Source organism: Chiloscyllium plagiosum, unplaced genomic scaffold (assembly GCF_037043375.1).
Source record: "Chiloscyllium plagiosum isolate Xiang-an unplaced genomic scaffold, Cpla_swu_hap1 HiC_scaffold_3, whole genome shotgun sequence".
Classification (NCBI taxonomy): Eukaryota; Metazoa; Chordata; class Chondrichthyes; order Orectolobiformes; family Hemiscylliidae; genus Chiloscyllium; species Chiloscyllium plagiosum.
The window spans coordinates 146,161,180-146,233,268 of record NW_028270141.1 but is presented as its reverse complement, the minus strand read 5'-3'; the positions used below and the strand labels follow the sequence as shown (position 1 = coordinate 146,233,268).

The 72,089-nt window shown below is 47.5% G+C and overlaps 1 protein-coding gene across 2 annotated transcripts; it reads right to left on the bottom strand.

Annotated features, from left to right (window-relative positions):
* Positions 1 to 26,425: 26,425 nt before the first annotated feature.
* Positions 26,426 to 70,220, bottom strand: vegfab (vascular endothelial growth factor Ab). 2 transcript variants are annotated; one of them, XM_043687261.2, is made up of 8 exons: positions 69,448 to 70,220; positions 65,321 to 65,360; positions 55,605 to 55,801; positions 52,534 to 52,610; positions 50,166 to 50,198; positions 48,730 to 48,801; positions 38,826 to 38,957; positions 26,426 to 29,542 (listed from the first exon to the last, which is right to left on the bottom strand). In XM_043687261.2, the coding sequence occupies exons 1-8, from the start codon at positions 69,511 to 69,513 to the stop codon at positions 29,521 to 29,523; spliced, it is 639 nt and encodes a 212-aa protein (XP_043543196.1). In that variant the 5' UTR covers positions 69,514 to 70,220; the 3' UTR covers positions 26,426 to 29,520. The 2 variants fall into 2 exon arrangements, with proteins under 2 accessions (XP_043543196.1, XP_043543199.1); XM_043687264.2 differs by lacking the exon at positions 48,730 to 48,801 and having other exon boundaries at positions 69,448 to 70,215.
* Between the last annotated feature and the right edge of the window lie 1,869 nt (positions 70,221 to 72,089).

Here is a 72,089-nt window from a genome sequence, read left to right as displayed (position 1 = left end):
ACGGGATGTGGGCATCACTGGCTGAGCCAGCGTTTCTTACCCATCTCTGGCACATTCTCCCCGGGTGCTCCAGTTTCCACCCACAATCTTTGGTGAATTGGCCATGCTAACTTGCCCACAGTGTTCAGGAAGGTGTAGGCTAGTTTCATTAGTCAGGGGTAAATATAGGACAATAGGGTAGGGGAATGGGTTTGGGTGGGTTACTCTTCGGAGGGTTGGTGTGGACTTATTGGGGTGAGCTGGCCTCTTGAACCATTGCAGTCCATTTGCTATCGGTTCACCCATAATGCTGTTAGAGAGGGATTTGACTCAGTGACACCCTTCCAGGTGATAGAAATTGCAGGTTTGGATCAAGATATTAAAGGAGCCTTGTGGAATTGATGGAAATAATTTTGTAGATGAGGACCAATGGTGGATGGAATTGGTTGCTTACCAACCCAACTCTTTTTCTTAGTCACTGATGTATTTCAAGATACATAAGGTGGACCGTGCACCACAGAACTCCCACTCTCTGACCCATTCTCTTGTAGCCACAGTATTTATATGTTTAGTCCAGTTCAATTTCTGGCCATTGACAACTGATGTAGAGGCCGGTAACCGTCACCATCTGCAGTATATTTACACAAGAACGACTCTTGACTTTAGTGCTGCCTCATTCAGAATCAGGTACGCCAGTATCAGTATCTCGGACAATCCCCTTTTTAACTGTCAGCCAGGGCTCCCTGCTTGGAACAGATTTACAGCCCCAATCTTGGAACTCATGCTCCATGAAGTCCAACTGACTGGCCTCATTACAATTCTGTCCCAAGGATGTTGCGAAGTATTCAGACAAAGTAATGCTGCTGAATGTCAAGGGCTGGTGGTTAGATCCTCTCTGCTAGTGATGGTCATTGTCTGCCATTTGTATTCCACAAACAGCATTTTCCACTCACCAACCCGAGCCTAAATATAGTCCAGCTCTCTCTGCGTGTGCTTCATTATCTGAAGAGTCCTAAATGGTACGGAACACTATATAATTATTCCCACATCCGGACTAATGATGGCATGAGGTCATTGATGCTACAGCTGAGGATGGTTGGGCTGAGGAGACGAGAATCTTAGAATTAGCTTTATTGTCACATGTCCTCACATGAGTACAGTTAAAAGTTTACAAGTCACCACTTATGGTACCATCTGAAGTACAGCGGAACCTAGGTGTACAGATTATTAAATACAAATTCTAATTTTAAAAAAAGTAAAGAAATACGAAGTACAGCTTTTCAGATCATAAGAAAAAATTAGAAGAATATAGAAATAAAAATTTCTGAACAACGCCATCACTGACCGCTTAGTCCACATCACCTTGAGGGTCTTCAGGCCAGGGGTTCACTCTGGAGTCATCTCGAGGCTGAAAGTCCACACTGAGGCCATGCCAGGCCATTGAGAGACCACCACGCTGGAAGATCGAGAGACCGCCATGCTTGACAATTAAGAGACCAACATGTTGGGCCATTGAGAACCAACATGCTAGGTCACCAAGAGATCACCATGCTAGGCCATCAAGAGACCACCATGCAGGATCAATGAGAGACCACCATGCTGGGCCACCGAGAGACCACCATGCTGGGCCACCAAGAGACCACCATGCTAGGCCACCAAGAGACCACCATGCTGGGTCGCTGAGAGACCACCATGTGAGGCCATTGAGAGACCACCATGCTAGGCCATCGAGAGACCACCATGCTGGGTCGCTGAGAGACCACCATGCTGGGCCATCGAGAGACCACCATGCTGGACCACCGAGAGACCACCATGTTGGACCACTGAGAGACCACCATGCTGGGTCGCTGAGAGACCACCATGCTGGACCGCCGAGAGACCACCATGCTGGAACACTGAGAGACCACCATGCTAGGCCACCGAGAGACCACCATGCTGGACCACCGAGAGACCACCATGTTGGACCACTGAGAGACCACCATGCTGGGCAGCCGAGAGACCACCATGCTGGACCAACAAGAGACCACCATGCTGGGACATCGAGAGACCACATTGCTGGGCGGCTGAGAGACCACCATGCTAGGCCATCGAGAGACCACCATGCTGGATAATCAAGAGACCACCATCTTGGGCCGCTGAGAGACGACCATGCTGGGCCACCGAGAGGCCACCATGCTAGGCCACCAAGAGACCACCATGCTAGGCCATCGAGAGACCACCATGCTGGATAATCAAGAGACCACCAACTTGGGCCGCTGAGAGACCACCATGCTGGGCCATCAAGAGACCACCATTAGGATCACTGAGAGACCACCATGCTGGGCCATCGAGAGACCACCATCCTGGATCATCAAGAGACCACCAAGCTAGGCCATCGGGAGATCACCATGCTGGGCCGAGCGCCCACCATGCTGGGCACTGAGAGACCACCATGCTGGGCCACTGAGAGACCACCATGCTGGATCATCAAGAGACCACCATGCTGGGCCACCGAGAGATCACCATGTTGGACCACTGAGAGACCACCATACAGGACCAACAACAGACCACCATGCTGGGACATCGAGAGACCACACTGCTGGGCGGCTGAGAGACCACCATGCTAGGCCATCAAGAGACCACCATGCTGGGCCGCTGAGAGACCACCATGCTGGGCCACCGAGAGACCACCATGCTCGGCCTCTGAGAGACCACCATGTTAGGCCATCGAGAGACCACCATGCTCAGCCTCTGAGAGACCACCATGCTAGGCCATCGAGAGACAACCATGCTAGGCTACCAAGAGACCACCATGCCAGGCCATCGAGAGACCACCATGCTGTACCCCTGAGAGACCACCATGCTAGGCCACCGAGAGACCAGCATGCTAGGCCATTGAGAGAACACCATGCTGGACCATCAAGAGACCACCATGCTGGGCCACCGAGAGACCACCATGCTGGACCATCAAGAGACCACCATGCTGGGCCACCGAGAGACCACCATGCTGGACCCCTGAGAGACCACCATGCTAGGCCACCGAGAGACCACCATGCTGGGCCACCGAGAGACCACCATGCTGGACCATCGAGAGACCACCTTGCTAGGCCATCGAGAGACCACCATGCTGGACCATCAAGAGACCACCATGCTGGGCCACCGAGAGACCACCATGCTGGACCCCTGAGAGACCACCATGCTAGGCCACCGAGAGACCACCATGCTAGGCCATCGAGAGACCATCATGTTGGTTCACCAAGAGACCACTATGCTGGGTCGCTGAGAGACCACCATGCTGGACCACCGAGAGACCACCATGCTGGGTCCTCGAGAGATGACCATGCTGGGACGCTGAGAGGCCACCATGCTTGGCCACCGAGAGACCACCATGCTCGGCCTCTGAGAGACCACCATGTTAGGCCATCGAGAGACCACTATGCTGGGTCGCTGAGAGACCACCATGCTAGGCCACCGAGAGACCACTGTGCTGGGTCGCTGAGAGACCACCATGCTGGACCACTGAGAGGCCACCATGCTGGGCCACCAAGAGACCACCATGCTGGATCATCAAGAGACCACCATGCTGGACCAATGAGAGACCACCATGCTCGGCCACCGAGAGACCACCATGTTAGGCCATCGAGAGACCACTATGCTGGGTCGCTGAGAGACCACCATGCAAGGCCACCGAGAGACCACTGTGCTGGGTCGCTGAGAGACCACCATGCTGGACCACTGAGAGGCCACCATGCTGGGCCACCAAGAGACCACCATGCTGGACCAATGAGAGACCACCATACTGGGCCATCGAGAGACCGTCAGGCTGGGCCATCGAGAGACCACCATGCTAGGCCATCGAGAGACAACAATGCTAGGCTACCAAGAGACCACCATGCCAGGCCATCGAGAGACCACCATGCTGTACCCCTGAGAGACCACCGTGCTAGACCACCGAGAGACCAGCATGCTAGGCCATCGAGAGACCACCTTGCTAGGCCATCGAGAGACCACCATGCTGGACCATCAAGAGACCACCATGCTGGGCCACCGAGAGACCACCATGCTGGACCCCTGAGAGACTACCATGCTAGGCCACCGAGAGACCACCATGCTAGGCCATCGAGAGACCATCATGCTGGTTCACCAAGAGACCACTATGCTGGGTCGCTGAGAGACCACCATGCTGGACCACCGAGAGACCACCATGCCTGGTCCTCGAGAGACGACCATGCTGGGACGCTGAGAGGCCACCATGCTTGGCCATCGAGAGACCACTATGCTAGGCCATCGAGAGACCACGATGCTGGATCATCAAGAGACCACCATGTTGGGCCACCGAGAGACCACTATGCTAGGTCACTGAGAGACCACCATGCTAGATCATCAAGAGATCACCATGCTGGGCCGCTGAGAGACCACCATGCTGGGCCACCGAGAGACCACCATGTTAGGCCATCGAGAGACCACCATGCTAGGTCACCGAGAGACCACCATGCTGGACCACCGAGAGACCACCATGCCTGGTCCTCGAGAGACGACCATGCTGGGACGCTGAGAGGCCACCATGCTTGGCCATCGAGAGACCACTATGCTAGGCCACCGAGAGACCACTGTGCTGGGTCGCTGAGAGACCACCATGCTGGACCACTGAGAGGCCACCATGCTGGGCCACCAAGAGACCACCATGCTGGATCATCAAGAGACCACCATGCTGGACCAATGAGAGACCACCATGCTCGGCCACCGAGAGACCACCATGTTAGGCCATCGAGAGACCACTATGCTGGGTCGCTGAGAGACCACCATGCAAGGCCACCGAGAGACCACTGTGCTGGGTCGCTGAGAGACCACCATGCTGGACCACTGAGAGGCCACCATGCTGGGCCACCAAGAGACCACCATGCTGGACCAATGAGAGACCACCATACTGGGCCATCGAGAGACCGTCAGGCTGGGCCATCGAGAGACCACCATGCTAGGCCATCGAGAGACAACAATGCTAGGCTACCAAGAGACCACCATGCCAGGCCATCGAGAGACCACCATGCTGTACCCCTGAGAGACCACCGTGCTAGACCACTGAGAGACCAGCATGCTAGGCCATCGAGAGACCACCTTGCTAGGCCATCGAGAGACCACCATGCTGGACCATCAAGAGACCACCATGCTGGGCCACCGAGAGACCACCATGCTGGACCCCTGAGAGACTACCATGCTAGGCCACCGAGAGACCACCATGCTAGGCCATCGAGAGACCATCATGCTGGTTCACCAAGAGACCACTATGCTGGGTCGCTGAGAGACCACCATGCTGGACCACCGAGAGACCACCATGCCTGGTCCTCGAGAGACGACCATGCTGGGACGCTGAGAGGCCACCATGCTTGGCCATCGAGAGACCACTATGCTAGGCCATCGAGAGACCACGATGCTGGATCATCAAGAGACCACCATGTTGGGCCACCGAGAGACCACTATGCTAGGTCACTGAGAGACCACCATGCTAGATCATCAAGAGATCACCATGCTGGGCCGCTGAGAGACCACCATGCTGGGCCACCGAGAGACCACCATGTTAGGCCATCGAGAGACCACCATGCTAGGTCACCGAGAGACCACCATGCTGGATCATCAAGAGACCACCATGCTGGGCCGCTGAGAGACCACCATGCTGGATCATCGAGAGACCACTATGCTGGGCCGCTGAGAGACCACCATGTTAGGCCATCAAGAGACCACCATGCTGGATCATCGAGAGACCACCATGCTGGGCCGCTGAGAGAACACCATGCTGGATCATCGAGAGACCACCATGCTGGGCCATCGAGAGACCACTATGCTAGATCATCGAGAGACCACCATGCTGGATCATTGAGAGACCACCATGCTAGGCTGCTGAGAGACCACCATGCTGGGCCGCTGAGAGACCACCATGCTGGATCATCGAGAGACCACTATGCTGGGCCGCTGAGAGACCACCATGTTAGGCCATCGAGAGACCACCATGCTGGATCATCGAGAGACCACCATGCTGGGCCGCTGAGAGAACACCATGCTGGATCATCGAGAGACCACCATGCTGGGCCATCGAGAGACCACTATGCTAGATCATCGAGAGACCACCATGCTGGATCATTGAGAGACCACCATGCTAGGCTGCTGAGAGACCACCATGCTGGGCCACCGAGAGACCACCATGCTGGATCATCGAGAGACCACCAGGCTGGATCATTGAGAGACCACCATGCTAGGCTGCTGAGAGACCACCATGCTGGGCCGCTGAGAGACCACCATGCTGGATCATCGAGAGACCACCATGCTGGGCCGCTGAGAGACCACCATGCTGGATCATCGAGAGACCACCATGCTGGATCATCGAGAGACCACTATGCTAGGCCGCTGAGAGACCACCATGCTGGATCATCGAGAGACCACCATGCTGGATCATCGAGAGACCACCATGCTGGGCCATCGACAGACCACCATGCTGGATCATCGAGAGACCACCATGCTGGATCATCGAGAGACCACCATGCTGGGCCGCTGAGAGACCACCATGCTGGATCATCGAGAGACCACTATGCTGGGCCGCTGAGAGACCACCATGCTGGATCATCGAGAGACCACCATGCTGGATCATCGAGAGACCACCATGCTGGATCATCGAGAGACCACCATGCTGGGCCATCGAGAGACCACCATGCTGGATCATCGAGAGACCACCATGCTGGATCATTGAGAGACCATCATGCTGGGCCGCTGAGAGATCACCATGCTGGATCATCGAGAGACCATCATGCTAGGCCATCGAGAGACCACCATGCTGGGCCGCTGACAGACCACCATGCTGGATCATCGAGAGACCACCATGCTGGGCCGCTGAGAGACCACCATGCTGGATCATCGAGAGACCACCATGCTGGGCCGCTGAGAGACCACCATGCTGGATCATCGAGAGACCACCATGCTGGGCCGCTGAGAGACCAACAACTGCAACCATTTCTTCATTGTCAGCATCCCTGTACACATGCTAATGCTTCCATTTCTATGGCTGCTACAATCGCTCTAGCCCAATGCAAGTTGGAGGGACAGCACTGCATTCTCTGCTGAGGCACTTTGCAGCTTCAAGACTCAATGGCCCAGGCCTAACAGGCTCTGAAAGTCTACTCTGTAAAAGCCCCTTCTGAGCCTTGAGTATTTCAAACATACACCTCTCGCTCTTAGACACTCCAAAGAATACAGCTGTAACGTATTCAGCCTGTCATGGTTGGACAACACTCTTATCCTAGTGCACGTTCTGGTGTTTCTTTGCCATAATGTGTCCCGTGCAAATGTATTCCTCCATAAATGTGGGACTAAAACTGCACACAGTTCTTCAGGTGTAGTGTCCGCAAAGCCCCATACATTTGTGGCAAGGCCTCATTACTCTTGTTCTCTGATGTTGCTGCTGCACTAAAAGCAAATGTGCCTCTTGTTTTCCCAACGATTTGCTGTACCTACAAGCTCACACTGTTGTGTTCTTATATGAATTAGACCGTGTTCAGGGATGTGTGGGTTAGGTGGGTTAGCCATGGGAAATGCAGGGGGATGAGTCTGGGTGGGATGCTGTTTGGTGTGGACCTGTTAGGCCAAGTGGACTGTTTTCCACACTGAAGGGATACTATAACAATGCTTTTCATTGTTAGGATTTCCTAATAATGGATTCCAGCATTTTCCTCATGACTGACATTAGCCTAACTAGCCTTTATTGTTTTTCCTCTGCCTCTTTTTTGTGATTAACAGTGTTACATTTATACATTTCCAATCTGCTTGACCTCTCCTTGGGAATTTTGGAAAATGTTAAGTCATTTCACTCTCTCTACAGTTCACTTTCTGTTAGATCCTTAGAACGTGGGGTTCAAGTCCTGGGGATTTGTTAAATTTTAGCCCCTTCAGTTTATCTGCCATTTTTCTCTGCAGTTATTCAACACCTTAATTTCCTCACCATTATCAACCCACGCCTACCCTCTTTCGTTAATTTGCAACTTGCGACATCTACAGTAAATGCTCCTTGTTAAATATATCTGCCATTTCTTCATTCCCCATAGTAATTTCCTCTGCCTTTAAGGGACCAATGTTTACTTTAGCTACTGTCTTCCTTTTTTGCAATCATACAATCGTATATTCTTCGATCATTTACCCTTATATCTATGTTTTATATTATCTTTTCATAGAATCCCTATAGTGTGGAAGTAGGTCATTTGGCCTATTGGGTCCAAAGAACATCCCACCCAGACTCACCCCTGCCTACCCTATCCCTGTAACCCTGCATTTCTCATGGCTAATCCACCAAGCCTGCACACTATGTGCAATTTAGCATGGCCAATTCCTTTAACCAGCACACCTTTGGACTGTGGGAGGAATCCCACGCAGACACGGGGAGAATGTGCAAATTCCACACAGACAGTCGCTAGAGGCTGGAATCGAACCCGGGTCCCTGGTGCTGTGAGGCAGCAGTGCTAACCACTTTGCTGGTTTCCAATGCTCAGATGTACTGTCATCCTTTGCAATGTTAAAAAACCTCTGAATCCAATGCTCTCGTCACCCTTTGTAATAAGCCGCTGATTGATCTATCTTGCTGAGGTTTGATTTGATTTGAGTTCATAATGTCTTTTTGCGTTTTTTACCTTTAAGGTGGTAAAATGCCCTAAGGCACTTCAAAAAGAGAGTTATCAAAGCCACGGGGACAGATATTTGCAACCAAAATGAGTGGTTAAAGAGGTACGGACAGAAGGTAAAAGGACCACTGCCGATAAGATGGTCCCTCAATCTTCCACCTCAACCACAACTCCCTACCCTATGTCCCAAATTTCTGAGGAACATTTCAAGGAGATTCTTGAAGGAAAAGAAAAAGGAAAAAGACAGAGAGAACTGGGGATAGAAATTTTGGCCTCAGCAGTTAATAGTACCAATTATTATCAAGTTAAAAATCACACAACACCAGGTTATAGTCCAGCAGGTTTATTTGGAAGCACTAGCTTTCGGAGCACCACTCCTTCAGGTGGACAGCCACCTGATGAAGGAGCAGCGCTGCGAAAGCTGGTGCTTCCAAATTAAACCTGCTGGACTATAACCTGGTGTTGTGTGATTTTTAACTTTGTACAACACAGTCCAAAACCGGCACCTCCGAATCGCAATTATTATCAGTTATGTACTATGATTGTTGCACCATCGAGCCATAATATAGTTCCGAAGATACCACACCAGAAGCAAAGTATTACAAAGTAAACAACGGATTATGAATAAAACACAGGTAAAGACAATAGGTTATGAAATGCTGGGACAAATTACTAGCTATAGATATGCCTTATCAATGACATTTCAAGCTCGTGATCAATTCAATAGCTCCAGTTGTAGGGGGTTGGTTACAGTTCTGCTGTTTAGTTTCTCAGTTCCCGGTTCGCGAAACCAAAGAGAGACGATGGCAAGTGCCAGAGTATAATGTGATCTTGACAGACAGGTAGTCATTAGCTCGAATAATTAAAAGGAAAATCCATATTTCTCAGCATGGGATTAAAGAAAAGCCTTACTGTATTATAGACATTCAGAAGAGGCATTGTTTTGACAACCTGAATTAAGTAATCCCTTTTTTTTGAAAGCTGGAGTTTGGTTGCGGTCCTCATTCAACTTCAATAGAGATATGGTATTTGTTGTGCCCTCGTGCAGTGGCTATTTGACTCAGTTGTGTTTTGACTGGACTGGGCTCATATCCCCTACAGAGATGTCTGCTTCTCAACAGTAGTCAACTATGCAAAACATTCATTGCACCTTGTAATTCAGACTGCCAAAATGACTCATCATTTTCTGCCACAAGGTTCTTTTGTAGCAAGGAGCCCTTTCTGTTTGGGTTTGAATTGTGAGAGAGGGAAAAAAAAAAGTTGCATTCTTTTGGATTAAGTGTGACTCCATGAAAAGGTTCTCTAAATTCGCTTCATCTGGACTTGATCCAAGTTCAAGCTTCCTCGTTCCTAAGATTTGCCTTCCATTCACTGCAGAGTCACGTGTGGTACATCAACATATGTAGTAAAGGGGAGCTGCTGAAGAAAGCTCAGCATTGGATCGTGTCAATGTGCTTGGCATAGACTGAATGATTGTTAGCTGCACTCATTGCTAACACGTGTGTAATAAATTGAGTCCTGAATCAAGGCTGCACACCCCAGACTGTAGGAGTCACGTTTTGTTGGAGAGGCAAAGACAATTATTAAACAGGCAGAAGAAATGCCATAACGCTACACCGCTTTCTTCCGACCCAAAACCAGAAAACTTGCAGGGGTTCATAATTGACTTCTTGTAAACAGGAACAAGAAGTTCAGCCTCCTCTTAATCGATACATCAATTCACTTTTCCAGTCTTTCTTTAATATCTCCTGACACCTTTATGTACAAAGCATCTTTGTCTTATAGTATAGTAAGGGCAGGTTCACTCAATTCTTTCAAGAGGCAGACTTTTATTTGGAAAGGAATAATGTGCAAGGTTATGGGGAGAAGGCAGGTCTATGCTCATCCAGTTGAAATTTTCCCTTCCCTAATTCATTACTTTTTCTGTAGTTGGTATTCGTCTTTTCCCAAAGCCAACTTATAACTTATGATATTATGATCACTGTTCCCTAAATTTTCCTCGACTGACCTTTGATCCACTGCATCCATCTCATTCCCCAGAACCAGATACACCAATGTTCACTTCCTCATTTTCTCAGCCAAATTCAAACTGATGGCGGAAACTTTCCTGAACACACTCTTCTCCACGTTTAGTAATGCGTAAGCCGTGATAAAGCTCCTCCCAATCTAATGTTGTCACAAAGACAGAAATTCTTAGAATCCTGAAAGGGCCAGATTGCTATAATAAGAAGGCAATGACCTAGTGATAAGCGCAAGCAGGTGGGACCAGTTTAATTTAGGTTATGATTGGCATGGACTGATTAGATTAGATTATATTAGATTACATTACAGTGTGGAAACAGGCCCTTCGGCCCAACAAGTCCACACTGACCCGCCGAAGTGCAACCCACCCATACCCCTACATTTACCCCTTACCTAACACTACGGGCAATTTAGCATGGCCAATTCACCTGACCTGCACATCTTTGAACTGTGGGAGGAAACCGAAGCACCCGGAGGAAACCCACGCAGACACGGGGAGAACGTGCAAACTCCACAAAGACTGGTTGGACCAAAGGGTCTGTTTCCCTGCTGTATGCCTCTATGACTCTAGAGACCCAAGTAATGTTCTGGGGCCCTGAGTTCAAACCCTGCCATGGCAGATGGTGGAATTTGAATTCAATAAAAGTTTACAATTAATGAAGACCATGAAACCATTGTTGGGTGTCTTGGTTCAGTAATGTCCTTCAGGAAAGGAAACTGCCATCCTTACTCCAGACCCACAGAAATGTAGTTGACTCCTAACTACTCTCTGGGGCAATTAGAGATGGGTAATAAACACTAGCCTAGTCAGGGAAGCCCACCTCCTGTGAATGCAGGGACTATCCTGTGAAGTCTGGTGCATGTTCACTGCACTCCTTCTGTGATAACAATATCACTCCTCCTGAGATAAGGAGACCAAAACTGCATATAGTATTCCAGGCACAGTCCAACCATGCTCCTATACAATTGAAGCAGAGCTCCTATACTCAAGGCTACTTTACATTAGCCTTCCTAATACCTTGCTGTACCTGCTCATTAACCTTCAGTGACTTACAGGTATGAACACCTCAGTTCCTTTGTATATTTCCACTTTTCAACCACCTACCATTTAAGGAATTGGTGGCACAGTGGCTGAGTGGTTAGCACTGCTGCCTCACAGCGCTAGGGACTAGGGTTCGATCCCACCCTTGGCAGACTGCATGTGTGGAATATGTCTGCGTGGGTATCCTCTGGGTGCTCTGGTTTCTTCATACAGTCCAAAGATGTGCAGATTAGGTAAACTGTCCATAGTGTCCAGGGATGTGTGGGTTAGTCATGGGAAATCCAGGTTTAGGGGGTGGATCTGTGTGTGATGCCCTTTGAAGGGGTTGGTGTGGGTTCGATGGGCCAAATGACCTGCTTCCACACTAGGGATTCTGCGAATACTTTGCACACCCATTTCTTTTCCCAAAGTGGACACCCTCACATTTCTCCACATTATATTTCATCTTCAATGTGCTTACCCATTCACCAATAAACCCTCCTAATGCTGCTTTGCAAGTTGCATCGTTGCAAATTTAGAAATGTAAGCATTTGCTCTCCGCCTCATCACCATTGATTTATTTATTGTGAACATCTGGGGGGGGCTTTCCAATGAACCCAGGCATAATTTCCCATTGCATTCTTAAGAATAACTCTGGCAGATATTCAACAAGAGAAACTGAACTACAAAGCCTTGAAAAGACAGATTCATGGCAAGATTCTACAAGGCAGCTCCAGTCAAGGGAATAAGCATTTCAGATGTGCAAAGAGAGCTGCAGGAGCAAGTCTCAGCTCAAAGCTAAGTGGAGCCAGACCTAGCAGTGCCAGATTGCATTGAATACTGATAAAGTATAAGATCTAATTAAACGTTCAGCCACAGATAGTAAATGGACATGAAGGCTAGTGTAGGCAAAGGAGTAACCCTCGTGGTTAAGGGGACTTTTAAAAAAAAACAGCGCAGTTACAAACCAGAAACGCTAAAAGTTCAAAATAACTTACCTTTCAGAGTGAGAATGGTCATCGTTGTTGGCTGAGGTGAAAACCAAGAACGTTAGAAGTAATGCCAACAAAGGTCATAACGGCACAAATGTCGCAAAATGAGAGTGACAAAGAGGCAATTTTGATGCTGAGGCAGACGCATTCCAACAGAAGAGAGTGAGGAGATTGTTGAGAGTGTAATCAGAGCAGAAGATCTACAACTGAAGCCATGGTTACAGTGGGAAAGGTTTATTAAAGCCAAAGAAACCAGGATTCATTCGGAGAAGGTGTTAAAGGGAATGCAATGTCTGACATTATTAGACAGATTAGACCGCAGGCAGTGTGGTTCTTATATTTGAAGAGAACTGTTGAGCAAATAAGATTCATCTTTCAGACAGCAGACAGCCGGATGTATTCAGTAAAGTTGGAGAAAAGGAAAGGATTTTTTTTTTGAACTAGGCTGTGAAGGGTGGGAACACCTCAGCTTTGAGTGAAGAAGGGATGGTGGTGTAGTGGCTTTGACACTGAGCTTGCTGAGCAGAGGTTCAGGCTTGTGGTGTTGGGGTTGAATCCCACCAGGGCTGATGATGTAATTTAAATTCAATTAGTGCAACCTGGAATTAAATATCACTCTAATTGTAACGATGAAACCAATCACAATTGTCATACAGGCCTGACCTGGTTCACCCCTGTCCTTTAAGGTAGGAAACCTGCCTACAGTGATGTGGTTTCCTCTGAAATGTGATAGCATGCCATCCCCTTCATTGTGATATTATCACGGAACTGTTAATCCAGAGACCCAGCTAATGTTCTGGGAAGGTAAAAACAATGACTGCAGATGCTGGAAACCAGATTCTGGATCAGTGGTGCTGGAAGAGCACAGCAATTCAGGCAGCATCCGAGAACAGGCAAAATCGACGTTTCGGGCAAAAGCCCTTCATCAGGAATAAAGGCAGAGAGCCTGAAGCGTGGAGAGATAGGCTAGAGGAGGGTGGGGGTGGGGAGAGAGTGGCATAGAGTACAATAGGTAGGTGGGGAAGGAGATGTAGGTGATAGGTCAGTGAGGAGAGGGTGGAGTGGATAGGTGGAAAAGGAGCTGGGCAGGTCGGACAAGTCCGGACAGGTTAGGGAATCGAGTTGCTGGAGGTTAGAAGCTAGGATGAGGTGGGGGAAGGGGAAATGAGGAAACTGTTGAAATCCACATTGATGCCCTGGGGTTGAAGTATTCTGAGGCGGAAGATGAGGCGTTCTTCCTCCAGGCGTCTGGTGGTGAGGGAGCGATGGTGGAGGAGGCCCAGCACCTCCATATCCTTGGCAGAGTGGGAGGGGGAGTTGAAATGTTGAGCCACTGGGCGATTTGGTTGATTGGTGCGGGTGTCTTGGAGATGTTCCCAAAAGTGCTCTGCTAGGAGGCGCCCAGTCTCCCCAATGTAGAGGAGACCGCATCGGGAGCAACGGATACAATAGATGATATTAGTGGATGTGCAGGTAAAACTTTGATGGATGTGGAAAGCTCCTTTGGGGCCTTGCATAGAGGTGAGGGAGGAGGTGTGGGTGCAGGTTTTACAGTTCCTGCGGTGGCAGGGGAAAGTGCCAGGATGGGAGGGTGGGTCGTAGGGCGGCGTGGACCTGACCAGGTAGTCACGGAGGGAACAGTCTTTGCGGAAGGCGGAGAGGGGTGGGGAGGGAAATATATCCCTGGTGGTGGGGTCTGTTTGGAGGTGGCGGAAATGTCGGCGGATGATTTGGTTTATGCGAAGGTTGGTAGGGTGGAAGGTGAGCACCAGGGAAAAGTACAACAAACTTTTATCTACCCAGCTCCATAACCAGCGCTCCTTGAACATTCCAGAAGATTCCCCTGGCCTCGGAAACGCCATTAGCCATGCGGCTGATGCAGCTACCACCCCCACGCTGATTGATGATGTCACTTCTGCCCCCATCATGGCCACTCCCACAGCCACTTCCGGCCCTCACATCATCGCCGATGCCACAAGCTCAGTGACTTCCGCCACCCCTACTGCCGTGTCTGCCACCACTTCCGACCCCACCAGCGCCACTCACCTGCATTCTGCTGACACGCCCCCCACAGACCCCACTGTCACTATCCCCACCCCCCAGAACCCCGAGGGGAACACTACCCCTGCTCATGACTCTACCTCCATTCCCCCCACCATCACACCCACTCCAGGTACTGGCTCCGACCCCACTCCCAGCTCTACACCCACACCAGCTCCCAGGTCCCAGCCCTGCCGAGTTTTCACCATCCCCCCAGACCTCCCCCTCACTGAGGACGAACGATCAGTCCTCAGCAAAGGACTCACCTTCGTCCCCGTCCGTCCACGCATCAATGAATTTAATACACGCCGTGACATCGAACAATTCTTCCGTCGCCTCCGCCTCCGAGCTTACTTTCACAATCAGGACTCCTGCCCACCTTCCGAGGACCCCTTCGCCCACCTCCAACACACTGCATCCACCTGGACACCCCGCGCTGGCCTATTACCTGCCCTCGACCTCTTCATTTCCAACTGCCGCCGGGACATTAACCGCCTCAACCTGTCGACCCCCCTCCCCCACTCCAACCTCTCACCCTCACAACGCGCAGCCCTCCAATCCCTCTGCTCCAATCCTGACCTCACCATCAAGCCAGCGGACAAAGGGGGCGCAGTGGTAGTCTGGCGCACTGACCTCTACATCGCTGAAGCCAAACGCCAACTCGAGGACACCTCTTCCTACCGCCCCCTTGACCATGACCCCATCCCCCATCACCAAACCATCATCTCCCAGACCATACAGAACCTCATCACCTCAGGTGATCTCCCACCCACAGCTTCCAACCTCATAGTCCGGGAACCCCGCACTGCCCGGTTCTACCTCCTTCCCAAGATCCACAAGCCTGACCACCCTGGCTGACCCATTGTCTCAGCATGCTCCTGCCCCACTGAACTCATCTCTACCTACCTCGACACTGTCCTATCCCCCCTAGTCCAGGAACTCCCCACATACGTTCGAGACACCACCCACGCCCTCCACCTCCTCCAAGACTTCCGTTTCCCCGGCCCCCAACGCCTCATCTTCACCATGGATATCCAATCCCTCTACACCTCCATCCGCCATGACCAGGGCCTCCAAGCCCTCCGTTTTTTCCTCTCCAGACGTTCCCAACAGTACCCCTCCACCGACACTCTCATTCGTTTGGCCGAACTGGTCCTCACCCTTAACAATTTCTCCTTTGAATCCTCCCACTTCCTCCAGACCAAAGGGGTAGCCATGGGCACACGTATGGGCCCCAGCTATGCCTGTCTCTTTGTTGGCTACGTAGAGCAGTTGATCTTCCGTAATTACACCGGCACCACTCCCCACCTCTTCCTCCGCTACATTGATGACTGCATTGGCGCCACCTCGTGCTCCGGCGAGGAGGTTGAGCAATTCATCAACTTCACCAACACATTCCACCCTGACCTTAAATTTACCTGGACCATCTCTGACACCTCCCTCCCCTCCTGGACCTCTCCATCTCCATCAGTGACGACCGACTTGACACTGACATTTTCTACAAACCCACCGACTCCCACAGCTACCTGGATTACACCTCTTCCCACCCTACCTCTTGCAGAAATGCCATCCTGTATTCCCAATTCCTCCGCCTCCGCCGTATCTGCTCCCAGGAGGAGCGGTTCCACCATAGAACACACCAGATGGCCTCCTTCTTTAGAGACCGCAATTTCCCTTCCCACGTGGTTAAAGATGCCCTCCAACGCATCTCATCCACATCCTGCACCTCCGCCCTCAGACCCAACCCCTCCAACCGCAACAAGGACAGAATGCCCCTGGTGCTCACCTTCCACCCTACCAACCTTCGCATAAACCAAATCATCCGCCGACATTTCCGCCACCTCCAAACAGACCCCACCACCAGGGATATATTTCCCTCCCCACCCCTCTCCGCCTTCCGCAAAGACCGTTCCCACCGTGACTACCTGGTCAGGTCCACACCGCCCTATGACCCACCCTCCCATCCTGGCACTTTCCCCTGCCACCGCAGGAACTGTAAAACCTGCACCCACACCTCCTCCCTCACCTCTATGCAAGGCCCCAAAGGAGCTTTCCACATCCATCAAAGTTTTACCTGCACATCCACTAATATCATCTATTGTATCCGTTGCTCCCGATGCGGTCTCCTCTACATTGGGGAGACTGGGCGCCTCCTAGCAGAGCGCTTTAGGGAACATCTCCGGGACACCCGCACCAATCAACCAAATCGCCCAGTGGCTCAACATTTCAACTCCCCCTCCCACTCTGCCGAGGATATGGAGGTGCTGGGCCTCCTCCACCGCCGCTCCCTCACCACCAGACGCCTGGAGGAAGAACGCCTCATCTTCCGCCTCAGAATACTTCAACCCCAGGGCATCAATGTGGATTTCAACAGTTTCCTCATTTCCCCTTCCCCCACCTCATCCTAGCTTCTAACCTCCAGCAACTCGATCCCCTAACCTGTCCGGACTTGTCCGACCTGCCCAGCTCCTTCTCCACCTATCCACTCCACCCTCTCCTCACTGACCTATCACCTTCATCTCCTTCCCCACTGACCTATTGTACTCTATGCCACTCTCTCCCCACCCCCACCCTCCTCTAGCTTAATGTTCTGGGAACCCAAGTTCAACTCCTGCCATGGTAGAACTTGAATTCATTACAAACCTGGAATTGAGGTTTCAATGTACGCCCATGAAACCATTGTCAGACAAAAAGCATTTTGTTCACTAATGTCCCTTAGGGAAGGAAACTGCCATCCCTACCTAGTCTGGCCTACATGTGACTCCAGACCGACATCAATGTGGTTACTCTCAACTGCCTTCTGGGCAATTAGGGATGGGCAATAAACGCTGGATGCCCTCATTCGATGAATAATTTTTTTAAAAGCGCTGCATGTATTATAGAGAATAGCACATCTTTTATAAATAATATAGTGTATATATTACAAAGAATATCTTACCCTGGAAACATTCATGTGAATATTTACATTGTAGAGAATAGATAGTGCGATGCTGCTGCTCCTTTAACATGATTGTGCTGACATTTGTTTTTCACGAGTTGTACGAGGCAGAGTTGCCGAAATGTCTGGGTTGATCTACTTGAAGACGCTTTTAAGTTTAAAAAAAAACCCTTGTACAATGAAAGGGGAGTGGCCAGTTCTCCCAGCTCAGCATTATTCTGGTTTGGTTTAGTTTGGTTTTAGCAGTCTGGCTGTTCAGAGCAAGCAGTCAGTCAGTTTTATTGAGGCTGCTGGTCAAAGAAACAGGTCCATGCTAATTCTCCATCTCTCTCTCTAACATCTCTCTTGTAAGACTTTGTGTTGGATTTTACCTTTTTTGCCGAGGGGTGTTTATGGGGATGTTGCTCGTATTTGGAACAGCATCATAAGGTTGGCATGAGCTGTTGGGTTTTCAGATAGGTAAGTTATTTTGCACTCTGTTCTCTTTTGCTTGTGTTTCATCAGGTAATCTTGCAAATAAATTTTGTTTTGTTTAAAACGAATTGGTTTGACCAGCCACATCTCTCCTGGAATATCCACTTTACACCTGCTTAATACTACTAGGAAAGTTAGGATCTGGACTACTTTCTTAAAATGTTTTGAAGGGGTCTGGCCTGGTCCATAATAGATTGGGGGCTTTTTGCAAGATTTGTTCTATTGTTCCAATTTGAGTTTAGGGTTGCTGGACTTTGTCGTGGGTGTAGAATTTAGTTGGTTCAAACAGTGCTTGGGATAGCAATGGCTCTTTCGGTCACCAAGAGTTTTCTGGGGGTGAAAGAAGTGATTTTGGGGGCTTTACAAAAGGTGACTAAGGCCAAGCTGCTGAATTAGCTGGAGCTGAGCTGCCTTCTTCCACGAGGAAAGGAGAGATAATTACAACAATAGCTCAGCATTTAAATGTGCTGGAAACGCCATCAGAATCTTTAGAGATGGCGAAAATTCAATTGAAAATGAAGCAGCTTGAATTAGAGGCAAAAGACAAGGAACAGGCAAAAGGGATGAAACTGTTTGAATTACAATTTAAAGCAGAGGAAAGGGAAGAAGAACAAATTGCTTTAGCAGAACACAAAGAAAAAGAGAAAGAGAGAAGAGAGAGAGAAAGAGCGAGAGAAGAGAGAGAAAAGGAGAGAGGGGAAAGGGAGAAAGAGAGGGAGTTTGAACTTCAGAAATTGGCACTTAGACAGGAAAGTCAGCTTAAAAGGATGGAGATGAAGTCTGAAGGTAAGCTTAGTGAGGAGGAGCAGAGAGTCAAAATGGCAAGATTAGCAACTGAAATGGCTGATGTTTATGAGTTGGTCCATAAGTCAAAGTTAGGCTTCCAAAATCCATTTCAATCCGTGAGGGATAGAACTTGGGGAAAACAGAAATCTTCACGTGAAAAGGGAAAGGTAGATCTCGGTGAAGATCATAAGGATAATTTACCACAGGGTAAAAAGGAAGCCCTTGAAGTGGACAGAGAAGTTAAAAAAGCTCTGGTGTTTTCACTGCAATAAAGTAGGCCACCTGAAATCACAGTGTTGTTGGGTTTGTAAAAGCACCAGGAAGCCAGCTGTCAGAAAACAGGATAAGCCAGCGAATTTTGTTGGAGTGGTAACGGAAAGCACAGTGGGGGCTAGAAAGTGGCACCAGAATGTACAACTGGTCGGAGGTTGTTAAGGAGGAAGTACCAGATCATCTTATACCATACACCTGTGAAGGTAAAGCTTACTCACATAGGCCAGGAGCAGCAGGTAAAGAGGTTACAATGTTAAGAGGTACAGGATCCTCTCAATGTTGATGTTGAAAGATGAGGAGATATGTACCTCTAAAGGAAAAGGCGCTAGAAACAGGAATTCACGGTGAGACAAGAAGTACTCAATTATGTAGAGTGAGGTTAGAGTGTCCAGGAAAGAGTGGAGAAATCATGGTAGGAGTACTGGACAAACCTTTAGCTCCAGGAATACAACTTGTCCTTGCTAATGAAATAGTTGATTCACAGGTAGGAGTGCTGCCTCCTGTGGTTGAAAAGCCAGTGGGAACTCAGGTAACTGAGCTATTGCAGGACACACATCCTGGGATTTTTCCTACCTGCGTGGTAATGAGGTCACAAAGTCACCAGTTGAAACAGGAGAGATCAAAGAGTACAAATAAGAAAGTTAAAGTGGAATTAGCAGAGATCCTGTTTGATCAAATGGTGGAGACAAACCAGGAACAAATAGATGACAAAGTAGAAATCTTCAGTTCAGAGAAATTAACTGGATTACAGCAGAAAGATGATGAACTGAATCAATTGTATCAAAAAGCATACATGGAAGAAGAATCTAGCTGTATCACATGTTCAGGCAGATGAGAAATGGGCAGAAGTTCATCAAATCGTATTACTAGTGGGTTATAAAAAGGAGGCGTTGTGGGTAGTGCACGAACTACCAATAGGGAGTCTTTTATGGGTAAGAAAAACACAAGCTAAAATACAAAAACATTTTTACTAGCCTGGACTGCACAAGTTGAATTTTATCAGACATGTCATACATGTCAGGTAATTGGAAAACCACAGGCAGTAATAAAACTTGCACCTTTATTACCTATTCCTGCATTTGAGGAACCTTTTACAGGAGTCTTAATTGATTGCGTAGGACTCCTACCTAAAACAAAAAGTGGGAATCAGTATTTGTTAGTAATAATGGATGTGTCCGCTAGATTTCCAGAGGCTATTCCATTACATAGTATTACAGCTAAAAGGATTGTAGAGGAGTTACTCACATTTTTCACTAGATATGGACTACCCACAGAGATACAATCAGATCAAGGGGTCAGCTTCACATCAAAATTATGGATGGTTTAGGAGTAAAACAATTGAAATCTACTGTGTACCATCCAGAATCGCAGGGAGCGCTAGAGAGGTGGCATCAGATATTAAAGACCATGTTGACAACTTATAGTCAGGACGATCCAGATGATTGGGTTAAGGGAATACGTTTTGTACATTTTGCGATCAGAGATTCACCAAATGAATCGACCAAATTCAGTCCATTTGAATTAGCTTTTGGGCATGAAGTGAGAGGACCACTAAAATTGATTAAGGAGAAATTATTAAGTCTGAATTCAGAGACCATATATTTGGACTATGTGTCAGATTTTAGAGACGGCTAAATAGAACAGAGGACAGCATTTAAAAGTATCACAGCATACAATGAAACGGGAAGCAGACAAGAAATCGAAAACTCACAATGTTGCTATTGGTGGTAAAGTGTTAGTGTTAATACAGTGATAGGTGAAACTAATAGAAGCGAGGTTTAGTGGACCTTATCAAGCTGAAAGGAGATTGAGTGAGGTGAACTATTTGATAAAGACTCCAGACAGAAAGAAATCTTACAAGTGTGTCATGTGAATATGCTCAAAAGGTATTTTGATAAGGAAGGAAAGCAAAAGGAGACTGTGTTATTGGTTACAACACAGAGTGAAGAACTATGTTCAGAGGATTCTGAATTGGACATTCATCAAATTAAATTGGACAATGAGGAAGTTGTGAAAAATTGGGATAAATTATTGAGTTACCTTCCATGGGAAAATAGAAATGACTTGAAAGAGTTATTACAATCACTTGGGGAGATATGCAGAAATAATCTAGGAAGTACGTACCTAATTATGCATGATATAGATATAGGAGATGCTGTTCCGATTAGGCAACATCCTTATAGACTTAACCCTCTCGAGTGGGGCCCAGGTTCAAAAGGAGATTGAACGCACGCTCCAAGATGACATAATTGAAGTGAGTTAGAGAGACTGAAGCTCACCCATAGTAATGGTGCCAAAACCAGATGGTACCCAATGGTTACGTGTGGACTATTGCAAAGTCAGTGCAGTTACAAAAACTGATGCATATCTGATTCCACGTTCGGAAGACTGTGTTGAAAAGGTGGGTCAAGCAACTTATATTTCTAAGTTGGACTTTCTCAGAGAATACTGGCAGACAATTTCGGCTTTCGTAATGCCCAATGGACTGTATCAGTTTATGGTCATGCTGTTTGATATGAATAATGTGCCAACCACATTTCAGAGAATTTCTGAATTACCCAATTGTGTCGTATATATAGATGACTTGTTTGATCGACTTCGGGAGGCAGGCTTGGTGATAAACCTGATAAAAAAGTGAATTTGTCAAAGCCCAAGTCACCTTCCTGGGCCATGTTATTAGACATTGATAAATGGCCCCAAAGAATGCAAAAACAAAGGTTATTACGGAGTTTCCCATACCATTGATAAAAAGAGCAGTACGATTCCTGGGATTGAGTGGATTTTATCGAAAATTTGTGCCAAATTCTAGCAGTGTGGCTGCTCCACTCACTGAATTGCTAATGAAGGGCAAGAAGTTTCAGTGGAGAGCAGACTGTCACCAGGCATTTGACAGCCTGAAAGCTGTATTAACCACTGCCCCGTTATTAGCCACACCTAATTACGCAAAGCCATTCAAGGTGGCTATTGATGCGAGTGATGTGGGCGTCGGTGCTGTGTTCATACAGGAAGACGACGAGAAGATAGAAAGACCTATCGGGTATTTCTCCAGGAAATTGAACATTCATCCGCAGAAATATTCGACAGTTAAGAAGGAGAACTTGGTGCTGATGTTACAACATTTCAATGTTTGTGTTACCAGTAATGTATCTGAGACAATCATATGCACAGATCATAATCCATTGAAGTCTGTGGAGAAATTTAAGGGCAAAACTTTCATGCTGTTTAGATGGAGCTCATTGTTACAGCCATTCTATGTAGTCTAATGTTGGTACTACTAAGCCTTTGCCTCCTCTAGATGCACAAGAATGAAAATCATCTCCCGTAGGTATTGTATTGAATAACCCACACTATACACAAGAGAATGCACACAATGATTTGTATATATAATTGTGAAGAAAATGACCTGTCCATATGTTCATGAATAGCATCATGGAGTTGTACAGCATGGAAACAGACCCTTCACCCTAATGCATCCATGCAGGCCTCAATTAATCTGGTCCCATTTGTCAACACTTGGTCCAAAGCCCTCTAAACCCTTCCTATTCACATACCCATCCAGATGCCATTTAAATGTTGTAATTGCACCAGCCTCCACCACTTCCTCTGGCAGCTCATTCCATACACACACCACCCTCTCTGCATGAAAAAGTTGTCCCTTAGGTCCCTTTTTCAATCTTTCCCCCTCACCTTCAACCTATGCCCTCTAGTTTTGGACTCCCCTACCTTGGGAAAAAGACCTTGACTATTTCACCCTATCCATGCTCCCTCATGATTGTATAAACCTCTATAAGGTCACCCCTCAGCCTCCGATGCTCCAGGGTAAATAGCCCTAGCCTATTTAGCCTCTCTCTATAGCTCAAACACTCCAACCCTGTCACTCTTTTCTGAACCCTTTCAAGTTTGACAACATTTTGGACGGCATGAACCAGTTTGGGCCAAAGGGCCTGTCTCTGTGCTGTAGGCCTCCATGACTCTAACATTGGGCAGCACTGTGGCGCAGTGGTTAGCACTGCTGCCTCACAGCGCTAGAGACCTGGGTTCAATTCCCGCCTCAGGCGACTGACTGTGTGGAGTTTGCACATTCTCCCCGTGTCTATGTGGGTTTCCTCCCACAGTCCAAAGATGTGCAGGTCAGATGGAGTGGCCATGCTAAATTGCCCATAGTGTTAGGTGAAGGGGTAAATGTAGGGGTATGGGTGGGTTGCGCTTCGGCGGGTCAGTGTGGACTTGTTGGGCCGAAGGGTCTGTTTCCATATTGTAAGTAATCTAATCTTTCCTGGTCTTCTTCTCATTCAGATTTTGAGTTAATCAACTTCCAATACATTATCGAGAGCAGTGCTGCAGTGGTGTGAGACCTTTTGAAATAAGGTTGTAGTTTCTGGTTGAGGTAACTGGATGTAAACATGTCCGTGAGTGTTGGACAGAAACCTCTGGGGGCTGAGGAGCAGACCTGGGAAAAAAAAGTCATCCCTCAGCCAAGACCGCAAAATAAAGTCACTGATCTGCCCGCCCAAGATATTTCAGTGGCTGTTCACCGTGTGCTGTGTTGTAAATGCTTCAGTTAAGAGCTTTACTGCACGTCAGACATCCTGCAGTGCTTTCCCAAACTCTCACAGCTATACTTGGGATGTGAAAATCATCCTCTGTCTTGCTTAGTGTACCGTGCACCGGGATATGTACATGGAAAGGAAGTGGTTTTGACAGCCAGGGTTCCTTTTGTAAAGAGAGCCTGAGCTCTGTCTTTGGATCCGGCCTTTCTGCAGGTCATGTGGTTGATGGGAAACGACCAATGATCGCAAAAGTGACTCTCTTCCTTCCAGTGGGCCCCTGATTGCCGAGGATAATTGCCTTGCACCTCTCACCGAACTCCCCTCTCACCCCTCTCACCAACACTCCCCCCCCCCCCCCAGGAGCCTGACCAACAGCTGAGGATTAATTGCCCAGAGTCGGCCCTTGTCAGGTTTATATCGACTGTTTATACAGTAGCCACTCTGACTGCGGGTGTGAGATTTGATGGATGCATCCATCATGTGACCTTTGACCTGCCGACAGGCCAGTTGAAGTACTGGTGTAAACATCGATCAGGCCAAACCTGGGAGGCCTGTGCTTTTCAGGCCTGTTTGTACAGATGGGGAACGGATGGCAATTTTAAAGGTGAATAAGCTTGCAGAAAAGGCACTGGGGTAACAGAGATCAGCCTGCAAACTCAGTATTCCCATTGAGCTGCACGTTGATGTGAACATAGGGTCTGGTTCAGCTTCTCATTCGAACCCTTTAGTTTGTGATCATGACTATTTTTCAGGCATAGATATATGTGTGTTTGTGTGTGCGTGCAAGTCTCTGTCGTGTACGTGTATATGTGTGCATGTGTATGCATGCACTTGTGTGTATGTGTGTGTGGGATATGTGCATTTATGTAGTGTGCTGTGTGTGTGTATGTGTGCATGTGTAGTGCACAATGTGTGTGAGTTTGTGTGTATGTATGTGTGGTGTGTCTCTGTGTGCGTGTGTGTGTTTTTGTGTGTGCATGTGTGTTTTTTGTGTGTGCATGCATGTGTGCCTTTGTGTGCACGTGTGTCCATGTATCTGTGTGTGTGTGGGTGAGGGTCTGTTAATGCATGTGGGTGCGCGTGTACGTGTGTATGTGTGTGTCTGTGCATGCAAGCATGCATGTCTATGTGTTTGCACATGTATGTCTGTGTGCACGTGTGTGTGTGTGCACACGTATGGTGTGTGTGTGCGTGTGTTTTTGTGTGTGCATATGTGCATGTCTGTGTGTTTGTGTGTTTCTGTGTGTGTGCCTGTTTGTGTGTGTCTGTGTGTTGTGTGTATGCAATATTCTAAGTCACCAACAGAATGGTTCCTGTCCTTGGATTTTTTAATAGAAGCAATTCATGAACTTGACTCCTGGTTTCGGGAATTGGCTTCACCAGGAAAGCCTAAGGAAGCTCAACTTGTTCTCGCTGGGAATGAAAGAGGAGGCTTCAGAATCTAAGTTTTCAATGCTTTGGTAGTTGATCCAGGCAAACTGGGTGCAAATAACCAGCAGATGTGAGGCTAAAATAACAGGAACTCACACGTCAGAAAAGGCAAGCAGTTTGAACTGCTCAGTGCTCAGTTACTTAAAATGCAGCTTGATGGTATTTTATTGGGGAGGAAAATTATCAGGGCGGAAAACATGGAATTGGGATTAAATGGATAGCACTGGATGGTAAAATAGTGAAATGTGCAATAATACAAGTGGTTGAAGTTACTCAATTACATAGGAGAATACTAGTTAATTTGTTTCAGAATTTTGGATAAGTATTTTCCATAAGTAGGATTTGATAATAAGCATTACAATAAGCAAGGTTTTTCTGACAGGTTTTTATTGTCAAGATGCACATAAGACTGTAAGATATAAGAGTATGATGGAGTTGGCCATTTGTCTCTTGTTTGCGTCACAGGTAGACAGGGTGGTTAAGAAGGCATTTAGCACCGCATGCCTTCATTGCTCCGACTTTTGAGCATCGGAGTTGGCCTGTCATGCTGAGGTTGTACAGGACGTTGACAAGGTCTCCTGTGGAGTACAGTGTCCAGTTCTGGTCACTTTGCTGAAGGAAGGATATTATTAAGCTGGAGAGAGTTCAGAAAAGATTTACCAGGCTGTTGCTGGGACTGAAGGGTTTGAGATATAAGTAGAGGCTGGATAGGATGGGACTTCTTTCACTGGTTGAGAAGTGACCTTATAGGTGTTTATAAAATCATGACAGGCATAGATAAGGTGAATGATAAGGGTCTTTTCCCTAAGGTATGGGATTTCAAGACTAGGGTGTATATTTTTAATGTGAGAGGGGAAAGGTTTAAAAAGGACAACTGTTTTACACAGAGAGTGGTTTGTGTGTGGAATGAACTTCCAGAAGAAGTGGTGGATGCAGGTGCAGTTTAAAAGACATTTAGATAAGTACATGAATAAGAAAGGTTTGGAGGGATATGGGCCAACCAGATGACTTCATATTGGTTTCACAAATGAGAGCACTCCATCCATCACAGAACCCAAGAAACTGGCAAGAAATCTGCTCACCTCTGTCAGGATGAAATCCAGGATGGCAGCTGTGTGAATGTTAAGCTAATGTGAGGCAACACCATTTTCAGGACTCAATATCATCTACTGGTGGGCTCTAAGATGTAGGTGTTGTGAGAATAGTTGCATTAATCCAAACCTTTCTTGAATGTTACTGTCACCCTGTCCCCGCACTCTTTCCAGTGGATTCACAACAAAGAATTTACAATTACAATTTTTTTAATAAAAAACACTTAACATATTTTAGTTTAAAAATAAATATGTGATGCTACGGAATAATTAACTACACAAAATAATATTGTTAATATTTAAACAGTATTCTTTTAACAATTATGAACAGAGAGACAGTAGCACCAATAAATATACTTTAAGTGACAAAAAAATATACTAAAAATGTGACTATAAACATTGCGCAAAGAATCACTGGTGTGAATTTTTCTTACGTCCCCTCCTTCTCTTAATTTATAACAGGCTGAATAAGCAGTTTAATCCAACCATTTTCTTAATTCCAAAGTACACAGCAGTTCATAACAGTTAGATTTTAAGTTTGTCCTTCAAGCATCAGCCTTTCAGGGAAGGGGAGGGTGTCTTGGAAAGGAGGAGCAGGTCTAGGAGCGAGTACGTTTGAGCTAGGTGTTTCTGTCTCATGTTGCAAAGCAGCACCTGGGCTAAGTGCCATACAAGGAAGGAAAAAGCAAATCAGGTCATTTGTCTGTAATGGATCCCTGCTTTGATTTTCTAATCAATTTAAACGCTACGGAAATGTTGGTGATTAGGGCTGTTTCTGGCATGCAATGTATCCTGTTTGAATTTTTTTTTATTGTTTGGCCAGGGTATTCATTTGCTACCCAGCTCATGGAGGTCAGAATTTGGCCTCCCATTTGGAGCAAGCCAACTAGGCGTGCAACCTGATGTGTGCAGGAATGTGCTTCAATTCACAAGATTGGGATCAGTGAGGGGGTGGGGGGGACAGTGGATGTGCACAGGAGGCTGTTCTGGTCAGCAGTCCCTCCAGCCGGTCACCGCTACCCATAGAATAGACCCTTGCTGTAGGTGTTGCTGCCGCCATATTGGTTTTTAGCCTTTAGCTTGGCGGAGGAGGTGGGGTGCCGAGTCAGTGCCGAGCTGGGAGCTCCGGGGGCGGGGGGAAGTGGGGTGTGAGAAGAGAGCGGGAAGGAGGTTTGGCGGGGGTTGGAGGGAGGGATGGGGAGCCGTGCCGGAGAGAGTACATGAATTGTCATGACAACGACAAAACACCAACAAATGCATTTACACTTAACACTGCTTCACAAGATTCAGTTCCGTTGTGTTGAAGAATTTAACAGAAATTTACACATTATATTTTCACTGACTGACCCACTCCCCCTCCCAACATAAACAAGACCCATCGGGATACGGATTTAGGATCAGTAGAGCTCGGGTGATTATCTCCATTATCTTCTCACACATGACTGCTACTGCTTGACTTGGGACCTTGGCTTTCTGTCCCAAATTGCTTTAGGGATGAGTTCGGTCTGCACCCACTGCTCAAGGCCCTTTCTTATATACGGGATGAACACTTAATGAAGGGTGCATCCACGGTGCACAGTCTCATTGCCCACTCTCTCTCCTAATTAAATGGGGTCCATGCCCCCCCTCTGTTCCCGCATGTTTGTTAATGTATGGGGGTGGGGGAGGGGGGGCATATTGCTGGATTGTGGTGAACACTCTGACAGGACAGGACTCGTCCAGTGCAGAAGCCAAAGTGAGTTCAACAGTGGCTGGCCCTGTTTTGGTTATTTCCTTGCTTCAGTCACAGCCAGCCTTTGGTTCTACAAGGCTGGACTGCACCCGATTTTAGCCGGGTAACCCCCGTTTGACCTCCGACATCGTCCTCCCCCCCCCTTCCCCCCCCACCGCAACCCCCTCACCCTCAGCAACATTCTACATCTGCAATCATTCAAGGGAGCAGATCAGAGATGTCAATGCGACACCCCAACCCCCCCGTTCCCCACAGAATTGTACGAAATCTATAGGAGAGACTAGTATGTCACAGCTGTACGACAGGGAAATTCAACTACTCGCTGTTCATTGTGTGATGGGGGGGCGGGGGAGGTCTTCTTTTTACAATTGAAATGGGAAAGGTTGCGGGGAGTTTATAATCTCGAAGACAAAACAAAACTGCCAATTGGCTTAAAGTCACCAGCTGCTGCCCCACCCCCCCCCCCGCCACAATAAACACACACACACACACACACACACACACGGCCTGTCTAAAGGTACGGTCAGGCGAGCAGCAGAAAAAAACATTTCCAGCCTGCAATTAAAAAACATTTCCTCTGCAGAACCCTCCCAGCCCTTTGGTTTCGTTGTTTTGTCAGGTTATACACCTCCGCAGTCCTTTCTCGTCTCCCCCATCTGTTGCTTGGTCGCGGCCCGGATATCCCTTTTGAATGTTCCAGTGGTCGCGACCCCAGATTTTCACCACCGTTCTTGGAGACGCTGGACCCAGGCTGCTGTTGGGTGGAGAGTTGTTGGGGTGGGGGTTGGTGCGGGTTGGGTAGGGCAGTTGGGGGTTTTGAGGGGGGCACGGTGTAGAGGATTGAAACAAACTTCTCCCCAGCAGAGAGGGTTTTGGAGAAGTGTGGCGTGTGGGGCTCCCGGTCAGGTCCTCTTTGTTGGTTTGGCTTCTAGTCCCTGCCAGATTTGGTTACAAGGGTGTTGTTAGTTCGAGCTGAGGTCTCCAATTCTCTTTTGAAAAGTAGAGTCTTGAGGCACATGTTATCATCTTCACACTCACCCCGGCCTGAAGTCCAACCCTTCCAATTAAAAGGTCTTTTTCCTTGCTCATCATTCCCTGGAAAATGGCGGGTCTTTGACTTGAAGCTCTTAAGCGTCCGTATAGTTATATAAGATATATTTAGATCTTCAGTCATTACAAGAAATCTTTCGCAAGCTTGAGTTTTTTTTCTATATGTCTTATAAAGATTGACCCAATGAATAGAACCAGAAAGTCTGGATTCATCTCTTCACCATCAGTTTTCCAAGTAATTTTAGCAGCATGTGTTTCAATAATACCAGGCCTCTTTAGAATTATATATCACCACGAGTCACAGAAGGCCTTCTTCCCAGGAATGACTCTTTTTGTTTTATTTAAATTTGTCTCCAGAAATCTTTTTTTGATTGAATTCAAAGTGCTGTGCTCGTTCTATCCTTCATGTCTCTGTCTTCTTTCTCATAAAAAAAGACACTTTTTTTAAAATAAGCAATGATTAAAAAACTGACAGAAAATATATCTTGTTTCTATGCCTCCACTCTCATCTCCTGGGCTTTTCACACCTGCAATGAGAAACAGAGAAAGAGAGAGGAGCAAAACACTGGGGTCAGTAGGTTATCGACATCAGAGGCCAAGCCAACACAAAGTTGTGTCCTTTATCTGCGTTCTGACAGACTGTCCCACTTCACTTTCTCTAGTGGTCTCAGACCTTGGTTTGTGTTTGGTTTCACTGGAACAGGTCACCTTCAACTGTTTTTGAGCCTGATGTTGACTCGAGGCAAGGCATGGAGACAGTGAGGTCTGCAGGTGCTGGAGATCAGAGTTGAGGGAGTGTTGCTGGTAAAGCACAGCAGGTCAGGCAGCATCTGAGGAGCAGGAAAATCGACGTTTCGGGCAGGAGCCCTTTCCTGGTGAAGGGTCTGGAATGTCGATTCTCCTGTTCCTCGGATGCTGCTTGACCTGCTGTGCTTTTCCAGCAACACACTCTCAACTCTAGGCATGGCATGATCCCACCTTACAGCAACTGGTTTGGATTTCAGCTGGTTGTGTGTGGAAGAAAAGGTTTGGCGATGGAGGGACTGGAAGGGGGACAAAGAGAGGCCGCAGGATGGGGAGAGACACTAGATTCCAACACGGGAAGCTCCCAGAAACAGGGAATCTGGACAGATTCCCACCCAGAGAGGGGTGAGCAGCCAAATTTAATCCCTCATCGAGCCATCCAGGAACATAGGAAGAGGAGTTCAGCACACCTTTCCTCCCGCTTAGCTCACGGTGGATTGCATTTAGAAACATAGGGCAGCACAGTGGCTAAATCGTTAGCACTGCTGCCTCACAGCACCTGGGACCCTGGTTCGATTCCAGCCTTGGGCGACTGTCTGTGTGGAGTTTGTACATTCTCCCCGTGTCTGTGTGGGTTCCCTCTGGGTGCTCCAGTTTTCTCCCACAATCCAAAGATGTGCAGGTCAGGCGAATGGGCCATGCTAAATTGCCCATGGTGTTAGGTGTGTTAGTCAGGGGTGAATATAGGTTGGGGGAATGAGTCTGGGTGGGTTACTCTTCGGAGGGTCGGTGTGGACTTGCTGGGCCAAAGGGCCTGTTTCCATACTGTAGGAAATCTTTTAAAAGATAGGAGCAGGAGTAGACAATCAGCCCTTCGAGCCAGCTCCATCATTTAGTATTGGCTGCTCATCCATCTCAGAACCTTGGTTGCTGCTTTCTTTAGCCTTCCTGTCCCTACTGGTATCAGATTAGATTACTTACAGTGTGGAAACAGGCCCTTCGGCCCAACAAGTCCACATCAACCCTCCGAAGAGCACCATTCCCCTACATTTACCCCTTCACCTAACACTACGGGCAATTTAGCATGGCCAATTCACCTAACTTGCACATTTTTGGACTGTGGGAGGAAACCAGAGCACCTGGAGGAAACCCACGCCGACACGGGGAGAATGTGCAAACGCCACACAGTCAGTCGCCTGAGGCGGGAATTGAACCTGGGTCTCTGGCGCAGTGAGGCAGCAGTGCTAATCACTATTTATCAGTTGACTAAAGTAAATAAACCTGGAATGCAACCAGTCTTGGGGAAGTGGGTTGGAAAGAGGCAGGGAAGCTGACTGATGTTGGCTTGGATGGCACTGGCAATTCTTGCAGCCTGCACAGCAAGTCCTACACAGAAGCCTATCTGGTCCCATAAATCATTAAATTAACTTTGGGATGTGATTGCGGAGTCTGTCAGTGCAGATAAAAGGTTCACCCATTGTTCATTCAGAAAAATAACTTAAATCATTAAACAAAACTTCACATCAGGACATTAAACTAGAAAGTGCTGGAGAAACTCAATGGGCTTGCTGGAGATATGACTGTGGGACACCTTCCCCAGCACGTTTAACCTCGCATTCAGATCTCCAGCATCCGCAGAACTTTTGCTTTTATTTGAGGGGATGTTGTTTTTGTGTTGCCAAATCTTTGCTTTCAGTTGCCGGGATAGAAGGTCACATATGGAGGATGCAATGATCCCGTTTGGAAATCCTGTTGAGTTGAGGAATGCCAGTTTTCCCAAGGGACCACAGCATGTGACTGTGAGACAGCTACAGGTATCATATATACAGTCATACAAGGCCTGACCAACAACAGGTTCTGCTATCCTATTGCATTGTCTGATCAGGCAAACACGACCTTTCCACAAAGGTAAAACAAAACCCGCATTTGTCAATATTATCACAATGCATTTATAGTACTTAACCATAACTTTTTTTCAAGCTGTTAACACCTGGTTAGAGTGTCGCCATGGAAATGAACAGATGACTGCCCCCTCAGGTGAGAGTGAAATTGTCCACTTTTGCATCAAAAACAAGTCAATTGAATGGTATCGTCCCAGAGGGAGACCATTGGGCCCATTGCGTGACTGCCAGCCCTCTGAAAGAGCTTTCCAGTCGGCTCCTCAATCTTTCCCGTTACCCCCATCACGTCCACTCCGACCTCAGCCTTTCTTTTCCTCCTCCCTCCCCTTTATCTAATTCCCTTGGGAAAGTTATCGTGGAATCTGCTGACACACCGCCTTTCCAGACGGCGCACTCCAGATTTACAAGACAACATTCCGGAAACCAAAAAAAAATAGCATTTATTTGATGAGGCTGGGGGTGGAGGGGTGTCATCTGCTCAGGGTCCATGCGACAATCTACAGAGTTAGCTGTTAAAATTCCGATGGTGGATAACAGGATTGTTTTCAGTGGAAGTGAACGTTTAACGTTGTCGGTGGTGAAGCCAACAGTTCAAGAACATGAACGGAAAGGGCTAATGCCCCAGGAACCATTCCCCACTCCCCCTACACCCCATACCGTGACAGCTTCTGCCCCCAGTAGGGGCAAACACGTTGCTTGTGAACAAACATAAATGAGACTTACAGCCGTGGGTCAGCACCATGTGACCTTCTCTATAGTTATCTCAGGAAGTGAGAACTGTTTTTAGCTCCCCCTCCCACTTGACTAACAATACCTGACATTGTGAGGGCCTTAGTTCCTATACAACTGGCAGGTGTAAATCAGTCCCTCAGTGTCACTGTGGTCTCATTGATATTAGCTTTGTAACCAGCCTATGTTTTAGTGTGCCATGAAGCAGCCATTTTAGTGCCCAGCGATTTTGGCACCCTTATCCTCATTGAAGCTTCCTCTAGTCAGGATGGGTTGGCGATGAATGGGTATAATTGTTTGGAAAGTTGACCTGCTACTGAGAGGTCATTGCCTATTTGACTGCAGCTGCCTACATCCCAAAAAGCACCTTCTGATGCTGCGTCTTCCTTTTAAAGCCTCCTTCCTCACTCCCTCACCTCTGCCTCCTACTTTTCCTTCTCCTAGTTCACTTTGCCGTTCCTTCCCTCCTTACTTTCCTCATCGCTCTGCCCTTCTACTGGAGCAGGGGTCACAAAACTGCTGCCGGGAGGTCGACACGTGCTCCACGAGGCAACGCTAATGATTGACAGGCATATAAAAAGTCGTTCCGGCTTCAATTCAAGCCGCTAATGAAGCCCTACCAGTTCAGTCCATGTGATTACTTGCAAACATTCTGCCCTTCCGTGTAAACTCTTGTCGCAGTGCATGGTGCAGCTATCAAAGAGCTAATAAAACAGCTTGTTCACACATTCCTGCAATTCCTGAAACTGCCTCAGTGACCAAGGAGGGGGGTCAAAGGTCCTGCACAGATTCCACTTGATAAAGTGGGACATGCCCATTATGCTGCCAAGTCAGTTAACTGTGGTGACTTGCAGAAAAGCAGGAAGAACACTGGGGATTTGAAAGGGTTCAGAAAAGATTTACAGGGATCTTGCCAGGGTTGGTGGGTTTGAACTATACGGAGAGGCTGAATAGGCTGGGGTTGTTTTCCCTGGAGCGTTGGAGGCTTAGGCATGACCTTATAGAGGTTTATAAAATCATGAAGGACATGGATAGGGTAGGGTCTTTTCCCTGGGATGGGGGAGTCCAAAACTAGAGGGCATAGGTTTAGGGTAAGAGGGGAAAGGGACCTAAGGGGCAACGTTTTCACACAGAGAGTGGTACGTGTATGGAACAAGCTGCCAGTGGAAGTGGCAGAGGCTGGTACAATTGCAACATTTAAAATGGCGTCTGGACGGGTATATGAATAGGAAGGGTTTAGAGTGATATGGGCCAAATGCTGGCAAATGAGAATAGATTGAGTTGGGATATCTGGTTGGCATGGACGAGGTGGACTGAAGGGTGTGTTTCCGTGCTGCACAGCTCTATGACTCTATGATTCTGATGAGCTCACGGGCGCATTGGCTTTCGATCGTGTGCATGTTTGAGGCGAACACCAGTTTGGGGGGGGCTGTAAGGGAGATAGTGACTACCGTCTGACGTTAATCTTAGAGGGACTCTAATTTTCACAGGGACAGGGGTTAGCGGAGTTTTCAACTTGGCACTTTCAGGCGGGCCTTCTGCACACATGCCAGCTGTGGCAGTTTGTCCTTGTGAATCATCACTCCCTGAGCTATTGATGAGTCATTCATCAGTGAGTCAGGATTCGCCTGTTCAAAATAATCCCCTTCGATCTTCAAGGCATGCAGCTCCCTGGGGATCGAGTGGAACACGTTGTGCACTTTCATCACTTCACCGGTTCCCATGTTTCAGATTTTCCTTTCATCTGTGGAGCAGATTTGTCGATCTTGGAAAAGCACATCCAATGGCTTCTCATTGAAGAGAAGAACCTTACCCCCGTGGAGGGAACGCGTGTGCCGTATCTTCACCTCACGTGGGTTTTGCTTCCAAGAAAAGGACCCTCGCATCAGCCCAGGGCTACCTGTTGCCTATCCTGACCCTGTAGCATAACCTTCTCAGATATAACAGATTGCTTCAGATCCTAATGTGTTGTTACATCTTTTCGTTTCGATCCATTGAATAGCGTCCAATTTCCAGTTGCTCCCGGGACAGTGGGTGAAGATGGCCTTGTGTCCTGGCCGTGAAGATGCAGTTCAAAAGTCAGGGCCTCTTGACTACTGCAGCCTGCAGGACCAGGCTGCAAGGGTTAGCACAAGAGCCACAAACCACCCCCACCCAGGCCTGGGCTGGGAGGAAGCCAGGAGGAGTTGGAATCTCCTCTTGGTGAGATTCAGGCCTCAGTGAGCAGCCGGCGTGATGCTCCGATCCATGGCAGCAAAGGCTGTGGGCCTTGCAGTTGGAGGCCACTTCAGCAAGTCCTCCAAACCCTGCAGCATTGGCCACTTAGAAAGAAACACCAAGCTCCTGCCCATTACACGGGAAGGAAAGAAGGGAGGATTGCTTTACAGCCTCCCAGACTCTTATCACTGAGTGGCTCACTTTCTCTGGTGTGTGTGCAGCGACTGCAGGAGATCCATGAAATGAAGGATTCTATTTACGCTTGGGGCAAGTAATCGGGAATAAGACTGTGCCTCAATATCAAGACCTTTCTTTCTTGAATTGATCATTACTTTTAGCGTCTAACTCCAAACATATCATTGTCCTTAAAATCTCTTCCCCATTATGCAAACATCACTGCAATCAAATCCAGACTTTTTGTTCCGTCTCTTACTCACACCCACACCTTCCCCTGGATATCGAACTCTGGAATGTCTGATCCCCTTCAATCCTTTTCATTGTTTAGTTAGAGGAGAGCTTGATCAGTACCTCAGTTCCACTGACCCCATCCTCAGTCTATCTTTCTGGGAAACCAAAAATGGCGTCTCTGCCCCCCTACTGTCTGATTCATTTCCTCTCTTTTAAAGCACAGTAAAGGCCCTCTGCTTCTGAATTATAATCAAAACAAGCCTTGACGGAGGGTCTCAAGGCTTCAACAAAGCTGACTGGAGGTCGCTCTGTTGCCTCTCAATGCCTGTACCCTCTAGCACACCTAACATGCCAATGGGGCAACCAGATCAAACAGGCAGGATGTTGTGTCAAAAGCCCCACTTTGGAGAGTGTCCCATGCTGTACAAATGTGGAAAGGAAAGGGAAAACAGGTGTTATTCTGGAGATCTGCAGGGGTCGGGGGTGGGGGCAGGGTGGGCAACAAAATGGCCGCCAGCTAAGCAACTTATTTCTGGTTACACATGCTTAAGGTAAAGCAATAGAAAATGCCAAGTGGTCCCACATGCTGAACTACTGTTAATGTTGTTGCCTGCAATAATGAATAAAAGAGGTGTGCATTATGAGTCAGTTGTACCACCACTTTGTTAACCTTGAATGGAATTGTGGGAGTGGTTGTAAGGTTGTGGATGAGGAAGATGGGGGGGCCTGGAGTAAGAGGGACGAGAGAACCCTAACCTCACCTCTCCAGTAACGTAAAGCTGAAGACTTTGATGTTCCATCAGATTTTAAGGTGAACTGGTGGCGACACTTGGCACTTGTGTTGGCCAGAGCCAATGGCCAATTATCCAAGATAAGCAGATGTTATGGCTTAATCTATATTATCTCGGCAGAGTCAACAGAAAACCCACTGGGCAATAGGTGCCATGTCATGTTGGAATAGATATGGGGTGAGTGATGTTGGCATACTTATGGGGTTTGTAAGTTCTTAGCGAGTTCTGAGAAGATTTGTAGCTCAGGCTGAGATTCTGGATGTAGGTTTGTTCGCTGAACTGGAAGGTTCATTTTCAGACGTTTCGTCACCCTACTAAGTAACATATTCAGTGGGCCTCCAGGCAAAGCACTGTACATGATTCCTGCTTTCTATTTATATGTTTGGGTTGGTTTGTAACTTCTACCCAACCAAAGAGTTAAGGTGATTGAGTAGCCAAAGGAAACAATGGGCAGGCTTCTGGTCATTTCAGGGAGTGTTTGGAGACGTGTCTGGGGACCTTAAAGGAAGTGAGGGAGAGGTGTTGTGAATGTGCCCAACCAAATCATCAACTACATCCCCTGCTGTCCACCTGAATCATGTTTAACATTTTCAAAGTCTTTTCTCTCCTTCTTGTTCAGCAATGATGGCTCATGTGCTGCTGGCTTTGTCAGTAATAATTTAGCCGAGGTGCTATGGCAGAGCTCGACACTCTCCCCCTACCGCTCCCCGTCGACCTGTCAGAGACATGCACTATTTGCTTACCTAGCATCAGTTATTAAACAGCCATGGTAAGAGAGAGTTAGGAGGGGAAGGTTAATGAATTTCTCTTTGAAGAACTGGGGTTTATTGGCATATGTAACCTTTCAAGATTGAGAGAGGACAATCGATGAACCTAACCATGTGGATTGTTGACTGTGGTGTAAGGTTCAAACAACAAGTTAATAATTAGCCCATGAGGAATGAGAAATGGGATTCTGGCAGAACTCTTTTCGGCTAATTTACCAGAAAAGCGAATGGAAAAAGTGGGTCACTCTACACGTTACAAAAAGAGAGTGAGGGGGAGTTTGATACAACAACAATCAAATAATGATTAACATGTTGAAGTCTAATTCCCAAACAAAAAATCTTAGGGGCAAACCAAAGTGCTTAGAGAAATAGAGGACTTAGATTTTCAGTGATGACTCATGCTGAGGCCTGGTCAATAAGACTGGTCCTGCCCAGTTTAGAGATGGTGCCTCTGGTAAATGTCCGTATTGAACTTCACTTCCAGCGTTGATCGTCAATCAACCACTAACATCTCCAGGAGTTAGAATTGTCAAGATTATCAGGAATACTCTAATTTTCACTTGCTCCTCATCATTCAGAGTGCAAGTTTAGCTGTGCCCACCAATGCTCACACGAGAGGGAACTTTGTGTCATGACCTGGGCAGTATTAAGCTGATTAAAATTCCCCTTGCTCTCTAGTAATGGTAACAAAGAGGTATGTTAGGTTTGGTTAGACTGGGTGAACGCTGAGGTCAAGGGAAACTGAAAAAAGGGGGGTCTTACATTTTGGAGAGAAAGCAGAGTCAGCATTTCGAGAACCAGGTCAACTTCTACTTTTGGTTCAGATCTCCGCGGTTGTTTGCTTTATTTACAAATTTGGGACTGGGCCCTACGGCAAACCACAGTTTCCATTTAGCCAAAGCCCTGGACACGGAGGGAATGTCCCAAGGTGCTTTGCAGTTTGGTTATCAGAGGTAAACTGAACTATGATGGTGACACAAGGGAAGAGCAGATGCAGATTTAATGTTCCTATCGGAATCAAGGGTTATGGGGAAAATGCAGGAAAGTGAATGTGAGGAATATCTGGTCATCCATTATCCTATTGGATGGTGGAGCAGGAGCGTGTTCCTTTTGCTATTACTAAAGAAGTCCATCACTTACAAAGTCAACTCCACAGGCCTTTCTGAGTAACAAGGTGGTCAGCCAAGGGGACAAAGCTGAAGATGTACCAATAACACACACACACACACCTCTTTGTATTCTGTTACTGCTGTTAAGATATTGTTTCCTGGCATCATGCCAGTTCAGGGGGCAGAAAGGGGGCAGTGTTGAGCCACGTTAAACATCACCCATGCCAAGGATTGGACACGGTATTATGTAATAGTTGCTATCCACCACAGAATATCAGGCAAATAAAGAAGAACAATAATGTTAATATATTCAAGACAGCCAGCATGCAGATAATACATTTCAGAGCAAAACAAGGCCAGAGGTACTTAGCATATGGGCTTCCGATCTCAATGAGGAATAACGGATATTTGTTTGGCAAACTCTTCCGACATCAAGGAGATCCGACCTCTCGCCCATATGATAAGTTGCTTATTACATACCCATGTCTAGAGAAGAGAGGAGGCAAAGGATGGAGGAGGCAGCCAAGAAAGGAGAGGAGGAAGCTTAAGCCACTGTCACATCTTTCCTGGGAGTTTTCTTTAAGCAGTGTATCTAGGGAAGGTCCCTGGCTTGGAGCTGAAAGAGTGAAGAGAGACCAGGTATGGGGAGTATCTAGATGCAATGAGGTCCCAACAATCTCACTGGGTTGCCATAAAATCAGGTCTTAGGAATACAATTTTTCTTCAGAAGTCCATTTGATTCACTGCGTCGCGTTTTGAGTTTTAAAAATAGAATTTGGTCAGCGACGTGGTGAAGTTTCTAAAACAATTGTCTTACCTCCCTCTCCTGGTTCCTGTTCCCCTGACCAGTGGTGACCCCTGACCTCTCCAGTGAGTGGCTCTCTTCCTCGAGTTGTGACCCCTCTCTTCTCTGACCTCTCCATGAGGCTTGTCACCCTTTATCTTTCCAGCCCTGATATTCAGGAGCAGGAGACATCCAGAGCCTTATTTAACGGTTCATGAATCCCAGTGGACCATGGGTATGTAATAAGGTGATTGCCCTGCCCACAACAGAACCGACGCCATAAAAAGAGAGCACACAGCACTGACACTGTCAAAAAGTAATAAAGTAAAAAGCATGAAGCAAGCTTTGTTTCTGACGAACCTGCAACTGTGTTCATTTAACTCAAGCCTCTTTGACTTGCAACGTAAATGTGTGAATTTACACGAACATTTACAGCTCTGTGGATCCTGAATAAACAAGTGCTTTCTCTTCTCTGAGCAAGGCTCACAGTGACTGCAAAAAGGTAACAGAAAAGATCGCTAAATCTGCAGCACGTCGGCAAAGTAACATTTAGACATGCAAATCCCACAATCAAGGTGCTCGCTTATCAGCTCAGCCGGGGTACGGGGAGGAGGAGATAGATGGAGAGAACGCATCTTTCCTCGTTGGAAATGCACAACTTCTAACAACTACAGGCTGCACCAGGGAGATACATTTAAAGAGAAGGTGCTCATTAAAGCCAAATCACTGCCCCCTCCAACTCGTTTTGTCACACGCTGTCTTGAAAATCTTCTCTTTAGCTCTCACATTTTGGGCCCTCTCTCTTTCTCCATCTGTCTCACTCGGCCTTCGTCTGATTGGGAGTGTGGGACAATCCCCAAATTCTCAATACACTTTTGATCTACAAACTCACTCTCGCCAGAGACACACACACACACACTAATGATAATCACTGTTCAATTGGATCTTATGTTCTTGTTTTGGGGAGAGAAAACAGTTTGGCTCAGTGGTTAACACTGCCGCCTCACAGCGCTCGGGACCTGGGTTCAATTTGGGTGACTGTCTGTGTGGAGTTTGCACATTCTCCCCGTGTCTGCGTGGGTTTGCTCCAGTTTCCTCCCACAATCCAAAGATGTGCAGGTTAGGTTGACTGGCTAAATCACCTGTAATGTGCAGTATTGGTGGATTAGCCATGGGAAAATGCTGGGTATGGGGTGGGTCTGTGTGGGAGGGTTGGTATGGACTCGATGGGCTGAATGGCCTGTTTCCACACTCAAGGATTTCTAATGACATCTATGAACTTCAGAGGGATTCAAATTCATTTGCTTTGCTGGCGCTAACACCCCAAGACCATTGTAAGAGCTTTAACCATTTCATGCCTGAAAAGTTCCTATGATTAAGCTGGGAACAGAATAACTTCTGAGTCACTGAATAATCTTACAAGTCAGAAAAGCCACACAGTTGCCAGCATCTCCTGGTAATCTGCCATATTTACTGCATTAATATGGTTAGAGGAGCCAATCAAGAGAAATAACCATTGACTTTGATGAATGACAGACCAGGTATGTGTAATGGAGACCTGGGGATGACTGGTTGTTCTTGAATTCTATTTGGGAGTGTTTTGCAGCAGGTTTACCAGAGCTGAAGGAGTTCATTCAGATGGAGAGAAGGTGGTGTTATCCCTCTGAGGTCAGAGAGTGTTAATTGGAGACCTAATACAGGGTATTCAAAATGCTGAGGGTTTTGTTCGAACAAATGGGCAGAAACTTTAGGAAACTGGACAGTAAACAGAGGCCAAGAGTTTAAAATAATTGACCAAAAAGGAAAAGAGGAAAGCAGGATACATTTTCTTCATAAAAGCTTGTTCCACCTGCAATACACCACTTGAAAAGCTGATGGAATCTGTTCCCAAATTAGCTTTCTAAGCACAATTGGACATGAAGAGGACTAATTCACAGAGTGATGGGACAAAGCTTTGGGCACTGGGAGGATAGGTTAGTCAAAGCACCAGCTAAATCCCAACTGATTGGTGAATATTGTTTAGGGAAGGTCATTACCAGGTCTGACCTATGTGTGACTCTAACCCCACGTCTCTTAACTGTGCTCGAAGCCAAGCAAACCATAAGTGATTCGTTTTCCCATGGCACAAAGAAAGGGCAATAAATGTCAGACTTTCTAATCCTGAAAATAGTTTTTAGATTAGATTAGATTAGATTAGAGTTCTTTACCTTTAACAGCATCACTTTTTGATGCAATATCAGAAATATTCCAATTATGATTTTCATCAGGCTAGCACCTTCATAAAAATCCGAGGAATGATGGTGAGTTGAGAGACAAATGGAATGGGTAAGGAAGTGGGGGGGCGAGCAGTGAGAAGCTTGGTTGAGGGGGCTGTGTGAGGAAGGGGAACGAGGATCGCTCATCTGCCAGCTACCCCTTTCAGGTCAGCTGCCTGGCCCCCATTGGCTGGCCACGGGCAAACAAGCTGCTAATGGAGGAAAGTGTGGCATGGCAGCGATCGTTTTCATTCTGGTGAAAGGCCAGAGAAAGGTGACGAGGCAACAAAGTCATGAGCCTTTGTAAGACGCAAAAGGTCCTCCACTTTAAAGAGGTCCCTCCATGCACCACCATTCGGCCCATCTATGGAAACTGTGCCCTTGAGCTGATCCAGTGACAAATCGGCAGGAGTGCTACCAGAAAGCTTTAACATCATTTTGGATTTGCCCAATGTGTTTGAACGTGATCATCTGTGATCAAAAGTGATTTACAGTCATCATTTCATATCCCATTCAGTCAAAGTATGATCAACTGACCTCATTAATGATCAGACGAAACCATACAAAGCTCAAACAACATCATTTATGGTCACAAAGCATAATTTAATTGCTTTCAGAGCACTAAACATCTGTTGAATAACTAACATCAAATGAACTCATGCAAAACTCAAACAACATAGTTTGCACTGATATCATTGCCTCCAGCATATAAATGCACATAGTGGGTTAAAGTAACTGTCTCGTAAGCAGGGAATCTGGAGATCAAAATGCAGCAGTGTCTTTGAGAGCTCTTGTGATGTAGTGTCCCTACCTCTGAGCCCAAGTCTGACACGACCCAGAGGCATGTCAGTACATCTCTAAACGGGTTGATTAGGAAAATATCTATAAATATACACATGAAATAGCAGTGCACATAAGACATTCAGTCCCTTGAGCCCATTCGGCCCATTTGATAAGGTCATAGTTAACTTGATGGTAGCCTCGACTGTACTTTGTGACTGCTCCCCCACCCCACCCCAGCTATGATCTTTGACTTGCTTGCAGATCAAGAATCTGTCCAGCTCAGCCTGAGATGCATTCAATGACCTGATTGCCATTGTTCTCTGGGGAAGGGCATCCACTAAGCCATCCAGCTCCCCAAAGGGGTATTGGGTTATTGTGGTAACGTACACTTTCTTTCACAAGTATGTTGGAGCCTGGAGCTCTGGTTAGAGACAGTAGAGGCTCCAGTTGCTTTCCATCATGTGACTGGCCAGGAATCTCCCACTCTCACCATCTGCCAATGACGTAACTTGGGAAGAATTTCAAAGTTGACACTCAATCTGTTTGGCCACATAATGAGCATGTGTTCCTCCCACCTCGAGTCCTGCAATGGGATTTGAACTCAGAGCTTTGGGATCAGAGACGATCCACTGATCTAACCCACAGCAGCATAAGGCACTGAACCAACCTTTCAGCCTGCTCCTCCCTATGTTGCTGGCACCGGTATTGATCATGATAATTGGATCCTTCCACTCTCACTGCAAGCTCCAATCCAGTCTCAGGGCACATTTCCTAAAACCTGCTGCATTGGAATACGCAGAGCCGTCTGGACTCTTGGCTTATCAAGACTATCCCTGACTCCCGCTATATTCCTATTAACTTGCCTCAGTGGAACAGATTCCCATATCTCGATCCATTTGCTCATCCACCCTACCGCGCCTGCTCGTCCATACAAGAAACCACAAGGGCTGACACCCCTCCATCTCTAAATCCTGACCACTGACCAAATTAGATGCCCCTCTCCCTAATGGGCCTTCAGCATCTAAGTGTGCAGTTGGCTGTCTCTCCTATCCGCTCCTTGGTGCACCAGTATCTGCAGTGAGCTGCCTCCAGCAGCGTTCAGCTCTGAGGCCAACTCCATGTGCAGCAGACGCAGACGGGTTTGTCTCAGATCACCATGGGAGTGGGGAGAGGTCATGCACCAGACAGTGCGTTATTGCAGGTGGAACACCTTGCCTGCACTGCCATTGCTTAATTGAACTCAATCATTTATTTTCCGAGTCGGTGGGGATCTGGGAGGATCGTCTGGAGTTGCGGGAGGGCAAGTTAGCAGGATCCGGTCCCCGGAACATTAGCCAGGCTTTCTGGTTCAGCCAGCTCAGTGACATTACCATCTCATCTTTGCAACACCGCCCCCCCCAACACTGTAGCCATGCCTATGTTGTACATATAGATAGTGAGTCAGGTGAAAATGCAACTCCCTTTCCCTTACACTCGTGAAACCCTCGACTGCTCCAGTGACGAAACCTTTGGTTTGTCTCATTCCAAAACCAATGTGACTCCCTGTGGGTCTCCTAATGATTGTAGGCAAAAGTAAGTATTGCAGATGTTGGAGATCAGAGTCAAGATTAGAGTGGTGCTGGAAAAGCACAGCAGGTCAAGCAGCATCCGAGGAGCAGGAAAATCGATGTTTCGGGCAGGTGTCCTTCATCAGGAATGCTCATAAATGTATAAAAACTGCTCATTCCTGATGAAGGCCTCCAAACTGAAATGTCGATTTTCCTGCTCCTCGGATGCTGCCTGACCTGCTGTGCTTTTCTTGACTCCTAATGGTTATCCCCATTCCTGGATATACTGTCCCACACCCCTCAGTTGTTAGAATCCAGCAGCCTCAATTAGTCTAACAGACATGTCAGCATCAGCTTTATTGGCATCTTGGAGGGAAGGGTGAGTGTTATTATTTATTTCACAACTATGGAGGGAATGGTGGATAGTAGTACCACCTCAGACTTTAAGAATAGGGCATAAAGACAGTGAGTGCTGGAGACAGTCTGGCAGTATTGGTGGAGGGGGTGTCACAGCGAGCCTGTCGAGTCTGATACAAGCCTACTTCTGGCTCCTCTGCCCAGACTAACTCTCCCTCACAGCTTTCCACCCACCCAACACTGGGAGGGTCTGCTACCCCAGCCATAGGGTCCTCTGTGCTTGCTATTGTATCAGTTGCCTAGGGTCTGATGATTCGAGCGAAGATCAAAAAGTGTGGCACCGGAAAAGCACAACAGATTAGGCCATGTCCGAGGAGCAGGAGAACATAGAACATAGAACATTACAGCGCAGTACAGGCCCTTCGGCCCTCGATGTTGTGCCGACCTGTCATACCAATCTGAAGCCCATCTAACCTACACTATTCCATGTACGTCCATATGCTTGTCCAATGACAACTTAAATGTACTTAAAAGTTGGCGAATCTACTACCGTTGCAGGCAAAGCATTCCATACCCTTACTACTCTCCGAGTAAAGAAACTACCTCTGACATCTGTCCTATATCTATCATCGCTCAATTTAAAGCTATGCCCCCTCGTGTTCACCGTCACCATACTTGGAAAAAGGGTCTCCCTGTCCACCCTATCTAACCCTCTGATTATCTTATAAGTCTCTATTAAGTCACCTCTCAACCTTCTTCTCTCTAACAATAACAGCCTCAAGTCCCTCAGCCTTTCCTCGTGAGACCTTCCCTCCATGCCAGGCAACATCCTAGTAAATCTCCTCTACATCCTTTCCAAAGCTTCCACATCCTACTTATAATGCGGTGACCAGAACTGTCCACAATACTCCAAGTGCAGCCGCACCAGAATTTTGTACAGCTGCAGCATAACCTCATGGTTCCAGAACTCGATCCCTCTATTAATAAAAGCTAAAACACTGTATGCCTCTTAACAACCCTGTCAATATGGGTGGCAACTTTCAGGGATCTGTGTACCTGGACACCGAGACCTCTCTGCTCATCTACACTACCAAGAATCTTACCATTAGCCCAGTACTTTGCATTCCAGTTACTCCGACCAAAGTGAATCACCTCACACTTGTCCACATTAAACTGCATTTGCCACCTCTCAGCCCAGTTCTGCAGAGACGATGTTTCGGGCATAAGCCCTTCATCAGGAGTGCCTGACCCACTGTGCTTTTCCAGCGTCACAGTTTTCGACTCTGACTCTCCAGCATCTGCAGTCCTCACTTTCTCTTGACTCTAGTGAAGCATCAGGTTCAGAAACACCATCTTCTGAGTTAAGCTTCTGAGGTGGTGGAGTTACAGAGCAGTGTCCATCAAGGAGACTAGGAGGGCAGAGGTATGCCTGAATCTCTCTGGAAGGGTTTGTAGTGGGGGGGGGGGGGGGGGGGGAGCAGTGTGGAGCTGTGGGAGAAGACAGCTTGGAATTTTGGGAGGGCTGTGGGGAGGGTGAGTAGCTCAGAGATTTGGGACGGCAGTTTTTATACATTTATGGAATGGCTTTGGAATGCTGCCATGCACTTTGATGACACTTTGAACAAAAATGAGAAAGTCAACACAGGACTGAGGGTGTTATACGCAGTAGACAAAATGAGGTAAATGAGCTTGCAGTCCAGATTGAAATTGCCAAGTAAGATGTTGTGGGTATCACAGAGATGTGGCTGCAAGGAGATCTGGGCTGGGAACCAAGGATTATGTGTCCTATCGGAAAACTAAATTACATTAAGTCAATGGCAAGAAGTGATAGAGAGCCAGAAGGCATAGAATCTGTGCGGGCAGTGTTGGGGAAGTGAAAAGGGAAAATGGCCCTGTTGGGAGCTATTTACAGGCCACCTAACAGTAGTCAGGATGTGGGGAAGAAAATAAATCAGGAAATAGAAAAGGCATGTTCGAAAGGCACTATTACAATAATTATACAGGACTTCATTATGCAGGTGGACTGGGAAGATCAGGTAGGTGGCAATCCCAAGAAAAACAGTTTGTGAAATGTCTATGACATGGCTTTTTGGAACGACTTGTGGTAGAGCTCTGGATTTCGTGATGTGTAATGAGGGAGACTTGATTAGGGAACTTAAGGTGAAGGAACCCCTTGGGGGCAGTGACCACAATATGATAGATTTCACCCTACAGTTTGAGAGGGAGAAGCTGGAGTCAGATATAATGGTATTATGACTCAAAGAAGCATAGAATGTGGTGAAGATTAGTGGGAAACCAGAGGATTAAGAAACCTTTAGATACCAGTGGAAGATAACTGTAAAAGCCAGAAGAGTGGAAAAGATGAAATATGGGTAAGCTAGTAAAATAAAGAAGATTGCAAGAAGTCTTTTATACGTGTAAAAGGTAAGAGAGAGGCAAGAGTGGATATTGGACCGCTGGAAAATGTGGCTGGAGGACGAGTAATGGGGAGCAAGGAAATGTCGGAAGAACTGAATAGGTACTTTGCATCAGTGGAAAATACCAGGAGTATATCAGAACTTCAAGACAATCGGGGGGTGGGGGGGGGGGGGGGGGGAAATGGGGGGGTGAGGTGGGAGGGGGGTGGAAAGAGGTAAGTGTAAGGCTCTGGTCAAACACATTCAGAATATTGTGAGCGGTTTTGGGCCCTGTATCTAAGGAAGGATATGCTGGCTTTGGAGGGGGTCCAGAGGAGGTTTACAAGAATAATCCCAGGGATGAAAAGCTTGTTATACGAGGAGCAATTGAGGACTTTGGGTTTGTAGTCAGAGTTTAGAACTGTTCAAAATTAGAAAAAACTTTGACACTTTGACTTCCTGAAGGAAATGAGGGCAATCAGTTTTAAAGATGGCAACTGAATGCTTTTGATGGCAAATGATGTGCGTTTCCGCTGAATGGAAGACATTCCAAATTGCAGCTCGATGTCAAATTGCTGAACATTTCATGTGCATTTGCAAAAGCATGTCAAAAGTGTGGGTGGCACAGTGGTTAGCACTGTTGCCTCACAGCACCAGATACCTGGGTTCAATTCCTACCTCAGGTGACTGACTGTGTGGAGTTTACACATTCTCCCCGTGTGTTCCGGTTTCCTCCCACAGTCCAAAAATGTGCAGGTTAGATGAATTGGCCATGTTAAAGTGTTAGGTGAAGGGGTAAATGTAAGGGAATGGGTCTGGGTGGGTTGCGAGTTGGTGTGGACTTGTTGAGCTGAAGGGCCTGTTTCTACACTGTAAATAATCTAAAAAAAAGTTCATAGATAGACTAGCATCTGTGGAGGCGTGTGAGCTGTTCCATGTTCATTTCTCCAAATCACTAAAAACGAGTGCACAGAAAGGCGAACAGGATATAATATCTTAAAGGGACTAACATTTTGAAGTGATGTTTCTGTTTTGACCCACATATCTTGGGCATTGTAGACAGGGGGCTAGAGCATCGATTCACAAGAAAGATACCAAGGTCGTTTCTTTTTATTCATTGGGATCATTGGCCGGGCCAGCACTTACTGCCCATCCCTAATTGTCCACAAGGCAGATAAGAGGCAACCACATTGCTGTGGGTCTGGAGTCACACACAGGCCAGACCAGGTAGATTTCCTTCCCTAAAAAGGACCAGTGAATCAGATGGTTTTTTTTTTCAACCATTGCAATGGTTTCTTGGTCATCATGACTCTGGATATGTTTATCGAAGTCACATTCCACCATCTCCCATGGCAGATTTTGACCCCAGGTCTCCAGAACATTACCTGGGTGCCTGGATTAATAACCTAGCCACCATCTCCCAGGTTGAGGGGGTTTGGTAATTATGTGGACGGATTACAGACATGCCTAATATTTCCCCAAGTTGAAAGGTTGAGGAGGCAATCCATTTGAAGTTTCTAAGAACGATACTGATACCACAGACCAAAATGAGGCACCTTCTCTATTACAGAACCCAGAATGAAGGATATACTCGCTAAACTTTGAGCCAGACCATTCTAGAATAAAATCAGAAAATACTGATTGAGATTGAACTTGCTCGATTGGTTTCGGGTGAGGCTACAAGTTAACTTGGGACGAGGGGGATACATGCAATTTCAGAAAAGTTCAGCCAATGTCAAGTTGAAGGGTGGAATGTGTTGAAGGTGCTGATTGACCTCCAGCTGTTCATCTGTGGTGTGAAGCACATTTCTGAATAGCCAGCAACCCACCAGAACAAAATAAACCGATCCATTATTCAAGATGAGAAATCACATCATTAAATCGACATGGCAGAATTATCAACTTCAGACAAAGCAAAACAAGTAGGAGCAGTGTTGCCCAGTTGAGCCCATCGAGTGGTTATTTTAGAAGGTCGGTTTTGAGGAGTGCGGGCTCCAAATAGAGAACTCTGGGCAGAAGTTTGGAATATTCTCCTTTCAGAATGGTTCACATGAGAGCAGAGCAGTTTAGGTGGCTGCACCCTTACTCTGCAATTGTGAACAGTTGCATCCCAGTGAAAACAAATAGAAAATGCCAGAAACTAACTGAAGAAGGATCTACCAATAAATAAATAATTAGATAAATAAATAAATAAGCAAATTAGTGTTGGCACCAAATCTGGAGGACTACCTGTAAAGGGAAGCCAGTTTTGCAAAGAAGCGAAATGACTCCAAATGGTATTATAATGAAGTCCAAGAAATAGTTAACAAAAAACTATCCCTTCCAGAAAAAAAAAGCCTGATTCAAACTGCTGAAATATTATTCATCCTAAACTTTTCAGTGCCTTAATGCTAAACGTATCCTAGTGATAGCATTTTGGGCTTTTTTGATTGTATTGCAATGGGAATCAGAATTTCCAACAGGTCATGGGGCGACCAAATGAAGACAGGCCGTTATCACCAGTGATCAGATGGGTACGTTCATCTTGACTAGTCAGACTTGAAGCCAAAAATGAAGACAGGGTTGAGTTATTCTTCAACTAGTAAGCGATCAGTGTTAGTGGTGGCATGAAGATATAGCAGGGTGCATTGTTATAGCGTGATTAGTAATGATTAGTTACACAAATCATCCATGGCTTCCATCACATTCAAAGGTTGATCGTCCAACTCCTGTACAGATCAAAATTGATAAGAGTTTCTGGAGAATGCAATTGATTTTTCATGCCAAATTTTTTCAGCTTCGCTCTCCCAGTCACCATTTCTGATCACCCACAACAGCCCCCATTGGTATTACCCCACCCCCGTTTTTAAAAAATTAATTGTCAACTCAGAGATAATTATTCAGGCCAGGCATGGAATGTTGAATGGGAAAGTGAAGACTGACATACGGCCTGCTTTGTCTCGCTCTGATTTTCCTTCTCCTTCGTTTCTGACCCTTTCTTTTCCCTCTCTTCGGCTTGCTGTAAAAAGAGCATAGTTCTACAGTTTAGCAAAAGGTCCCTGAGGCAGCTAGCAGCTGCGGGGTGGGGGGAACGGAGGTGGGCCCAACCAGTGTGAATTCAGGTAGCCTCCCGCTGACCCATCGCCAGAGGGACTGAGGCTGGATAAGTGACAGCACATTACCCTTCTGGGTGTAGTTCATCTCCCTGCCCTGAGAAGAGGTTGCCCTCAACATCTTCATTTAGTTCAGTAATTAAGCAAATAATAATTAACAGCCACAATGGGGACTGAAGGAGGAATCGTTGAGGTGGTGGCATTATGGCAATGTCAATGGACTAGCAATCCAAATCATGCAAACATGATGGATGCAAAAATCTATCTGGTTCACTAGTGTTCACAAGGAAGGAAATCCTCTGTCCTCTCCCTGCCTGGCCTACATGTGACTTCAGACCAACAGATTTGTGGTTGACTCTTATCTGCCCTCTGCCATGGCCTAACAGTTCATGGACACTTAGGGTCAGGCAATGACCAATGGCTCTGTCAGCAACGCCAACATCCCATGAAACAAGAAAGGGAAAGCAAGTGGATTCACATCCGAAAGGAAAGATAAATAAGGCCCAAGAAAGTACTTCTAGGCTCCTGCTTCTTTTGGAGTAATATCAATCTGAGAAGCTTTTGTTTTCCACATGATTATTTCATTAAGGAAAAAGACTGAGCTGATTGGTTAGGAAAAGAGCAATTGACTGTAGATGGAAGTATCCAACAATAGCTAAGGTCAACTTGGGATACACTACATTCAAGAAACGAAGGCTGGATTGCCACTAGGCATCTTCTACCACTGCTCTCCTTTTGCTGGACTCTCTCAACTTTGGTTCCTTTACAGTGCAGTACTGAGCTGCACTGTCAGAGGGCGCTGCGTTCTACATGAGACTGAGTGATGTCTATTGCGTTCATTCCTAAATGATCTGCTCAATCATTGAATCCCTGGCAAGGGGAGTGAGAGAGCATGGTCCCACACAAGCAACAACGCTACTTGATTCCAAAAACATTGTAAGCCAAACAATACAACGAGGCTTGCCAAATTTGCATGACAGAATGGACTTACAGATTTGGGAGTCTGGTGGATTGTACACTGTTTGACACTGATAACATTCGATGGAAAGCATTATCCTAGCTAAGGCCAATATACCATTACCAAGGTCAGCTGATGCTATATTCATGGACATCTTTGACCTCACTGTTTTGATAAATGTCAATAAACAGCAAACAAATTCCAAGATTCTCCAAGTATGAGACAAGTCATATGCCCATCAAATAGAGTGCCAATGATTCTTTGGTTAGCTTTATCTGTCAGATTAAGGTCTTCACCAATGACAATTCTTACCTTTTTGCTGCATCGTGTCTATCTTTCTTTGGTCTGTTGGAAAAACACAACATTACAAATATTAAATGTGTAATATTCATTTCAACTGGTTATTACAGTAGGTTGTTACATGCTGTCATTGCCCCTCTGGGACTGGGTGTTACAGTGGGTCACACACTGTCCTTTCCCCCCTGTGGGACTGGGTGTTACAGTGGGTCACACACTGTGCTTTCCCCCTGGGACTGGGTGTTACAGTGGGTCACACACTGTCCTTTCCCCCTGGGACTGGGTGTTACAGTGGGTCACACACTGTCCTTTCCCCTCTGGGACTGGGCGTTACAGTGGGTCACACACTGTCCTTTCCCCCCGGGACTTGGTGTTACAGTGGGTCACACACTGGCCTTTCCCCCTTGTGGGTCTGGGTATTACAGTGGGTCACACACTGTCCTTTTCCCCCTGTGGGACTGGGTGTTACAGTGGGTCACACACTGTCCTTTCCCCTCAGGGACTGGGTGTTACAGTGGGTCACACACTGTGCTTTCCCCTCAGGGACTGGGTGTTACAGTGGGTCACACACTGTGCTTTCCCCGGGACTGGGTGTTACAGTGGGTCACACACTGTCCTTTCCCCTCAGGGACTGGGTGTTACAGTGGGTCACACACTGTCCTTTCCCCCGGAACTGGGTGTTACAGTGGGTCACACACTGTCCTTTCCCCTCAGGGACTGGGTGTTACAGTGGGTCACACACTGTGCTTTCCCCCGGGACTGGGTGTTACAGTGGGTCACACACTGTCCTTTCCCCTCTGGGACAAGGTGTTACAGTGGGTCACACACTGTCCTTTCCCCTCTGGGACTGGGTGTTACAGTGGGTCACACACTGTCCTTTCCCCTCTGGGACTGGGTGTTACAGTGGGTCACACACTGTCCTTTCCCCTCTGGGACTGGGTGTTACAGTGGGTCACACACTGTCCTTTCCCCTCTGGGACTGGGTGTTACTGTGGGTCACACACTGTTCTTTCCCCTCCGAGACTGGGCGTTACAGTGGGTCACACACTGTCCTTTCCCCCCGGGACTTGGTGTTACAGTGGGTCACACACTGTCCTTTCCCCCTTGTGGGTCTGGGTATTACAGTGGGTCACACACTGTCCTTTTCCCCCTGTGGGACTGGGTGTTACAGTGGGTCACACACTGGCCTTTCCCCCTGGGACTGGGTGTTACAGTGGTCACACACTGTCCTTTCCCCCCTGGGTCTGGGTATTACAGTGGGTCACACACTGTCCTTCCCCCCCCCGGGACTGGGTGTTACAGTGGGTCACACACTGTCCTTTCCCCTCTGGGACTAGGTGTTACAGAGGGTCACACACTGTCCTTCCCCCCCTGGGACTGGGTGTTACAGTGGGTCACACACTGTCCTTTCCCCTCTGGGACTAGGTGTTACAGTGGGTCACACACTGTCCTTTCCCCCGGGACTTGGTATTACAGTGGGTCACACACTGTCCTGTCCCCCCCGGGACTGGGTGTTACAGTGGGTCACACACTGACTGTCCTTTCCCCTGTGGGACTGGGTGTTACAGTGGGTCACACACTGTCCTTTCCTCCTGGGACTGGGTCTTACAGTGGGTCACACACTGTCCTTTCCCCCATGTGGGACTGGGTGTTACAGTGGGTCACACACCGTCCTTTCCCCTCTGGGACTGGGTGTTACAGTGAGTCACACACTGTCCTTTCACCCGGGACTTGGTGTTACAGTGGGTCACACACTGTCCTTTCCCCTCTGGGACTTGGTGTTACAGTGGGTCACACACTGTCCTTTCCCCTCTGGTACTTGGTGTTACAGTGGGTCACACACTGTCCTTTCCCCTGTGGGACTTGGTGTTACAGTGGGTCACACACTGTCCTTTCCCCTCTGGGACTTGGTGTTACAGTGGGTCACACACTGTCCTTTCCCCTCTGGTACTTGGTGTTACAGTGGGTCACACACTGTCCTTTCCCCTCTGGGACTTGGTGTTACAGTGGGTCACACACTGTCCTTTCCCCCTTGGACTTGGTGTTACAGTGGGTTACACGTGATACCGATGAGGAAACACTACTGATTAGATAACACTCTGCTCCCTGCTTTAACTCACGCTTTCTTTAAAGCAGTGAAACACATGCAGGAAGAGGTGGCTTTCAGGTATTGGTGTTTGAGAAGCAAATAAACTTTACCGCTGCCCTACTCAATGCTCTGGAGTAATGTGCTGAATGGCCTGATTGACCAAGATAGCTTGAGGTAATATACAATTGGCCCACTTGTGTACAGCAGGGCAGGGAGTCATGCGTAATGTTTTAACTAAAGGATGGGCTTCCCATGTAAAACAAACTGAGACAAAACATGAAAAGACTCTCTCACCTGCAAACACATTTAGTGTGTTCCTCAAAGTGCATTTGACTTAAATGGTGCCCGTAGTGAGGCTTGATTTTCATTACCTAGGCGTGAAGAAAAGAGAATTGCACATTCATTAAGGAATTAATATTAAATCCTTAATAATTTCACATTAATAAGGTTGAAATAAACACAGGAGTGCTTCTTTCCAGTCTCTCTCTTCCCCCCCTCCCACACACACATTCAATAAATATGACTGTGCCACAAGTCTCAAGAACAAAGTCTGAATTTGATTTATTGTTCTCACATGTGCCGAAATACAGTGAAAAGTGTTGTATTGCATACTCTACAGGAAGATGGTACCATACAAAGTGCATCAGGGTAGCAGAACAGAGTGCAGAATACAGCGCTGCAAGGGTTTTACACAATTTGTGACTCCTTGTTACAAGAGGTTGTTTCCCTACAGTTGGAATGCTGTGCTGATTGCTGTAGAGACCAGTGTCGCCAAGACCTTGCTCAAATGTGACACCAGGGAGAAGGGTCACCAGTTCGACAAACATTTGGCAGCACTCCCTTCAGAACACTGTAATTTGCTCAAGGTGGCCAGGATTAAAGAAGGTTCCAGACAAGTCGATAACCCCAGACGTGTTTCCATTAGCGAGTGGCTCAGTCATCAGAGGACAGAGAATTGAGGTCATTGGCAAAAGGAGCAGAGGGGAGGAATCTTTTCATCTCCTACAACCTGCAACCTATATGCTAACCATTCAAGGGAGGTACTTGCTAATCATTAAACACCTCTAGAGCAGGTGGGACTTGAACTTGGCTCTCCAGGCTCAGAGGTAGGGACACTACCACTGTGCCACCAGTGCTCCAAGAATGAAGGACGTAGAGGTAATATTAATAAATAATAATATCTATGATAAAGGCAAAATAAATCAACGGTCTGAGTGAAAGAGTGGGGGAGAGCGCTTCGTGACGGCATTGTGGATCTACCCACAGCAGGTGGACTGCAGCGGTTCAAGAAGGCAGCTCACCACCACCTTCTCAAGGGGCAACTAGGGACGGGCAATAAATGCTGGGCCCCAGCCAGCAACACCTGTGTCTCACTAGTGAGTGAACAAAGTAGAATTACTCAAAGCTAGCATAGCCAAATGGCCTTTTGCTGTGCTGTGGGCTGGTGCATGGGAGCAGAAACCTGAGAAAGTTGTCCTGTCTTAAACAGACAAGGTCAGTCATGGATCTACTATTGTCATCCAGTGGGAGAAAGGATCAACTTCCATCATCTATATTCTACACGACTACACTTTGTTGGCTGTCAAGCACTTTGGAGCGTCCAGAGGTTTATAAATAAATATTTAAATCTATAAATACAGAAGGACAACTCCGTGTCAAACTTTGGAACATGGAAGCTCAGGGGGGCAGCCATTTTGTGCTGATATTAATTGGTGTTGACGAGATAGTCCTCATGCTGGCCGCACCCCCCACCCCCACCCAACCCAGAGATAGCAAGCTACAAACACCTGGCATTCTGCAATCTTCCCTCGCGAGTAGCAATTGACTGGCATTTGACCTTGAGGCCTAGTTACAATTGCTTCCCCACAGTCTTAAAGTCACATTGACAGCTGCAGCTCCAGAGGCCCTTTCACTGTGAGCATCGCCCGAAGAAGTCTGCCAGTGTACGGAACCCACTGCATCAACCACGAAGGGGCTATGGACTTGCCCACATGGGATCAATGATGCTGATACCGGTGGAGGGAGTGGGGCTGTACTCTCCAGAATGTTCCATTAGAAACACAGAAAAAATTAATAAGAGTAGGCCATTCAGCCCTTCAAGCCTGCTCCACTATTCAAAAACGATCATGGCTGGTTGTCTAACTCAGTCACCTTGTCCTGTTTTCCTCCCATGCTCTTTGATCCCTTTTTTGGCCTAGAGCTTCCAGAGGAAGTGGTGGAGGCTGGTACAATTACAACATTTAAAAGGCATCTGGGTGGGTACATGAATAAGAAGGGTTTAAGGGACACGGACCAAGTGCTGGTAAATGGGACGAGATTGGGTTGGGATATCTGGTCAGCATGGATGGGTTGGACCGAAGGGTCTGTTTCCATGCAGTACATCTCTATGACTCTATAATGACCTTTGTCTCCTTTTTGAAAAGCTTTCAATGTTTTCACCTCAACCACTTTACTGTGGCAAAGCATTCAATAGGCTTACCACTTTCTGAATGAATTACCCCTACCCCTACCCCTCATGAAATGGATGACCCTGTGTCCTTAGACCATCATTCCTGATTCTCCTCAGTCATTGGCTTTCCTTTGGTCCCCCTGTCTCGGCTTGGCAAACTTTTATGGGTTTCTATGAGATCCCACCTTAATTCTTCTAAACCCGCTACTGTGTGGAAGCAGGCCATTCAGCCCATCAAGTCCACACCGATCCTCCGGACAGCATCGAACCCTACACTATCCCTGTAATCCTGCATTTCCAATGGCACTGCGGGAGGAAACAGGAGTACCTGGAGGAAACCCACGCAGACATGGGGAGAATGTGCAAACTCCACACAGACTGGCTGGAACCGAACCCAGGTCCCTGGTCCTGTGAGGCAGCGGTGCTAATCTCTCAGCCACCATGCCACCCAAATAAAGTCCTAACCGATCCAGTCTCTTTCCATACGTCAGTCCTGCCATCCTAGGAATCAGTCTGGTGTTCCACTCACTTAATAATTCAGTCTCTCAACCACCAACGCACAAGAGCAGCATTGCTAAGATGCACTGCAGCAGGTGCAATCATCTCGAAGGACAAGAACAGCATAGGTAATGAGAGCATCATACCCGTCATAACACACACAATTCTTGACTTGGAAATATATCATCATCCTTTCCCTGTCATTGGCTTCTTGTACAGCGGCAGGCCAAGTGGCGTAGGATTACCCACAATGCTTATGGGCAAGCACAACCAAGGGACGACTGCGTCATGGATGGACTGGTGAATAAAGAAATATCGGAGAGGGGCTCAAAACTGGACCAGAAAGTGAGAGTGGCAATACTGAATCATCCCTTTGCAACGACCCATTTTACATCGAAGGACTGGAACTAGCTTTTACCTCCATTGTGACATTATTCACTTCTGTGGGCACACACTCTAACCCTTCATCGCTGCAGCATCCCCCACATCTCCTCAGAAGCACACAAGAAGGCTTGAAGAGGTGCTCCACTTCCTCTGGGTACTCCTGCAAGATGTCCACCAGGATCTCCATCGGTTGGCAATTACTCCTGTTCCACACCTCCATGAACTTGATAACTGCAAAACAGAAAGGAAGGGGTTAAAGGTGATTTGTCAAATGTGGCCTGGAACAGAAAAGGAAACAAAAGGTTTCAGAACCAAGTGGGGAATGTGTCCCTCTCACACAAGAAAATTGTAGCTGGAATGCGCAATGCTGGAGGAACTCAGTGGGTCTGGCAGTGTCGGTGGAGAGAGATTTATAAATCACACAACACTGGGTTACAGTCCAACAGGTTTATTTGGAAGGACAAGCTTTCGAATGTCATGTAGGGATAGTGTCGGGTGGGATGCTCTTCGGTGGATCGGTATGGACTTGATGGGCTGAATGGTCTGTAGCAAGTAGCACTCCAAAAACTAGTGCTTACAAATGAACCTGCATGAACTTGATGAGCGATGAGGGAAGGTCTTATGAGGGAAGGCTGAGGGACTGGAGGCTGTTTTCGTTTAAGAAGAAGAAGGTTAAGAGGTGATTTAATAGAGACATACAAGATGATCAGAGGATTAGATAGAGTGGACAGTGACAGCCTTTTTCCTCAGATGGTGATGATGAGCATGAGGGACATAGCTTTAAATTGAGGGGTGATAGATATAGGACAGATGTCAGAAGATTTCACGTGAACCGTTAGCTCGATTTCTCTCCACAGATGCGGCCAGACCTGCAGAGTTTCCCCAACCTTCCCTCAATTCAGACCCATTCACGCAGTGGCTGAGGGTGGGGAAGGGAGAGTGTTGGGTCTGAGTGGAGGGAGGTGTTCATAGAGAATCATAGACTCCTTACAGTGTGGAAACAGGCCCTTCGGCCCAACAGGTCCACACCAACCCTCCAAAGAGTATCCCACTCAGACATATTCCCCAACCCTATTACTCTATATTTACCCCTGACTAATGCACCTAACCTACACATCCCTGAACACTATGGGCAATTTAGTGTGGCCAACTCACCTAACCTGCACATCTTTGGATTGTGAGAGTAAACCGGAGCAAACCCAAGCAGACCTGGAGAGAATGTGCAAACTCTATCCAGACTGTCACCCGAGGCTGGAATGGAACCCGGATTCCGGGCGCTGTGAGGCAGCAGTGCTCACCACTGAGGAAGATTGATTTTATCAGCGCACTGACTGGCTTCTGACCCAGCAATGTTGCAATCCCCAAGCTCACTTTCAAATCTCTCAGTGACCTTGCCTATAACTGTCCCCATCCCACAGCCCTCGCGAGATAACCCTCCTGCCTAAACTCTGGCTCCTTGCACAACTCCTGAACTTAATCGCGGCTTCAGTTCCCTGGGCCTGATGTGTCCTCATGCTATCTCTGCCTCCTTCATTAAAACTCAGATCCAGTTTTACTGCCATCCTGGGGGACACCTGGCTATGTGACACCCTCTTCTAGGCGCTACATAAATGCACATCACCATTGATCAGGAGCTGGGAAACCAAACTCAAAGACAGAGGGCTGCACTGGTGGGTCAGGACGTGCAAGATGGAGTAATTGGGGGTGGGGGGGAGGGGGGGGGGGGGAGGTTGGGGGTGTTGGATTTAAGGGTCTGGGGCTTCTCCTTTATTGGACCAACATTGGCGGGGTTGCCGGGATTGGCGGGGGGGAAGGCAGAGGGAGGATTGGGGAGAGGGAAAGGGACAAGTGGGGAGGGGCAGTGGGAGAAACGGGGTGGAGTGGGGGGGAAGGGGAGGAGTGAGGGGTGGGGAGGGGGTAGTGGGGGAAGGGGAAGGGGAGGAAGGGGGTGGGGGAGGGGAAGGGCAGGGATGGGGTGGGGAAGGGGAGGAATGGTGAGGGGGATTGGCAGGACTGGGGGGGTGGGGAAAAGGGGAGGAATGGGGAATGAGTAGGGCAGGAATGGGGGAGGGGGAAGGGCAGGACTGGTGGTAGGGGAAGGGGAAAAGTGGGGGGAGGGGGAAACAGGAGGAATGGGGAGTGGGTAGGGCAGGAATGGGGGGATGGAGAGGGTGGTGTGAGGCGAGGGGGATTGTCACTGAATGTGTAAGTAAGATTGACAGGAGCAGGAGAAGGTCTGGGTCGGTGGGATTGTTGGGGGGAAGCGTGAGGGTGAACTGTGCAAGGCACGAGGTGACAAATCCCTGGATTAACTACACCATTCCCACGGGATACAGGTCGTTCCCAAAACTGGAGTGCTTGCGGATTTGCCAAGCTCTGCCATGTAGCGCACTACATTGACGGTTCCTGTCACCACCATTGGGCTGTGACTGAGGAAACCATCTGTCTGCACTGTGCTTCTGTTTGCCTGGAGACAGCGCTCAGTGTGTTAGTGTAGATTATACGGAGTCGCGTGGATGATAAGAATGTTGATTAACCCGATAACGAAATGGTTTAATTTGGCTTGTGTCAGCTCACAGACTGTCAGCCCTCTATCAAGGGAGTGGGTCCTACTGACTGAGGTCAGACCCACAATTACAAACAGCCTCTTATCTTTATTGTGAAGGGGTGGGGGGAATGAGAGTGTTGCAGGACCTTAGGAATGGTCAAACTAAGCACAATGAAGAAAAAAAGGGACAGTCTTTTTCTGAGCCTGGCTCGATGTTTTAACCCAGTGCTGTTTCAGTTGTAACCCAACACAAATGGCTGCCAAATTGTTGTGAGAGACACATTAAGAACACAGATCTATTATTTGTGCACACAATAACCTCGAAGGGGACCCTTGTGATGGTGTCGTCTGCCTCTGAGCTGTAAGGCCCATGTTCAAATCCCACCTTCTCCAGACATCTCTCTAAGAAGGTTGACGACAAAACATCTACAATAGTCTTTGTGATACATTGGCTAAAAGGCCGAAGGAGAGCAGAAGAAAGACTACATGGACCCTCTAGATACCAGCTGTGTTTAACAAATCCAAGACTGTGCCCCCCCCCCACCCCACAACATCAACACCATTTGCCCATCTACTCCCCACACCTTCCCAGACAGTACAAAAATCAACCGATTCTCTCAAACTCAAAGACAGAGTATCCCCTGGCCTCTGGGAAGGGAGGTAAAGAATTCCACAGCCTCACAACCCTTTGAGTGAAGAGACTCCCCCTCAGTCAATGAGGTCTACACCAGGGAAACAGGCCCTTGGGCCCAACCTGCTTATGCTGCCCAGTTTTCACAATTTGAACTAGTCCCCTTCGCCTGTGTTTGGTCCATAACCCTCCACACTTATCCCATCCATGTATCTCTTAGTTTATTAACCCTCCTCATCCCCAAGAACCATCACCCTGCTCCTCCATCTCTAACTGTGTTCTTACAAGAAAGGAAAACATGTATCAGCATCTATCCTGTCCAGTCCTCTAAGGAACTTAAGCATTGGAGTAATGGTACTTGGGCTGTCTCACGATGTCACAGACTCTCTTACCACCTCTCACCACCACTATCCTCAGCGGCAAATTCAACTAAGAGCAACCAATGTAGTCCACAGTGGTTACTGAGTTTCAAAGTCATCGATTTACGGTTTGGCGTGTCGTGACTGATGGTGGTTGGGAAAACTGGGTTCCTCTTTTTTTATTTGCTCAGTTCTGACTCTCAGCGGCTCGGAAACTTGGGTGTTCGCAGTATCCATGGCAACATCTTCCCCTTCCTTTGACATCATTCAGGTGAGACGTCAAACACAACACAAGGGTTGCTTGCCCACAGATCCCTGAAGGTCGCAGGTTTATAAGGTGGTGGGGAAGGCATACAGGACGCTCACCTTTATCAGTCGAGGCAGAGATTATAAAAGCAGGGATGTTAGGCTCCAGCTGGAGTACTGTGTGTTGAGCTAGGCCCGTCACTGTGGGAAGGATGTGATTATACTGGAGGGGATGCAAAGGATATTCACCGGGACGTTGCCTGGGATGGAGCATTTCAGTGATGGAGAGAGGCTAGGTTATAATAAGCTCGGGTTGTTTTCTAAGGAGCAGAGAAGTTTGAGAGGGGGCACCTGCATGAGGGGTATAACATTATGAGGGGCATGGACAGGGTGGATGGAAAGTAATTGTTCCCCTTAGGTAAAGGGTAAATAAGCAGGGGGTACAATTACAGGGGATTAGAGGGAACGTATTTTTCACCCAGAGGGTGGTGGGAGTCTGGAATGTTTAGGCAGATGAGGCTAGGGGCCTAGATCAGAAAGGTGGGACTAGTGTAGATTATGACTATATGTGTGCATGTGTGAGAGAAAGCGACACCTCAGGACTGTCTCCCGAGGCAATGAACGCCTAGTACCAACGTGGTGGAGTTGGGGTGTGTGGGCAGACAGTTTGTAAAGGAGACAGGACGGCATCAGGAATGGTACCTGACACTCTTCCTGCTTTACCAGGAGTAAGTTCTGGGTGTGAATCCACCCCCCCCCCCCTCCACCAACCCCGGCTTGACCACCTTCTCATTCCCCTCAAGACCCTGATGTCCTCCAAGACCGCTTCAAGGCCTCGCCACACCTCGAATGTGATTATCCCCACTCCACAGTGACATGCAGCCTCCGTGATGTTAGCCAGCTCGAGGCGAGAGGTGCCCCCAGTCTGAGGTTCAGATACCTGAGCCCACAATCACAGGCCCGAGCCATGGCATGGGACAGCTGCACTGTCAGAAGTGCACCCCCGCAAGGTGAAATTGAGGGTCTGTTCACCACCTTGGTCCCCCTGACAGTACTTCAAAGTGGACAGCACTCCCTACAACATGAGCCCACAGCATCACTAACACCCATCAAAGAAGTCACTTAATTTGTCCTGATTTTCTGTGGACTGTTCCAATGAGGGGCTCTAAGTTAGAAGAGAGAAGTATCAAAAACTGCAGAACGATAAACCATGCCGCATGATTGTGATGGGAATCCCGTCTGAACCAAATTGAGGGATTGACCTTTACAATTCTGTGTCTGACCTTCAGTATTGTCCTTCAGCTGTTCCAGTAATGTCATCTTAGAACACCAGCAGCTTTCACACTCTCTCTCAATCACAGACAGAATCTCTCACTCTCTCTCTCACACAGACACACACAATGTTCCTCAGTTGCGCAGACACACACAAACCCTTTCACACTTACACATTCTCACTCTCACAGGCAAAATCTCTCTCAGTCTCCCGCACACAAACAAAATCTTTCGCTCATACTCCAACACACACACACAACACACCCATCCCTGCCCCCGCCAACACTCACCTCTCTGCAATTTCACAATCCAAATAAAGTTACATTTTAGAAAGGGAGTAGTAGACAATGATTTGGAACATAAATTGCAGTAATGAAAGCTTCACCATCAGAGACATGGATGGATGAAGCTGCATTCTAAAGCAGGACACTGACGGCGAGTTAGCGAGAAGGCAGGTCAGTGAAGGACAAGCCTTTACTGTATGACCTTGTCTCATATTGTTGCTGCTCAATTGCATTTTAAAGATGGCCTTTAAAACCAGGTCTGCACTGGTATCTTATCTTCTCTTTTTCTCAACTGTACACAGTACTGTTTATTCAGTTCACTATCTCTGTCTCATAACCACTAGCAACCCCCCACCCCCCATGTCCCCCTCCCCTCCCCCACCGTTGAAACCAAGCCCACCCCAATCTGTGGTGGGGTGTGGAGTAATATAGATAACACTACATTAATAAGGCATTGCGAAACCACTCTCAGACCCACTCTCATTTGTGTGGGAATTAGCAAAGTCATTCTCAAAGGATGGGGACATGAGTAAACAGGACTCTTATTCCTGTCCGGGTTATCAATTTTACTGGCATTTTGGGTTCTTTGAGTATTGATTAGATTAGATTAGACTCCTTACAGTGTGGAAACAGGCCCTTCAGCCCAACAAGTTCACAACGACCCTCCGAAGAGCAACCCACCCAGACCCATTTCCCTCTGACTATTGCACCGATCTGTGGTGGGGTGTGGAGTAATATAGATAACACTACATTAATAAGGCATTGCGAAACCACTCTCAGACTATTGCACCGAACACTACGGGCAATTTAGCCTGGCCAATTCACCTGACCTGCACATCTTTGGACTGTGGGAGGAAACCGGAGCACCCGGAGGAAACCCACACAGATAAGGGGAAAATGTGCAAACTCCACACAGACAGTTGCCTGAGGCGGGAATTGAACCCAGCGTCCCTGACGCTGTGAGGCAGCAGTGCTAACCACTGCTGCCACCGTGCATGGGTCTGGGTGGGTTACTCTTTGGAGGGTCAGTGTGGACTTGTTGGGCCGAAGGGCCCGTTTCCATACTGTGATTATTCTCCTGGACCTGTGACCAATACTATCCAATTTGCAGTCAGGAACCCCCCCCTTGTTGTATAGCTCCCCACTCTCAGAGCCAGGGAGCAGAAGGAAAGGATTTACATTTCTGTAGCACCTTTCATGGTCATCAGACATTCCAAATTGCTGCTCAGGCCCAATAAATGACGTGCCTCTGAAGTGAAGAATTGATAGAGGGAAGATTGTGTGCCATTTCCAAGGACGTAAAAACGTTCCTGTCAGTGGCAGCTGGTTGAGATTTGGAGACATAAAGGTCAGTTCGATCTCCAAAAACTATCCGCCCCCTCGCCCCTCCCCTCCAATATCACACTCACTGACAATCCTCGCCACACACACCTCACCACTCCCCACACAACCTTATCATTCCCACAAGAGTTGGCCAGACAAAGTTCTCACCTCTGGGCTGCCAGGGGTGGAAGGGTCGAGTTTTAGGGTGAGGCTGGATAGGGTGGTACTTTTTTCACTGGAGCGCAAGAGGCTGAGGGGTGACCTTATAGAGTTTTATAAAACCAGGTGAGGCATAGATAAGATGAATGGCAAGTGTCTTTTCTCTAGGGTATGGAATTTCAAGACCAGGTGGTATATGTGTAAGGTGAGAGGAGAAAGATTTAAAAAGGGACAACTTTTTTTACACAGAGGATGGTTCACGAGTGGAATCAACTTCCAGAGGAAGAGGTGGGCGTGTGTACAGTTAGAGTTTAAAAAACATTTGTATAAGTTCATGAAAAGGAAAGGTTGGAGGGATATCGGTCAAGCAGCTGGGACTAGTTTAGTTTGGGAACATGGCCGGTTGGACCGAAGGGTCTGTTTCCTTACCGTATGACTCTATCAGTCTATGAAATATTGCATCAAACAAGACACAGTCACTCTACTTCTCAAAGTAAACACACATCACATCCAACCCCTCTCTAGATGACTGACTACAGGAGGTACTCTGAGGTTATATGGTAGAGCTTGAGATGAAGGCACTCACAAGTCTGGCTTTCTAGTTTATATCCCCAGTACACAAGACCATTCCTCACAACCCTTAAAGAAATTGGAGAATAAAACAATGGTGCAAGAACCTGTTAAGAAGCTGAGGCGACAGTCTATAAATTGTGTTAAAATAAAGAAACCTAGATACATTGATTATCACTCTATTGCACAGTGTCACAGTCCCTGATTCCGAATGTGTGAATACAAAGACAAACATAACAATTGTAAGGTTTAGTTTCAAATTTGATCAGAAGCTTGTTGCACTGGCTCTATAGATATCTGTATCAGTATCTTTACCTGTACAAGTATTAAGTCTATTTGTGTCTCTATAGGTACCTGCACAAACATCAGCACTTGTTGCATATAATGATGTCTGTAGTCATGAGAGCCTCTACCAGTACCTGTCTAGTATTGATGCCTGTATACATATTAGTGCCTGTCCAACAGCTGTCCCTGTACAGTTATCAATACCTGTTTAATAACTCTGCCTCAACAGCTAGCAATGCCTGTATCGATCAGCAAATACACCAGCACTGAATCTCAAACTGAATCTTAATGCCAAGCTAATCGGCTGCAGACTAAAAGGGATTGACACTGATGCGAAGACAGAGCTCTGATGATTCCAGGTCCAGAGATCACTGAAGTCACATGGTGTCGACATTCTGGAAAATCCAGTGTAAGCAGGAGTCAGCTTTTCACACCAGTTGACCTTGTAATGCCAGTGGAAACAGTTTCTCTTTATGTACCCAAGCCGAGTCTCTCAAATTCAAATACCTTGATTAAACCCTCCTGAACCTTGACTGTGTGGTGTTCCAGTTGCACCTCCTACACTACTTGCAATGCTGCCTACCAATCTCTTCCTGCACCCCCTGTCATCCACTCCAAAGTGCAGGGTCCACAGTTTGTCCTGATATTACAATTAGTGCTAGAGCAGATGGTGATGTAATGGTAATAATAGTGACTTTGTAACCTGGGGTCTTGGGTTCTAATTGCCCAATAACTGCTTTGTGGGGAGTGGGGGGACGGGGGAGGTGGCAGCAGTTTAAATTAAATTAATAAGTTTGGAATTGGAAGGTCAGCTTTAGTAACCGTGACAGCTACTTAATCAGGTGTTAGATTAGCTTCTCTACAGTGCGGAAACAGGCCCTTTGGCTCAAAAAGTCCACCGAAGAGTAACCCACCCTGAACCATTTCCCTCTGACCAATCCACCTAACACTACGGGGCAATTTAGCGCGACCAATTCACCTGACCTGCACATCTTTGGACTGTGGGAGGAAACCACGGGGAGAACGTGCAAACTCCACACAGTCACCCGAGGCTGGAAACGAACCTGGGACCCTGGTGCTGTGAGGCAGCAGTGCTAGCCACTGAGCCACCGTGCCACCATGCACAGGGTTAATGGCAAATATTTGACCAAATATTGATTGATTTACTGTTGTCATGTGAACCGGGATTCAGTGGAAAGTGTTGTTTCGGGTGCTGCACAGACAGATACAAAGCACATCAGGGTAGCAGAACAGAGAGCAGAATACAGTGTTACAGCTGCAGAGAAGGTGCAGAGAGAGAGAGAGATCAGAATTAACATTTGAGAGGTCTGTCCAAAAGTTTGATAAGAGCAGGGAAGAAGCTGTTCTTGAACCTGTCAGTACATGCACTCAAACTTTCATGATTTGGAGATGCTGGTGTTGGACTGGGGTGTGCCAAGTTAAAAATCACACAACACCATTTTATACTCCAACAGGTTTACTTGGAAGCTCTAGCTTTCGGAGCTCCACCTGATAAAGGAGCAGCGCTCTGAAAGCCAGTGCTTCCAAATAAACCTGTTGGACTATAACCTGGTGTTGTGTGATTTTTAACTTCAAATTTTTATAAACATTGAAAGAACTGCGGATGCTGTGAATCAAAAACTTTCATATCTTCTGTCCAGTGGAAGAGGGTTTAACTGGGAGAGGAGGGGGTGTTTCCCAAGGCAGTGGGGAAGTATAGGTGGAGTCTGGACCCTTCAGAGGGAGGGGAAGTTTCGCATTGGCAAACGGGGCTGCCATTGAAAAGGAATTGGTTCACTCCCACCTCCCTCCACCAACCCCAACCTCCCGCCCTTCCCATCATCACCCCACCACTACCAGTGCCAGGCAGCTCCCAGTCTGTGTGTGGGGGGTGGGGCTCGGGGAGGGAGGTGCAGAAGGCAGTGGGCTGCACTGCTGCCTGTGACCAGGAGGTGGCGATCTAAGCCTGCGCTCGGAGAGCCGGGCAGGTCCACAATGAAAAAGTCTCAGCCCAGGCGGAACACGGTCGTACAGTCGGGTTTGCAAATCGCTAGAGTTTACTGGTTCATTTACCTTCGCTCTTGCGAGCTCTTTCGTTCGGGATGTGCGCCATCTACACAGCCAACGACCGGAGCAAAACAAATATATCACCCGGTGGGGGGAGGAGGAAAGAAAAAGAGGGTCAGATTAGAAACAGTTATTAAACAACTACAAGGTATACATTAATTTTACAACAAATTGGCTTCCACCCCTCAGTCTGTCATTGGTTCAACCAGCTAACAGGTAAATAAATTGTTTAAAAAAAAGTGTTTAATCTTCAGACCCGGGGTGTCATTTTAAACTGTTTTGAAATCACGTTAAAAAACACACAGGGTAAGGAAGCCACTCGGCCCGTCGATACTATCCCTCCTGCAAAAACCATTGAAACACACGTTTCTGACCATAAATTGGGAGGGAGGGAGAGCTACTGGACTCCTGCAGGTCAAAATGGGACCGGCAATGTTTATTTATTTAGAAATCCGACCTTCTGGCTCCACTTTTACACACTACACACAGAGCGTTACCCAAGATCGGGTCCTGTGCACAGCGATTGCAGAGAGTTTCTCCAAAGCAGGGGGACTCTGGGTTGTCCGGGGGTTGGTGGGTGGGAGGGAGGGGTGAGGTGGGGGTAGTCTGAACCCTTCTGGGCACCTGCTCCAGCGAATCTGGCAGGCTCTGGGCTGGGAGTGTCAGGGACACGGTGAGGGCTGGGTCAGTCCTGCACGGTCTCTTTGAGTTCTGCTATCAGGGCGCCCCCACCTTCTGCCGCCTCTTTTAGGTCCCAGCCAAAGCCCGGCAGCTCCAAGCGGGACAGGGGATAAAGTGAGGGCAAAATTGGAGGGGGCTGCAGGAGGAGAGGGTGAGGCAGAGAGATGGGAAGGGTTGGATGGGAGGGGAAACCAGGCAGGACGATGCAGAGGGATCAGGAGAACTGGATTAGGGAGACGCAACAGGTCACAGGTCCTGATGGACTGCCCAGTCCTGGAAGAGTTTGCTTACTCTCCTGTGAATCATGTTATTGTTGGTTTCCGTCTCTGGGACCGTGTACAGCGTATACTCTGTGTGTGTGAGTGAAAGACAGAGACATAGTGAGTCTGGGTGAGAGCCTGCGTGAGACACTGTGCAAATTGGAGGGTGAGACAGTGTGTGTGTGAGAGAGAAAATGCGAGGCTGTGTGTGAGAGAGACTGTGTGTATGACAGTATGTGTGAAAGAGAGTGTGTGTATTACATTACGTGTGAGGGGGAGACTGTCGTGTGTGTTTGAGAATGTGTGTGACTGTGAGATTGTATGCGTATAACTGTGTGTGTGAGACTATATGTGTGTATAACAGTACGTGTGAATGAGACTGTGTGTGTATAACAGTATGTGTGAGTGAGACTGTGTGTATAACAGTGTGTGTGTGAGACTGTGTGTATAACAGTATGTGTGAGTGAGACTGTATGACAGTGTGTGAGACTGTGTATAACAGTATGTGTGAGTGAGACTGTGTGTATGACAGTGTGTGCGAGAGACTGTGTGACTGCATGAGAGTGTGAGAGAGTGATTGTGTGTGTGTGTAAGGGAGGCAGACAGTGTTTGAGGTTGTGTGTGTCTGTAAGAAGAGACTGTGCATGTGAGGGTGAGTATGTGAGGGTGAGTGTGTGTAAGAGAGGAGAGACAATGAGTGAAGGAGAGTATTTGAGAGTGACTGTGTCAGGGTGAATGTAAGGGAGACAGTGAGTGTGAACGAGGGAGACAATGAGTGCATGTGAATGTGTGTTAAGAGATAGGGAGACAATGAGTGAGGGTGAGTGTGAGGGAGAGACAGTAAGTGAGGGAGAGTGTGTGTGAGGATGACTGTGTGTAAGAGAGAGGAGACATTGAGTGAGGGAGAGATATTGAGTGAAGGACAGTGTGAGGGACACACTGAGTGAGGGTGTGAGGGAGACAGGGTGTGAGGGTGAGCATGTGAGGGAGACAGAGTGAGGGAGACTGTGTGTGGGGGGAACAGTGAGGATGTATGTGTGTAAATGAGGGAGACAGTAAGTTTGTATGTGAGTGTGTGAGTGAGGGGGACAGTGAGTGTGTGTGAGGGAGACAGGAGGGTGTGTGTGTGTGTTGCGAAGGGGAAGTGAAGGTGTGTGAATGTGTGTGTGTGAGGGGGACAGTGAGTGTGTATGTGAGCGTGTGTGTAAGTGAGGGAGACAGTGAGTGTGTACGTGAGTGAGTGTGTGTATGAGTGAGGGTGAAAGTGTGTGTGTGAGGGGGACAGTGAGTGTGTCTGAGTGAGGGTGTGTCTGAGTGTGTGTGACTTGTGAAGGGGACAGTGAGGGTGTGTGAGTGAGTGAGGAAAAGAGTGTGTGTGTATGAGTGAGTGAGTGAGGGAGAAAGACTGTGTGTTGAAATCTCCCTCCCTCCCTTGTATGAGTGAGTGAATGAGGGGAACAGTGAGTGTGAGTGAGTATGTATGTGATGGGGGACAGTGAGTGTGTGTGTGTGTGCGTGTGTGTGTGTGAAGTCTTCCTCCCTCACTCTGGCCCTGTCTGTCTGGATCTTGGGGCTGGGGAAGTGCCCGCTCTGTTCGGATATTAACAGTCAGACCAGGCACCGGGCTGTGTTACGAAGTGGCGGCGGAGTTCCTCCTTGCTGGAAAGCCGCGATATCTCTCGGAATGTCTGGCCAGCTTTCACTCTCCCTGGGAGGGAGAGGGTGCGCAGAGTCAGCTCCTGAGCAGCCCGGGCAGCTGCTGCAGGGAGCGGGGGTGGGGAGCTGAGCGGATTGCTGCAGCTCTCTCCCTGTGCAGCCTCTCCCGACTCCTCACCCCCTTCAAAGTTTGTCACAACTCGCGAAAAGGCGTCAAACTCGCACCTGGTTTCCAGTCGAGATGAGGGAGGGAGGGAGGGAGGGGGGAGTGTAGGGTTTGGAGGAGGGTTGGGTGATACAGCGATATAAAGAGAACAATCCCAATTCCTCCCCAAGGGTTGCCTTCTCTCACCCGAAAACCGCAAAGGGAAAACGGCCTCACATCTACTCTGCTTCCTCTGTGTGTGTCTGTGTCTCTACATGTGTGTCTGTATCTGTATCTGTGTGTGTCTGTGTCTCTACATGTGTGTCTGTATCTCTGTGTGTATCTGTATCTGTGTGTATCTGTATCTGTGTGTGTCTGCGTCTGTGTCTCTACATGTGTGTGTATCTGTGTGTGTATCTGTATCTGTGTGTCTGTATCTGTATCTGTGTGTGTATCTGTATCTGTGTGTCTGTGTCTCTACATGTGTGTGTATCTGTGTATCTGTATCTGTGTGTGTATCTGTATCTGTGTGTCTGTGTCTGTCTCTACATGTGTGTGTATCTGTGTGTATCTGTATCTGTGTCTGTGTCTGTATCTGTGTGTCTGTGTCTGTATCTGTGTGTGTCTGCATCTGTGTCTGTTTCTGTGTGTGTTCGTGTCTCTGTGCGAGTATATATATATATATATATATGTCTGTGTGTCCGTGTGTATCAGTGAGTGTGTCTGCATATGTGTGCGTGCCTGGTGTGTGTGTGGCTGTGTGTGTGTGTTCATATGTGCAGAGTGGAACAGAGACAGACAGAGGGACTTTGAGGGAGAGCGGGAGACCGAGTCTTCGAAAGAGGGATAGCGACTGAGACTTGGAAAAAGAGAGACATGGGAGGAGGGACAGAGAGGAGCTTGGAAAGGTGGGGGTGGGGGGGGGGGGGGGGAGGCGGAATTAGAGAGAACTAGAGAAAGGCTTGCAAAGAGGGAGAGAGAGGAGAGTTTGGAGAGAGAGAGAGAGAGAGAGAAAGGAGGTGAGCAGGGAGATAGATTTGGAAGTGAACAGTGGGAGAGTGGCCGGACAGAGAGAAAGGAGGTACAGAGTGAGAGAGAGAGAGAGAGAGAGGATAAGCTGAGAGGCAGAGCCGGGAGAGAGGGAAGGAGAAAGAGACGGAAGGAATGAGCAAACGAGAGGGAAAGTAAAATGAAAAGTGAAAACGCTTCAATCTTGTGCCGAGCTGTGGGTTTCCCTCCAGCCGGTGTACATCTCACACATGTGGGATCGAGCCGCTTTCCAGGCGCTTTCATTCTGCAGTGAGTAATGTTTTATTATCAAAACAGCGACAGCCAGAGAGAGACACAGAGAGAGACACACATAGAGAGAGAGAGAGGGAGAGATGGCTTACCTTCGTACTGTCAACGTACAGCAGGGTGACTAGAAAACAGCTGAGCAAATTTAGAAACGATTTCATGTTGCTGGTTCAAATATTGTATCCCAACAGAAAGCAGGCGAAGGGCCGAGAGACCAAAAAAAATTAAAAAAATAAAGTTGAAGGAGATCTCTCGCCGTCAATCCACTGTTTTCACTGTAACATCCTCCGAATGTGAATAAAGCATTAATTTTCTCTCTTCGCCACTTCCCGTTGCCCTCTCTCCCCCTCCGTCCACGGGGCGAACAGACTTCAGATTCTCGCCCGAACCAACTGCGAAAAGACCCAAGTTCGCTCGGCGGAGACCTTCCTCTCTCTCTCACACTCTCTCACGCACACGCACAGACACAGACAGAATGGATCCGTCTCAAACAGCTGCTGGCGACCGAAGGTGGTGTTGGAGTTGGGAGGGAGGAGGGGAAGGAGAGAGAGAGAGAGAGAGAGAGTTGCTTGAAGCCCAACTTGTCTTCAGACACACACACACACACAAAAAATTCTCTCTAAATATAAAATGTGTCTATCACGAAATTTCAAATCCAGGATCTCGATGCACTTGCTACTCCAACACAAATCCAGCGCAGAATTTGGAGAATGGGGATTTTAAAAGCTTTTATCCAGACCTACATACAAAAAAAAATAAATCTGTATATGTATTTATAGAATGACAGGCAACAGAGTAAAGGAAGTGCTGGCTGGTACTCTGATAGCACACGCCTTGTGAGAACCCAGGGTCTGGTCCTGTCCGCTCAGTTTAACTTCTCTTAGCTCACTCTCACTGGCTCTAACTGTGATGACTCCGCCCTCAGGGGCGTTGACAAACCGTAATGCCCTGTATATCCGCTCCTCTCTAAAAAAAAAACCCCTGGAAAATACAGTAGGTAAGTTTTCTGTCCGATAAAAAAAACCCCAGAAAGAACTGCGGACGCTGTAAAATCAGACAGACGTTGCTGGAACTGCTTTCGCTGCACAGATGTTGCCAGAACTGCCGAGCTTTTACAGCGGCTTGTGTTTTGGGGTTCCGTCTCTAGTTTTGCCCCCTAGCTGGGTTTCACCTCGTGCGTTGGTAATTCCTGATGGGAACACTATCTGGGGTAGAGAGAGAGAGAGAGAGCCAGTGACAGAGAGAGACTGAGAGACATACCAACTGGATAAAATTACTCGGCCCTTCGAATTTATTCTAGCATTCCCTAACTTCATGGCTGATCTAATTCTTAATCTCAATACTACAGTCCAGCGTTTCCCCAGATAATCTTTCACGCCTTTCTTTGGTCATCGATCGAGCTCTCCCTTAAAATATGTAAATATTTTCTGTCCTTTTTGAGGAAGAGATTCTACAGACCCACAACTCTGTCCCTCGTTCGAGATTCTTCTACAAGAAAAACATGCTTTCAACCTGGTCAAGTTCCCTCAGGGTCTTACCTGTTTCAACTAAGTCACCTTTGACTTGTCTAAGCTCCAGAGGATACAGACTTAGGCTTTCCGCGTAAGGCAATCTACTCACTCCAGGTATTAATTTAATAAATCTTCTCTGTACTGCTTCCAATGTATTAACATTGTCACTTAAGTACAGTGACCAGTAAGTAATACTCCAGATGCAGCTTTACCAGTCCTCTTTCGAACTGAAGCATTATCTCCTATTTTTGCATTCAACTCCCCTCTCAATAATCTGGACATCAAACACACACAACCCCTCCCCCCCCCCCCCCCCCCCCCCCAGAAGTTTCTGGGAAAGCTCAGCAGGTCTGGCAGCATCTGTGGAGAAAAAGCAGAGGTAACGTTCCGGGACGAGTGACCCTTCCTCAGAGCTCGCTTCCTCAGGATCTCTCATGAGGAAATAAGAGATTTGTGAGTCTCTAGGCAGCTGAATAGGACTGATGGAACGTTGGTTATACCCTGAGCACCCTAAGGTGGATCCCATCCAGTCCCGGCTACCAATCGACCTTCAATCAGGAGCTCCTCTTATGGTCTGGGAGATTGCCTCCCAACCTTACCTATTGACCTTAAATGAAGACAGCCTATCTGACTGACACCACATTTTAAACCATTTTTAACCCAGCCAGTCTCTCAACTGGTTCCTCGTTCACTATGAGGTTGGCAACGTGGAGAAAATCAGGGCATCAAGTGAATTTTTACTAAGCACCTCTGAAACCAAATCAAGCGAGTAGCTCTCCTTCACAGTGTATCCGTTAAGGGCCCAGTGGGAAGCGTTTCCAGAACCATTCTTGATTTTGTTCAACTTACGGTTTTGTTCTCAGACATGGATAATAACTCAGATCCTTTAATTACTGGAGAAAACATTCAGACGCAGAGAGTGAAACCTAATTCCGTGGATTAACAAGGACAGTTGGTATTGAAAATACAAGAGCAAGGGTGGAAATTTGAAAGAAAAAAAATCCATTGGGTTCAGGGACTGGGATGTGGGGAGGGTTGTGTCATTTAATGCAGTGAAGGTGATGCACAATGCATTGGTGCTACACTTTTGTACAAGAAATAAGATAAACTTGAAGGGCCTGTGTTGTTACAATAAGATTCGAATGTAGTGGGACAGCTCCATGGATGGTGGACATTGTACTTAACAGCAACAGGTTACAGTTCACACTCTAAATGGAAGCTTCTGT

Excerpts from the sequence above, each read along its gene's own strand:
- vegfab (XM_043687261.2), bottom strand. The coding sequence starts at position 69,513 with ATGAAATCGTTTCTAAATTTGCTCAGCTGTTTTCTAGTCACCCTGCTG. Across the intron at positions 52,611-55,604 it reads TGAATAATGTCACAATGGAG|GTAATGAAAATCAAGCCTCA; the intron begins GTAAAAGCTAGT and ends CTTCACGCCTAG. Across the intron at positions 50,199-52,533 it reads CACACTAAATGTGTTTGCAG|ACCAAAGAAAGATAGACACG; the intron begins GTGAGAGAGTCT and ends TTTTTCCAACAG.